The 53,054-nt window shown below is 33.1% G+C and overlaps 2 protein-coding genes across 5 annotated transcripts; one reads left to right on the top strand and one right to left on the bottom strand.

Annotated features, from left to right (window-relative positions):
• Positions 1–7,813: 7,813 nt before the first annotated feature.
• On the bottom strand, positions 7,814–8,578 carry LOC123655052 (myophilin-like). The gene has a single exon (XM_045590896.1). It carries the CDS (start codon positions 8,425–8,427, stop codon positions 7,864–7,866), a length of 564 nt encoding a protein of 187 aa, XP_045446852.1. The 5' UTR covers positions 8,428–8,578; the 3' UTR covers positions 7,814–7,863.
• A 13,094-nt stretch (positions 8,579–21,672) lies between these two features.
• LOC123655408 lies at positions 21,673–52,148 on the top strand. Of its 4 annotated transcripts, XM_045591222.1 has the most exons (30): positions 21,673–21,863; positions 32,657–32,839; positions 33,379–33,519; positions 33,744–33,776; positions 34,948–35,130; positions 35,374–35,517; positions 36,287–36,469; positions 36,554–36,685; positions 37,101–37,415; positions 37,584–37,898; positions 38,354–38,668; positions 39,080–39,268; positions 39,349–39,489; positions 39,560–39,880; positions 40,040–40,222; positions 41,028–41,078; positions 41,291–42,226; positions 42,536–42,769; positions 43,881–44,012; positions 44,089–44,412; positions 46,373–46,561; positions 47,340–47,477; positions 47,730–47,828; positions 48,491–48,805; positions 49,447–49,603; positions 49,698–49,864; positions 49,998–50,324; positions 50,432–50,611; positions 50,711–50,789; positions 51,379–52,148. In XM_045591222.1, exons 1-30 carry the CDS (start codon positions 21,698–21,700, stop codon positions 51,410–51,412), a joined length of 6,306 nt encoding a protein of 2,101 aa, XP_045447178.1. In that variant the 5' UTR covers positions 21,673–21,697; the 3' UTR covers positions 51,413–52,148. The 4 variants fall into 4 exon arrangements, with proteins under 4 accessions (XP_045447178.1, XP_045447179.1, XP_045447180.1 ...); XM_045591223.1 differs by lacking the exons at positions 41,291–42,226; positions 42,536–42,769 and having other exon boundaries at positions 50,711–52,148; XM_045591224.1 differs by lacking the exons at positions 41,028–41,078; positions 41,291–42,226; positions 42,536–42,769 and having other exon boundaries at positions 50,711–52,148.
• Positions 52,149–53,054: the final 906 nt, after the last annotated feature.

The raw sequence follows: 53,054 nt of genomic DNA, 5'->3' as shown, positions 1-53,054 counted from the left end.
TACGGATTCTATGTCACGCAAATACATCTAATGCTGCCACAACTAGCACGTTTAATGTCACATATGGAATTTAATAAATCTGTCATTGATAGTCACGCGATGTGTCACAGAATATGTTCCAGAGTTCCAGACAGCTTAGAAGTATAAAAGTAGGTCTTGTCTGCAAATTATTACTTTGTTAATTATGTTTAATGCAAGTCCATTACAATTATTAGTAAAGCAAGTCGATGCGATTATTTATTCTAGAACAATATTTCAATTTTTAATACGAGAGTAACGCAGGTACTACAAAAAAAAACACTGGTCACTATTTCTTAATAAGGAGGCGATGTAGGGAATTCGACTCCTAACTGCGTTCCTTTAAATAGAGGGTTTTGTAGGTGTTATAATAGATCACGTTCACCTTTTTTTATTTTTACTTTCTCTTAATTTACGAGCTACTCTGACAATTTACTTCTGCATAACCGTCCAATGAGCGCGTAAACACGGCCGTAATTTACACTAATATTCTACGCAGTTCTGTAGTTGTATTCATCAATTAGTAATAATTTTCCATTTAAAGGCGTGTCACGAAAGGTATTATGCAGAACGAGTCTATCAAAGTACCTTGTCAAGTTAAACAAAGTCAAACCACAAAATGGACTAGGTTTATTTTTCACGGGGAACGTGATCTATACTACTATAGAACTCTACATTTGACTGAAGTCCTACAGAATCCTCCATTTGAAGGAATAATAAAAAAAAAAAACAACAACAATAGAGCTTGGCAGTTTGTATGAACACTTCTCGTTTATCCTTCATTTGTTTTGACATCACACATGATACAATTTCAACAAACGTAAATTGTTGAAATTTTCATGGGAACGCCAGACATTAATATTAAATACACAGTTGAAGTAATAGTTTTATATTTACTCAAGTTTCATTATTTTGTTAAAGCCACTATTTCTTAATTATATATAAATATAGACAATCGTCTTATAAATAATTAACGTGTACTCGTTTGCTAATTGTTCTCGAAAGTAAAACAAAAAAAAAAAACAGTTAAACTCCAAAAGTAGCTCTTATAAGTTATTGCCGTTTTTTGTAGTTTAGAATAATCCATTTATGAGTGAAAATACATACATAATGTATTTATATAATACATTAATAATTGTTTTTGGTTGAAGATTTAGTTTTGATACGACTTTCACTGGTAAATAGCTGATGCGATTTAGGCATTTAATTAAGAAATGAAATATGGCTTCAAGCAAATAGGTTCGTAAGAAGGTAATTAAGAAATTTCTAGTTATATTTTTTGTAACGTAACCTAAATATTGTTAAGCGTTAAGACTACGATATCGTTACAGCCTATACAGTCCACTGCTGGACGTAGGCCTCCACAAGTTTACGCCAAAAACAACGTGAACTCATGTGTTTTGCCCATAGTCACCACGCAGGGCAGGCGGGTTGGTGACTGCAGTACTGGCTTTGTCGCACCGAAGACGCTGCTGCCCGTCTTCGGCCTGTGTATTTCAAAGCCAGCAGTTAGATGGTTATCCCGCCACCGGTCGGCTTTTTTAAGTTCCAAGGTGGTAGCTGTGGAACTGTGTTATCCCTTAGTCGCCTCTTACGACACCCACGGGAAGAGAGGGGGTGGCTATATTCTTTAGTACCGTAGCCACACAGTACAAGACTACGATATGATGAAATAAATAATTACTACTCTTTATAGTTTGTATTTATTCATTTGATCTTTCGGAAACAGAACTAATAACCACACAGTGTAGTAATAAAATTAAACAGTTTTTTCAAACGTAACAACCGCCTAACAAGATTTTAGTACAACACACCCACAAGGAGCACATCTAAACGTGTCATGTCAAAGTAAAATGAGGGCTAAGCGAGGGATGTCAGTACTTTAATTTGGAGTGCCGGTATGAAATACTATGGGCCAGACTACACGTGCAACTACAAAAAGAACTATATCTGACACACACATCTCGTCCAGTATGTCAAAGACTTGCATCCGTATACGGTATGTACGGGACTTGAATTTGTGCTTGGAAATTAGGTATTGGTCTGCTTGGTACAATTGTAAATCATCAAATAAACGACTTACACTCAGTAATCTCGCTAGAATAGTAATCCTGTGTCAGCATCAGCAATAAGATTTATTCTAAAGTATACACACAAAGTAAGTTCTAAAGTACAAATCAAATTAAATCATTAATATTTTGTTTAAACGAAATTAAGGCTTACTCGGTTAACAGAGATGATATAATCACAGTTTGAAAGTTAGGCATCTTGATAATTTCTAAGCTTTCTACAGCTATGCAAGTATTTCACTTAACGTTTTTTATTTCATAAGTACTGAAAGCGTATATAGCTTTCGCCTATCTGGCAGCTTTTACTGCTTAATCCCAGATAGATTTTGATAAGTGGCTATTGAGTGTTATTGCGCGAGGGAAAATTTATGATAAACTAACACAAAAAACGTGCACGTCTTTATTGAAAATATAAATTATTCGTTAATTTAGAAATAGAACATGTCACTTATATGTAAATATATATTTTTTAATCTTTATTTAGTTACTAGTTATGTCCGCGGTTTCACTCGCGTTAATTTGAGGAAAAAATTAGCCTACAACCTACCTCGGTAAATGGGGTTTTCTACACAAAAAGTATTTAAACAAACAAACAAACTTTTCAACTTATAATATTAGAAAGTATAGATAGAGGTTCTAGTCATACATTAAATATTTTCCTCTGATAGGGGATAAATGAAGAGATATTTGGTAGAATTTATTACTGTCGCTAGTTTGAATAATCTCTTTTTTATCAGTATAATATAAAGACATCTCTCTAACACTGACACACTGACTAAAGTAACTAATATAACATGTTTTAAAAATATGCACGATTCATTTAGTTATAGGTACTTGCGAAAAGTCCACAATTATTAACATGTATTGTAATATCATTTTTACAATACAATCAACGGAATCATAATTTTCGCGTTGACCTCATTTAAGAATGGTTATTTACCTATGATGGTTACCATTAAATAAAAAAATAAATATAATAATATATAATAAATAATAAATCGTAAAACCTTTTTTTTATTAAACCGTTGAATTCAATATCGAGTTATTTTCGTTGAGTGTTAAAATACCAACGCAAAAATATTTATATCATCAACATGTCATAGGTAAATTAATGACTCACGTATTTTAATTTGAAGCCCAATGACTGTTACTAGCGAACGGTGAGGAACATTAAAATAAAGCGACATTATATACAAAAAACTTTTTCTTTATTATTATTATTAAACTAGCTATGCCCTGCAGTTTAACTTGCATTAATTTGAAAAAAAATAAATAAACTGGAGCCTTCCTCGGTAAATGGGCTGTCCAATACAAAAATATTTTTTTGATTCAAACAAGTCGTTCCTGAGATTAGCGTGTTTAAGCAAACATTTCAGCTTTGTAATATTAGTATAGATTATTATACCTATACATTATTATTACAGCCTATACAGTCCACTGCTGGACATAGGCCTCCACAAGTTTACGCCGAAAATAACGTGAACTCATGTGTTTTGCCCATAGTCACCACGCTGGGCAGGCGGGTTGGTGACCGCAGTACTGTTATATAAGTACATACCATACATGTTATGTGGTTACGGCAGTAAAGAATATAGCCACCCCCTTTCTTCCCGTGGGTGTCGTAAGAGGCGACTAAGGGATAACACAGTTCCGCTACCACCTTGGAACTTAAAAAGCCTACCGGTGGCGGGATAACCATCGAACTGCTGGCTTTGAAATAAACAGGCCGAAGATGGGTAGCAGCGTCTTCGGTGCGACAAAGCCAGTACTCACCAACCCGCCTGCCCAGCGTGGTGACTATGGGCAAAACACATGAGTTCACTCCATTTTTGGCGCAAACCTGTAGAGGCCTATGTCCAGCAGTGGACTGTAATAAGCTGAAGTGATGATAATGATGAGGACCTATATGAATAAACGTAATAGCGTATAACGTATACAGGGAGAAATTCCTATTTAATCTGATGGTTGTATATCAAAGTTGAATACTTCGAAACACGATAGCAGTAGGGCTGACCTAGATAAAATGACGATAATTGGCCATGAAAATCGTTTAGTGGCATAACTACAGCTATCGGTGATAGATAGTGACCCATATAGCATCATCGGTATTTAGTATCGAATTACCATCGTAGCTTAGGCCCAATTATAAAACCTAGCGTTTAGCGTCGATCGTTTTTCAACAAGCGGATGTCATGCCGTTAGAGGGATAATCTCAGGACGATTAACTAACTGTAATTGTAACTTGGATATAAATATAAAATGGTTTTTAAACTTACCCGAGAAAGTATACTATCGTATATATCGTGTCCTGTGCCTAAAGGTTATCTGGAAGAAATCGCTCTTTACCGATAAGATCGCCTTTGTACATCTTGTATTGTATCTTTCTTTATCTGTATCTGTATTTCAGTGTAAATTAAGGATAAATAAAAAAAAAAAATATACTGTATAATCTTAAAGTATAGAACCAGAATATAATTAAATTTGATAGACCTATAACGATGATTAATTTAATAATGACTTTTGAGATGTTAGTGATTAATTGATCCTTCATGAGCAGGATATGGATAGACCAGAAATGTTTTAGTGCACATTTAGTGTAGATAAATAGGTTCTGAGTAAATGATACTTAAATTATTGTTGAAAAGCGTCTAAGAAATAGTTGGAGTCGCCGTACCGTGGCGAAGCCTTGCAAGCTCAATCGATATCGTGTAACGTGGGAATGGTGGTAAAGAAAATTGTATTGCATATTACGTATTTTTTAACACTTTTATTTCTTTATTATTTCTTATTTTCTTGTGTTAAGAAAAGTGTAATCGGGCGTCGAACGGAAGTTGAGAGGGAGATATAAGTTAGTGAATATAGAAAGAGAGTTACGTTTCGTAAGTTTTACTTCAGTCGTGTGGTCTAAAGCACACTTATTTTTTTTTTCTTCATAACTGCTCAATATCGGGGATATTGAGGCAAAATCTGGTTTATAGATATAAAAGAACTTGAGTAAGGTTTTAGACACGAATAATAATTATAACAGTTTTTATCTATCTGTAATATTTGTCTCAGATAACGCGGAACTTTTAAAATTCTTTTTTATGACATATATGTTTACATCTGGAACTGAGTCTACAGGAGGTAATTCCAAAGTAAACGATGGCAAAGCGATCATTGACTTTCTCGTACACAAAAAAGGGGAGCAAAAACCGTTTAGCTCTTTTAATTTGCTTCGATTTTCTTTGTACAAGACTTATCCATCTGATCTATATCATGGTAGCGTTACAAATTTGGTAGTGATGACTATTCGTGTAAATCTTTATACAGTAACTTTTAACAGTTATCAATTCTAGCAGTACGATGTCACAAGTATAAAATTACACAACCGTTGTAATAATTTCTCACCATGATTTGTGGAAATCCGTCGCTTTCTAAAGCTTTAGCGATTTAAGACAAAACTTGCCAAATCATCGAACTCTATTCATGCTTAACACTTGCATTAAAATGCCTTTCACTGATTTATTCAAATATCGGTGACAGGTGGTATATGACATGCTTAAATGTTAACAATCGTTTCAAAATCTAATATATAAAATTCTCGTGTCGCGGTTTTTGTAGTTAAACTCCTCCGAAACGGCTTGACCGATTCTCATAAAATTTTGTGTGCATATTGGGTAGGTCTGAGAATCGAACAACATCTATTTTTCATCCCCCTAAGTTATAGGGAGCGGGGGATTAAGGGGTTAATAACATATATGGCAAAACAACGTTTGCGGGGTCAGCTAGTAATTATTATAAATATTGAGTAAACATTATATGGAAACCGTGACATCGTATGAACTATGAATAAAAAAAATTAGCAGACGCAGCTAGATGGTTGAAATTGTACATCTAGTCGTATCATTGAATATCGTAGTTAAATAAAATGCCAGAACGTCGCTATATCTGGTTTTATATACTAAAGTAAAAAGATAAATATTTTATAAAATGTAAATTGACAATCAAAAAACATAAGTATTATTATATCATCATCATCATCATTTCAGCCTATTACAGTCCACTGCTGGACATAAGCCACACAAGTTCGCGCCAAAAATGAAGTCAATTCATGTGTTCTGCCATAGTCACCACGCTGGGCAGGCGGTTTGGTGACCGCAGGGCTGGCTTTGTCACACCGAAGGGTTATCCCGCCATCGGTCCGCTTTTTAAGTTCCAGGGTGGTATTGGAATTGTGTTATCCCTTAGTCGCCTCTTACGACACCCACGGAGGGGGGTGACTATATTCTTAATGCCGTAACCACGCAGCATATGTATTTATTATATTGAGTTAGGTTATTGTTATATAATTTAATGAGTGAATCATAATCGAGACTTCAATTTCAACTAATTTTAACATAAATGTAACTATAATGCTTTGTAACTCAAAAAACTACAAGGAACGAGGTAGCGGAAAATATACTAAATCAAAGTTATGACGGCTTTTAAGTCGAGTTACTTAAATAACAAAGCGTATGAACTAGTTTACCGTCCAATGGGTTGCCTGTTTTCTATTGCAGATAGCAAATCAAGGGAAAGGTAATCACCGATGTAACAAACTGAGCCCGGTCAAGGCTCATAAATACCGGTCGGGACCGTTTCAATGCGATGGCTTAGGAAGAATTAAGGACAGATACCGACTATAATGCTATTTACAACGAAACTATGTGAAATTTACACATAATTATCTATCATTTTCTATCGCTATGAGTGTCGCAGGTGTTAGAGCAGGGTTGGTGATTTTTAAATAGACGAAACGACCCGGGTTCGGACATCCGTGCTTCCGCTGACTGCCGACGCGTGACCACGCCTTCCGGTCGTAGGTGCTTTTGTTTTACAATCGCTTAAACATACTTTCGTACTAATTTTTGTAATGTTAAAAAATAATTAAATATATATCTACACTTTTGGCAACCGTCAACAATAACTAGCCTAATAAACTAATTATTCGAGTCAAATAAAACTAGAGGATTTAATATTAAAAATGGAAAGTTTCTACGTAAATTTGAATTTATATTTTACAAATTTGCGTATGAATAATTAGTTTCTACTTATAAAAAGATAAAAGTATATGATTACCTATAATCTTGAGATGCTATCGTACAAATTATAAATTCTGACTAATGTATATCCGTCGCATATTTAATGTATGAGTATCTATATAACCTACAATAAAGTATTTCACAACATGTAACCTTCTGTAATAACCGCAGAAACACTAAAATCTATAAAAGATAATTTCCATGTCATTTATATCGTGAGGTAACCTTTACCTTGCCAGGCAACGGATTTGCGACGAGGTTGGATCAATATACCGTATAGTGACGTAAGTTTATACATAGGCAAGTATTTTGTTGGCACTTTCCTCTGGAGCTAATGATAAAACAACAAGCCCAATAACGTAATAATTTGAATTATTTCAATAAATATCTATGTCATATGATTCTCGACTCAAACATAAGAAAATATAATGAAAAACTAAAAGTTTTAAATTTGAACAATAATAATAAACTCGATAGTAATTGTGTATTCTGTCCATAATGGCGATGCATTAATAACAGCTTCTCATAAGGATATAATAAAATTGCACTTAACAATATTGCAGTATACATCGAGTAATCGAACCTTATCTAATCGCCTTGAGCTACACATTCTTTCAAATACACTAAACGCTCAAACCACACCTAAGGACAAATAAAAAAGTATTAAAAATAATAAAAAATATATTTATTAAGTTTAATTAAACAAATACAAATTACATTTGACGCCTATTACCGAATGAGATGCCCGACTGCTGGCCCTTGTTCGTACCGTACTGTAGTGATATCACGTTCTGACCGGCTTTTAGTTGGTCTTCGGTAAATTCTCGTACATTCTTCTCGGCTTCCTTCGGCCCGATGGACGGCAGACCGAAGTTACCGGCCTTCCTCCCCAAAGACTGTAGACAGATCACCACAGAGTAAAGGTTCTGTTTCTCCCAAAGATCGATCGTCTGGAATGTTTCCTGCGCGGGCACGCCCAATTTCTTCACGGCTTCGAGGAAGGCGTTTATATTTTCCATGCACTTGAATGCCATCGTCGATTTGTTTATTTTCTTGACCGAACCCTCCTGAAACTTGTTAACTAGGTTGCAGAGAAGGGTACCATCTTTAAGTACTTCGTATAGATTGTCGACATCTCCCGAGGTATTCTCGGGTTCTCCAGTGATGCTCTTTATCCATTCGAGAGTCTCTTGAGCGATGTCGTTGTTATATTTGCTGTTGATTCTCGCCTGCGCCTCGGCGTTGATACCAGCTTTCCCAGCGCGATATTCAGCCATTTTTTGTGTTGTCAGCTTTGCGGACACGTAGCCACTGAGCTCCTTGTGATAAGGAACTCTCAATATCAGCTATATGACACATTATACGATTGATAACGATTATCGTTACATCAATGTAACCGCTTAAAACTTTATCATTTTCACTATCGACGAAAAAAAACTTTACGATTTGATTGCTCTTTATAAAGGATTTTGATTATTAAACTGTGAATAGTTATCATGTTGTCCTGTATTCATTAATTTTTTTTTATATATGTACTTACTATTTATATCTAGTTTATTTAAATATTTCAAATAAACGAAATCGAATGTACATTTTTATATATAAAAAAATAAATAAAAACTAAGGCCTAAAAATATTTCAACATATATAAAAACTTTAGTTTTATTACCGTTCTTCAAAATAGTTTAATTTTCTGTGAAAAAAAAACAAGTTTTAAATGTTTATTATATGGGGTCAATAGGTACTGTTACCACATAAATTAATTATAAAAACTACTTATTCATTAATTGGGAATAAAGTTTTTAAAAAATAGCATGGATAACTTGTCCAAGTTATGAAAAATTAAGAAAACATGAAGGGTTACAAAATTTCATATTCATAATGCGTAACTTATAATTAATAAATAAAACATTTCTGTAATTAAATACACAAAGAACATTCTGGAATACTTCAATGGTCAATCTTATCTGCTTTATAAAGGACTTGATTTTATCACATTAAAATGATATCATCGGTGACTTGAAGGAAATAACAACAAGAAGTCATTACAATATATTTATATTAAATTTATTCAAAGTGCTATATGAAACTATTTTCATTGATTTTATTTCAATAATTATTTTTAAACAACAATATTATATTTTTACAGTAATATAACTTTTTATTAATGCTTAAAAATAATTTGAAGAATTATCAAATCTTCTTTTTCAAAATTTTTGATTGTAATTTGTAATTGTAATGTAATTTGTAACTATAAATACTATGGAGCAAAAACAAATTATTGATTCTCATATATATGTGTAAGCCATAAGAAAGCAAGTTCAGAAATTCTGTACTCTACCCTATAAGTAAAGAGTTTTATCTAATATGAAAATAACTTTTCACGTTGTAATATCAAATGAGATTAGAAAACCAAACAATCTCTTTTGGTTTATAATGTTAATAAAACTTTTTGGACCGTGCCTCGGAGAGCATGTTAAGCCGTCGGTCCCGGTTGTTATCATGTACACCTGATAGCGATTTTTACTAATAGTAGGGAATGTATCTGCCAACCCGCATTGGAGCAGCGTGGTGGATTAAGCTCTGATCCTTCTCCTAAATGGGGAAAGAGGCCTATGCCCAGTAGTGGGATATTACAGGCTGAAGCTTAAAACTTTTTTGTACATGGTTGTGTTGTAAAAAAAGGTTTTTTATAAAACCTATATCACCTTGTCTCCATAAGTGGGAAGAGATGGTGTTCAAAATGCTACATAATAACACTGTGCGCTGGAAATTGCCACCGATAGTAACAACCTTTAATTGGTGTTTATAATTATAACTAGGCAAACTGCTTCATATGCTTTTTGGGATACTATGGGTAGACTCAAACTAAATATACTACAGCAATAGTATACCAGAATACTAATACTTTTCTAGAATATCAATAAATTAATACGCGAAGCAAAAATTTTGTACATTTTTACAAAATTTGCATGGACGGAGTAGTTTGAAATTTCGAACACTTAAAGTTTACATAGAGGAGTGCAGAATGCTAAAATTTTTTTTTAAATTAAGCACAAAAAATACATTCAATCAATGAAAAAAAAAACGACACACATTGCCATGTATTTGACACACACGCATATACACTGTTTTGTTTCTTATAACAAAAGTATTGTCTTTGACAACAGAACCTTAATAATGTTAAAACTTATAATTTAAATTCGTTATGGTCGAATTTCGACCACTGGGCGCCTACTAGTATATATAAATCTGTAAAATGCTTTGTTTCGTGAGTTGTAGTAAATGAGAAACTATTTATTGTTTTACTTTCCTCAGAACTTAAATAGTAGTAGTAGATTGACAAACCTATAGTAAACAGCAACATACTTTCACAATACTTTCGTTAATAACTAGGAAACAATTTACTTAGGTAGAAATATCAGAAAAATATTTGACGATATATGTTTTTAATGGTTTAAAATAAATGCATCAACAAATTTAAAATATTCAAGTGTGTAAACTTTATTGTTCTTATACATAAATTAAAATTTGTTAAATTACTTGCTGGAGTGGGTTCCTTGTATTCAATAATATTTTATTTGAGTCTGTACTACTGATTTTTTTTTTTTAACAGTCCTAGTACAAACTGCATTCTAAGCAGATTTTTAAATAATTTTTTTTTATTTAAGTTCCAAAGTATCAATACTAAAGTTCATCGGAAACCCAACTTAATAAAAGCATATTTTGAAATTGAAAGTATGTATAAATATCATATGGTGAATATATAGGCTTTTTTTTTATAAATGAAAAGACCTATACAAATATTTTTATCATTGTTCTAGACATAAGCAGCTCTTGCTTAATTCAACCTTACCAAATCCCAGAGTATTGCGTTATTTTATTGTGCTTTATTACCAAATAAAACAATGGAACTGTGGTGGATAATTGGAAACAAAGAACATGCTATCGACCAATGATAAAATTAGGTACAGATATGGATCTCGAAACAATTGATATCCCCTTGCAAGCCTAATGAATGGATAATTATATGGCCATAATATACTTTTGAATGCTTTTCTGTGTAAACGAACAAATGGGATTATGTCTTATTTTTGCAAAAAAAAATTTAGGTACCTCTGATGATTAACATCAATTTTGTTAATTTTAAACCAAGTCTTTTATAATGCTAGCCACTAAAAATAGTTTTAAATGAACCTCTTTCAAAAATTACATTATAGTAAACAAGTTGAAGAATGTACAATATTGTTATAGGTGTAACTGTAAAGTTTCCTATATTAGTTTTGAAAATTACCCACTAAAAGTTTTTTTTTATGTTTTACATTTTGTGCTGTAGTTAGTTCATTTTTCTTTATTAATTCAAATTTAAAAAGTATCTTGGTAAGTCTTTGCGACATAAAAATAAGTTGAACAGATTATTTCAATAATTATCAATTATTTACGTTACATCAATACCCTCAAAATAAAATTCCAAATTATATTAAACGAAAAAAAAAACATATTTTTCTTTTAAAAATCAGTAGACTATTATACGTCAAATATTCGTCGTCATAGTTTCAAATGTGGTAAAATGTCTCGTATCGGAAAAATTCTACAAACTAAACAATTAAAATTAAAACGGTTAGAAAAGAAGACCGGCTTTTTAAAGTAGCATTTTATCCCTTATTCCACCAAGTATTTAAATAATATACTCAAAGAACGGTAATACGATTAAATTACAATTTTTAAACACATTTTAGATAAATAGATAAGCATTGATATCGTGATCAGGTAAGTAGGTATTTGAATATCATGGAACCGAAGTTCACTTAACATACAATAAAATATCTTGGACTTACCTTTTCTATCAAGTAACTTTGCACGAAATAATATCACTTTACACAAAAAGAGCCGTAATTAATAAACAATATCCATTTTATTATTTCACAACACCTCACTTTCACGAGATAAAGTTTTTACGATCTGCCAACGTTGAGCGTATCGTCTGTGCGACGATATATTTGTTGACACAACAGCAACTTAAATTAAACGTTCGGAAACATTTCCCAACCACTGCCATTAGAATAGAGTATGACTCTATCCCCTCCACCTCTCCTCTAAGCATGTGACATTAGTGCTGCGATTTGATTGGTAACTGTTAAGCTAAGAGTTGTGACATGATAAAACTGTAACTATCGATATCGATTAAATTATATAGGAAATAATAATAGTAAAGTATGTTTTTATCGTTGCCGTATTGATTTCGGTTAGGGAACTAGGGAAGTATCATTTTCATCTTTGTTGAAAAATGGTAAAAATTAGCCAATAAAAAAAAAACATATATTTTAGTACATTAAATATTTTTTTAGTTTGACTGACCTAATTCTACCTCTTAAAACTGTCTTATTAAACTTATTGTTCATTTAGCTTTCGTATATAATTCTATAATTCATAAAACATGAATTAAGGGTATCATGAGCATATACAAAATTTTTATGTTTAAATATTATTTTAATAGTATATTATTTTTGTAAATTAGCAAAATTAATGTAAGCACTTAACAATTAGTTAAGCGTCCAAGTTCTACTCAGTAGAAAATGAAGAAAACTATTTTTTCCTTATTAGATAAACTTGTTATCCCCATTAATTAACATTTAAAAATGTTAGGTAAATTAATGTATTTAATAAATATACACGATCGTATGTTTCTAAAATTGACAATATCTTGCATATTTTCATAACAGCTGTTTATGAACAATATTTAAAAGCGGAGTAATTTAAATTATTTTAACTTTTATCCCCGTAGAACGTATGTAATTACAATTAAACTTCCATTTAGCTTATATCATTTAGTCAGTCAGTCAGAACAGGCTATTGCAGTCCACTGCTCGACATAGACCTCCCCAAGTTCGCGCCCGATCCCGGTTTTCTGCAATCCTTTTTTTTCTACGTGGGGAAAATCCATCATGGACCCTCCGGCGCGGGGGCGCCAGAGGGTTATGTCATGGTTTTCCGCAATCCTCATCCAATCTAAACCGGCAATTTTACGTAGATCGTCGGTCCAACGGGCCAGAGAACGTCCCACACTGCGTTTGCCAAGTCTCCACTCCAGGACCTGTCTGCTCCAATGGCCATCGGTCCTGTGACACAGATGACCAGCCTATTGCCACATCAACTTGCTATTTTTTTAATGTCAAATAGGCAGGCATTTGACCACAATCTCACCTGATGTTAAGTGACGATGCGGTGGAAGGTGGAGCATGCCTGCCTAATAACAGCCTATTCACTCTGGCCTTGAAGGCACCCAGATTGTATCGTTCGGGAAACACAGACGCGAGCAACGAGTTCCATTCCTTAGCTGTGCGCATCAGGAAAGTAGTGCCAAAGCGTTTTGTGCGCGTAGGTGGCATATTGATGACATAAAGATGGGACGATCGACCGCGCCTAGTGTCCCGATGGCGGAAGGTTGTTGGGGGAATTAGATCGTGCAATTCCTTCGCACACTCACCGAAATATATTTTGTAGAACACCGACAGACGAGCTACCCTACGCCGATGATCGAGACTCTGCAACTTGGTGTCTGTCAGAGTAGGGTCACCTATGAGTCTCTTAGCTCGTTTTTCCACCGAGTCCAAAGTTGCCAGTTGGTATTTGGCAGATCCATCCCAAAGATGGCAGCAATACTCCATACAAGACCGAACTTGTGCTTGATATAGTTGAAGCAGCTGTTCCGGAGTGAAGTAACGCCTAACCTTAGAGAGAATACCTAGTTTTTTTGCTGCAGTTTTTGCTTTGGACTCGATGGGTTGCCCGAAGTTCAGATTGGAAAATTCTGTGGGCCCTGTATATACCATTCAGTATTATATAAAATTTGTTATATACTACACCGATTAAATCGATCATTTGATATCGTAACATGAACAACACTAAATATACATTGACATTGACAGTTTGACATTACACTAACGTTCGGAAATTAAGAGTAAAGAAGGGTTATTTAACATTTTTTATTATTTGAATTAAATTAATATAAATCATTCAATAATTTATAGTATTATTACAAAAACAATTACTTAAAACAGTAACTTATGAATAATTTTCATATCGAAAAGATTGCCATAGGAATTGACTGAAAATGGATTGTTCTCAAAAATTTGGCGCGGAAAATATTCATAAAAATGGTACGGTGATTAATAATAATTAAACTTTACTGATTTTTTTTCAGAATGCAGAAAAAGTACGAGGTCCAATTCCATCAAGAGAAGTTACTTCTGTAGTCGCGAAACCGAAAGCTTACGAATAGTGAGAAAGTTGCATAATAGACATAACAAATAGCATCTTTACGAATTAGTTTACTTATAGTGACAAAATTGAGTTATAGGTATTGTAAGGAAAAATTAATAAACGTAGCCAAGGTGAAAGAATCCCTTAATACGCATTAAGAAAACACATACGACAAATATTGATCGAAACACGTCTACTGTCCCATAAAAGCTTCTCTACTAAAGGTATATTAGAATTTTATAAATTAATAGTCAAATAGTACAAAACTAAACAAACGGGTTTATAGAGTCCTTTTAATTTGTTTAAAATAATTTTATTTTATTTTTATTTTATAAAAAGTTCAGAACTCGTTCCATCTCTCTTTAAATAGTCCCAAACTTTCTTATGAAATCAATAACCATTGAACAAATCACGGCAATTTTGAGATATCTATGATTATCCGCCATTGTTCTCATTCATATTGAGAGCGTTTAAACATTGATGCATTAGAGACAATGTTGAATTAGTCACTTGGTTCATTATAGCTGGAACATCCATACGTTTTATCTTTCAGCTTTGATCTTGGTAGGGATAAATATTTGTTTTAGCGGGCTAGATCTGCGATCCTTCAAAGATCCTTCAAAGGTCCTATTATATACTACTAGCTTTTACTCACGGCTTCGCTCGCATAGATTTTTTTTACAAAAAGTGTCCTATGTTACTTCTAATACCTCCAAAAATATGTATACAAAGTTTCATGATGGTCGGTTTAGTAGTTTTCGCGTGAAAGCGTAAGAAAACAAACTTACATTCACATTTATAATATTAATAGGGATAGTAGGGATATTATCCCTATAGTAGGTATTGGTATCTGATAATTCAACTTAAGTTCAGTTTTTTTAACAAATTGCATGCACCTAGCTTATGTATTACACATGTGTGTATTTTTGTCATAAATATACTATTATTGCAATGATAAAAGATAGATAGATAGATAGATACTCTTTATTGTACACAACAACGATCAACACAATAACATATTACAAAAAAAAAACGGTGTACAAAGGCGGTCTTATCGCTAGAGTAGCGATCTCTTCCAGACAACCTTTGGGCATATAGGACACAGCGTAGTGAAAGCGGTAGGGAAAAGTTTAATGTGCATTGTTATTTATGCTTAAAATGTATTTATTTCGATTCTTTATATATATATCTATAATTAAGAGCGTCATGAGTATTCGATTTAAGACATAGATGTAGGTAGGTACCTACCTACTATACAGATCAATCGAAATAAATTAAACGTAAAAAAACTTTTTAATGCGCAAAAAAGACTCTTCCTTTAAAACTCTTACTATCAACATATAACGTCTTATGACAGTTTATATTGAACTTGGGGAGGCCTATGTCCAGCAGTGGAGTGCAATAGGCTGAACTAACTAACAAGTTAGATAAAAACTGGTCGCGAGATTTACTACGAGATACGAGATTTACTTTACGAGTACATCGTATCTACTAAGTTTGAAAATTTGAAAGTTTAAAAGCAAGTATTCAATTTACTTATTCATATACACATGTAAATTTATAGGTAGATATAGTAAGAGAGAATTAAAAATAATTAGGTCGCTATTTTTAGAAGTCCTTCATATCGGATTTAAAATAACCACTTTATTTTTCGAGTTATTCTCAGCAAGGCCTTTCATTTGATACCCATATTGTAAGAGAGCATTAAAAATACTTAACCCGCTTTTTTAGACTATTAGATTTATTTAGAAGTCCACTATATTAGGATATAATAGGATTATATCATAAGACTAGCTTCTGCGCGCGACTGCGTCCGCGTGGAACAGAGGCGCGCGCGCAATACTTTATCATTATTTTGCTGCGATGTTATTTTAAAACTGCGATATCTCCTGAGATACTCATTTAAATCGAATTATGTAAAAGGCTATTTTGTTTTAAATTAAATACTTGTGATGAATAACCAAAAATAAATATATTTAGATAAGGATTAATATCATGTTTATAAAAACATCGCAAATAATGCATTATTTTAGAACAAACTTGGTTAGCATAAAAAAGGTTATAGTAAGCCAACCTAAAAAGATAGATATGTATATGCTGTCGCAGACTTTTTTTAGAACTTTTAAAGTGGATCAATTCTGTCATACATGATTTTTGCGAAACTTTAACTGTTTTCACAGCGCACGCAGCGGAAGCTCGCAAAAGGAAAAAAGAACTACCGATTTTGAAACATTCTTCATTGGTGCTCCGCTTCTTTTGGTCTTAGCGTGATGATATATAACCTATAAGCTTCCTAGATTAATGGGCTATCTAACACAAAAAGAATTTTTCAAATCGGACCAGTAGTTTCTGAGATTAGCGCGTTCAAACAAACAAACAAACTCTTCAGCTTTATAATACTGGTATAGATTAAGAGTGAGATCACCTCATTTTTCGAGTTATTCTTTCCAAGCCCTTTCATTTGATACTCATATTATAGGAGTGTATTAAAAATAACTAGTCCAACTAGACCACCATCTTAGATGTTCCGCCATGTTGGATTTAGAATGATGTCACTCAGCCAACCATGCATCGTCATCCAAATTATACGTGTTTACAAAATTTCAGCTCCATCTGTTGAATACATATACTTCAAAATTGAGTTGCAAGATTCCACCCTAACAAACATTGCAAGCTACACCTAAATAAAAGTTTTTGAAATGGCAGGAGTTTACACATTTATCATCTACATACAAAAACTATTAAAGAAAAATACTGGTTTTGTAATATCTAAGTCTAAATTATTGCTTACTTGAGTCTAATCATTTTTCATTCATAATTCCATCTTCATAGAAGAAATCCATGTCTTTTGTTGAGTTTTGCACGATTTTTTTTCAATTCTACTTTTGGTAAAGAAAATTACATACCTTGAAAAATATTTTATAAGATGTTTTGTTGTTCTATTCTTAGTAATAACATGGACCTATTTCTATGAAAATTTTATAGATAGACGCTTGTCCATCCATTAAATTGGATTAGGGTAAGATGGGTGCCTAACCTCACTAACAAGACGAAACGTAAAGTATAAGTTCGTACAAAAACAAAATAGTTAAATGGCATTATTTTTTTTTTATCTTTACTTGTTGTTAATTGAGTGATATTTGTATATGAGCTTTTTTTAAAATTTAAGTTAGTTTTCATTTTAAATGAATTTTTGGTTACATATTATTTACAAACTGAATCTTGAATGAAATATTGTGAGGCCAACTTTTTTGCCATTTCTTACATCATATAGTAATATGTATAAAGTATCCAGCATATCTACCGTATGTTCAAAGGATTCTATATATTCTGCGTTCAAGGTTATTTGGATCTATTACTGGGGCGTATTCAGAATTAAGAAATCAAAGATCATGAAATATAGAAACAACCTTAACTGAGGTAGGGCACAGCAGGAATTTCCTGTTCAAAATATGGAGCAGCCCGACTGGGCCCGACTCGACCTTACAGAAGATCACAGCAAAATAATACTGTTTTCAAGCAGTATTGTGTTCCTGTTGTAAGGTGACCAGAGCTCCTGGGGGATTGGGGATTGGGTCGGCAACGCGCTTGCGATGCTTCTGGTGTTGCAGACGTCTATAAGCTACGGTAATCGCTTACCATCAGGTGAGCCGTACGCTTGTTTGCCAACCTAGTGACATAAAAAAACCGTCTTTAAAATAAGATTATTTACATTTTACTATTCCGTTGGCACAGTTTGTAGTGGCCCAGCTCCCTGCAACTGGGGTTGTGGGAATGGATGGAAATGATACATATATCATCTTAGGAACAGAAGACCGTGTGTATGTTAAAGATATAAAGTTGTCCTTTATAACAAAAATAGAATTAATAAAATCGAATAATGCGTAGTGAATTTTAACGATGTACATATTTTGACTTTCATTTTTGTTTCCAAGGGAAGTGAATTGAGCCCAACAACCAAACCGAAAGACAGGTCGACATATAGACTACTTACTATGACTTTCTATTAACCGATTTGTATGAATTTACAAAATCTGCTTAGTATTTCCTGATGATAGCCTCTACAGACAACCCTGTAAATTTTTCTCTTTGCTATATTACTATCAAGGAACTTGTGACAACATAAAATTATACAGCATAAAATTATACGGCCACCCAACCCAAGTCCTTGTTCACCGATCCAGCGGCGCGGATAATTTTCATTTAGAAAAAACCTGACAATCAGCGCTTAGTGGGCAGGACATCCATCCATTTGGAGGATCAATGAAAGAGTTTTGCGTGTTGCAAACGAAATCAGAATGATCCCGAAACGATTCGTACGCAACGCAACGCAGCAAATTGTGCTTCGAGCTACAATGTGCTTGCAACAACGGGGTGGTCATTTTGGACAATTGATGCATTAGGTCAAAATGATAAGCTTAATGGCAAGGCTATTTGATTTTAATTTCCTAAGAATAATAAATGATTTACGTAGATACATACTTTTGTTTTATTCCTACTCCGGTGTTTAACTATGTTAACTGCTTTTTTTAAACGCTGATTTAAAATGTTGTATCTGAGTAATGATTGTGCAATATTTACTTTTAGACAGCTAAAACCATGTATAATAACTTAGAATTTAAAAAAAGTAGGGTAATTAGGACGATTTTTTAAGAAATTTTAAAATTAATGTAAAAATGACGAAAAAAATAACAGATTTTCATCAAATTCTTCTTTATTCTAAATTTATAGCATTAATTTTCTAGGATATTTTTACTTTATGAGCATTGCCTATTATTAGCAAGCATTATAAAATTTACTCCACCGTGATAAGATATTTAGTTTAAAAGTTACACCGATTTATTTAAATAGGGCTAGCAGCTGTAATTTTTTTTTAATATTCATTAAATATCAAATATAATTTTTTTATTTATTTTGACATTTTTTCATCGATGAAATAGGGTGTAGTTTCCCCGATTTTGGTAATGTACACTTTATGAAGACTCACCTGTATATATATATTAGTTGTTCGACTCCTAACTACGCTCTCAGTTAGTTAATATTTCAGTTTTTACAACGTTTTTTAGGGCCAAGAATAATAATATTGGACTATTATGTACAAGTACGTTGCCAGATAAGGTCGTATATTATGACGAAAGTAAAATTTAAACACGTGATTCATAATACCTACAGAACCCTCATTCGAAGAAACATAGTTATGAGTCGAACACCATGTATAATAATAATTGAATATAATATAGACAGATAAATTAAACATCGAAATATTTGCAAGCGCATTTCCAAACGACAAATTGAATCAAACTTTACTTATAACCTTTTTTTATGTGTTACTTCCTAACTTTTTACTGAGTACCGATTTATATAATTCTTTTTTTAATCGAAAGCTGGTGCTTGTCATGTGGTCCCCTTTAAATTGATCGAGACCTGAGGAGTATCTTTTCAGTTATCTTTGATAATAATAATTCAATTGATTATTTTTTTAACCGACTTCCAAAAAAGGAGGAGGTTCTCAATTCGACTGTACTTTTTTTTTAATGTATGTTACATCAGAACTTTTGACCGGGTGGACCGATTCCGACAATTTTTTTTTAATCGAAAGGTGGTGTGTGTCAATTGGTCCCATTTAAATTTATTTGAGATCTAACAACTACTTTTCGAGTTATATCTAATAATGCGTTTTTACTTGACGCTTTTTTCGTCGACCTACGTTGTATTATACCGCATAACTTTCTACTGGATGTACCGATTTTGATAATTCTTTTTTTTTGGAAAGGAGATATCCCAAGTTTAGTACCATGATAAGGAAACCAGGATCTGATGATGGGATCCTAGAGAAATCGAGGGAAACTCTTGAAAATCCACAATAACTTTTTACTAGGTGTACCGATTTTGATAATTTTTAATTTTATCGAAAGCGAATGTTTATCATGTGGTCACATTTAAATTTTATCGAGATCTGATAACTATTTTTTGAGTAATCTTTGATAATGCGTAGTTACTTGACTATTTTTTCGTCGATCTACGTTGTATTACTCGTCGATGTAATTGAAGTCGGTTTTTATTTCGTTTGCGAGCAAACACAATTATTGACGACCTAGATTGTATTACTTTTCGATATAAAATCAAGTCGGTGTGGCGTATCCACATATATATTGTTTTGGAATTCTATATATATTTTGCTATGTGTACATTGTTTTATTTCAATATTATTTTTTAATAAAAAGTACTGTGTGACTACGGTACTAAAGAATATAGCCACCCCCTCTCTTCCCGTGGGTGTCGTAAGAGGCGACTAAGGGATAACACGGTTCCGCTACCACCTTGGAACTTAAAAAGCCGACTGGTGGCGGGATAACCACCTAACTGCTGGCTTTGAAATACACAGGCCGAAGACGGGCAGCAGCGTCTTCGGTGCGCTAAAGCCAGCCCTGCGGTCACCAACCCGCCTGCCCAGCGTGGTGACTATGGGCAAAACACATGAGTTCGCGTTATTTTTGGCGTAAACTTGTGGAGGCCTGTGTCCAGCAGTGGACTGTATAGGCTGTAATGATGAATAAAAAGTCGGTGGAGAAATAGTAATCCTTGAATCTTGAAATGAGAAATATCAAAGATCTTATCATTACTTCAACCGTTAAATAGCACATTTGCTAAATCGGTTTTGTTTTATTTGTGAGCAAAGACAAATCATTGCTGTGTTCGGTATTGTCAGGCTTGTGAGAAAGAAAATGAAAAAGAAATCTAATATGGCGATTCGGTATCTGACAACGGTATCCACGAGATAAAAGTAATAATTTTTTTTCTACCATCGAACTCTACAATATTTATGAGAAATTTTATTCGCTAATATAAATCTTAAAGTTGTACCTACTTGATTAATAGAGGAAAAACGCAACCTGAAAGCTTATCCTGCTGTGAGAGTCTATTCGTAATTTATGTGCAGGATAAACTTTATGAGAAACTTGTGAATCCGGCACTAAATAATTATATTCATGTGTGAAATATATATAATAATTATATCAATTATAGAAATGTGTGAAACAAGTTTAAAATATTCCTGTTGTTGATATTTTTTAGATTCGGATAATGCAACCTACCTCAATAATATTACATGAGCTATCGTAGTTTACGTGGTGTAAACAAATTGAACTTGAAATCGGTCGCAGTCGTTGTCTAGCGAACAAGAGCGAGCGGCTCGCTGCGCATGCGCGAGGTGCGTGTGCGCGGAGGGCGGGTGGCGAGGCGGCGAGGGCGGGCGGCCGGCGTCAGTACGCGCGCGCCCTCGCCATGGCTCGGTGGGTGCCGGCCCTCGTGGCCCTGCTGCTGCTCGTCTCAGACTCGTCCGCCGCGCGCAAGACGCCCCCCCCGCGCACCGAACCGCAGATCGAGGAGGTCACCGCCAAGCAGCTGGAGCGAGTGCTGGAGGAGAAGGACTACGTGGCGGTGTTCTGGTGTAAGTGCGCGTGCGCCGCTGGCCGGCCGCCAGCGGGGCCGCCCCGCCGCCCGGCTTCTCGCCTAGAGTTAATGATCTTCGGCCGCTCGCCGTGGAACGCCGCTTGCGCGATATTTTAGCAGCGAGCCACGGCCGCCCTTGGTTATGCAACCGCGGAGACAATAAAACCCGAGCCGACCGCGGCGGTCGTCGGCGCCACCTAAAATGGCGCCGAGACTCGTTCCTCACGGCCCCGTCTCCCAAGGTTGCCGGGCGCCTACGCTCCCGTTCGGCTGAAACTATATCAGTGTGTGCCGCACTATTAGCTGAAATAGATTTCCATTACGTGATATTGGCATTCCGAATGTTTTAGCTTGTCGCCAAGTTAAGGGTCTCTTTGCGCAGACCCGTCGAGTGCTTATAGTTCAGTCCCGAAACAGTCTCTCTGTGTCAACACAGTTAATGTACGTTATCCCCAAAATATAGGTTATTTACAACCATTTATCATTACCGTTCAAAATGTCAAAAATGTCTGATATTAATAGATTATCAGATTTTTTAAATCTGATAATCGAAGCTTTGTAAGCTGAACTGAGCTGAACGACTAACCTAGACTGCAAATCCACGCCAGAAGTCGTATTAAATGTTATGCGCTCGTATATCGCGTCTGGTCGAGGTTAAGTCAACATAAACAAAAATAAACAAACTTGCACTCTCCAGCCAGATCTCTACATTCTTCGAACACCTATTAGTTTTAGGACACTTAATATAATAGGAATAAACCGAAATATGTGTAATGTAAGTAGATTACTTAAAGTGAAAACTGTTCATTGCTCTTGTGATAAAGTATATTTTAATTTAGAAACATGCTTAATTTAATGATCGTATCATAAAATTTTTGAGGCTAATTTAATGACTGTAAAAGATTTATTTTTACTTGTTAAAACATTTTCAATTGCATATTTCAGAGTAAATTTTGGCTTACGGATTTAAATATTATTGTTCTTAATTCAGTAAACTTGTTAGAATGAAATATATTTGACATGAAAATAATTTAATTCTAAATAAATTAATAATTTATAGGGACCGATTAAATTACTTATTTTCTAAGAACCGAAGTTAAACGTATTAAAAATAGTATCAGTTGTCTAGTACCTATATAAGAAAAGATATAATTACGAAAATTCTGTGGTACAAATGTTTCGTTTGGAATTCTTCCAAAATTATAGTATGTGATCAATTTATTTACTGGATTAACTGAATTTGCGACGTTTTATAAAAAATAGGCAATATTTGCCCTCGAAATAGTGGTAATAGTTACAAACTATTTAGTGGATTTAGTATAATGTATATAATATTAATAAATAGGTTAAAAAAATAATCATGTATACAACGTGGGTATATCTCAAAGCAATAAAACCTTTTCGATTCTTGAAAAAAAAAGATAAGTAAAGACACTTAAAAATACATTAAAAAATTGAGTTAATTTTGATTGATGCAGTCAATTGGCTCAGTGGTATCTTCGATGTATAACAGTATACATAACTGCTACGGTTTCAAGCATGGTGTATCTAACAATTATAGTAAAGCAGTGTTTATATGTTACCTATGTTAGATATAAATCGTACATTATTTATTATTAATACGTCAGCGGTCAGTAAATGATTTGTCGCTAAGGAACAGTTTACAGGACACATTCCCAAAGTTTAAAGCTTGACAACATAGATTGTATCGTATGAGTACAAAAATGTTGTATCTACCTCCAATTTTTACTCACATTGCAGTGATTTTCAAGAGTCACTGACTTAAAAAGAAAACTTATAAATATTACTTAAGCCTCATTACATAAAAATATCAAATTTTGACTTATCAATGAATTTAAAATATAACGTATTGCGTATTTTAACGTATTTCTAATGTAAAATGACTCTTTTTATTCGCTATTACCATCCACTTTACCCAGGTTTGAATAATGTTGTCCAACTACAGGATTTGATCTGAATATCTAGCGTATTTGTTATAACTCAGTCATTCGTTGTAAGTTAGTCTGTCTCCATCAGTTGTTTGATAGTCAAGACATTGACCTGTATATGACCTGTTCAGGGCCAGTTCGTTTTTGTTTTGTAAAGGCATCAGTAGAATTTTTAATAATCGTTTTTAGGATTTTCTTAATACAGCATATGCTTCTCTTCACACTTTTTTACATGGACTTATTTTATTTTTAAATTTTTTAAAAGTATTTTTTGCAATATTGAAAACTTACATTTGTTACATCTATTTCTTTTGATATTAATTATTTACAGGATATTTTAAAGTTTTCAGACTAGTATATGTCTTAATTGGATAATAAAGGCATTAGTAACAACATATCTGACACCTCAGTACTCAGTCACTTTGTAATATTCAACAAACAGTAAATAGTAAAATATTAATTGCTGAATTTATTATAAAAATCACCAAAGTATAAAATATCACAAACCATCAACTCGGTAATGGCGGCAAGTATGCTAACATTTCCGCTGAGTCGCAATTCCGATAACTTGAGCGAAAATAAGTCTGCTATCCGGTCAAAATTTTATAACTGTAACTGATCCAACACTAAACGATACTATAATTTTTAAAGTAAAAATTCTTTACTCACGCTTGACTGGGGTGTAAGCTAGTGAATGCATGACGAGAGCGTTTCGAACGGAGGATGAGAGGGTGGGTTAGTTATAAATTAGTAAAGATAGAAAAAGAATTACGTCTCGTAAGATTTACTTTTGATTTAAAGCACCCTTTTTTTTTCTAAGCAATGATAATGGCCAAAAATACGTTTAAGACTAGAGAATTCAAATTGGACAACTTTCAAATAATTCGAAAAAAGGTAGCGCACAAGTTTTCAATTATTTGTTTGCAATTATTGGTTTTGATTTAGCTTAATTAATTTTAATTTTAATTTAGTGTTTGTAGACTTCATTAGTCTTAATCTTTATCGTCTAATACACATACGTCTATATAGATACGGTTACAAATTGATCTAGAGCGATGAATATAACATGAGTAGATACTATATACCATTGTTGATTGCGAAATTTCCAAAGTTAGTAGTTTCAAAGTTATAAAAACAGTTTTTAATGCTTAGTTATATCTCTCATCTATAATATATGTATAAATTATATTTTGTAAAGCTCTAAGTCTTAAACTCTATTGTTTAAGTACCATTTCGACACCAGCAATTTATACTAAGCTAACTCTTAAAAGTGAACTTTACAATAGAGCTTATAAAAGGGAAAAACGTGAAACCTTTTATATTAATTAAGAAACTTATTTGAAATTTGGTATCTTTAATAGTTAATTTATTCATTGCAATTTCACAATTTTTTTATTACATATAAAAACACATTTTATCAAGTTCGCATTAAAAAAACAAACTTATCGAAAAGTCGAATTGGCGTAGTATAAATTGTTGGTGTCGATTTGTGTAATATTCAATCTTACTTTAAACAGTTCATCCTTTCGATTAAGGAATTTGTTTCCGATTGTATATGTGGACACTTTTTAACAATGACTTACTGTTTTTAATAATTAAAGCAAATTAGCTCAAACAATTTAAGAATACTTTTTAATAGGGGCGACGCCTTGTATTAAAGGAATTTATGAGCAATAAAATCGATGATTTGGTTGGTAATAAAGAAACGCGTGTTGCTCTCGAGAAACGGTCAGGCAAACTCTGTTTTTCGTAAACATTTCAGTTTCATTGCTATTTACAAACATATTACCTTGAATTAAAATTTCGTTGACATCTTATTAATGGATTGCAAAATACTCAAAATTAAGGTATTAACTTTTTTGGATTGTGGGATCGTACATGATACTAATTTGAGTTTGTTTTCGTCTTAGATATATTAGAATTGTAGTTTCTACTTCATTACGTACGTTGGTTGTAAAGTTCTGGTTTATATATTTTATAAAGGGCTGGTCTCACCGGTTGAGGAAAAGTTTATCTATTAAATAATTTACGAATAGACTTTAACAGTAGGAGGCAGAATAGGTCATTAGGACCTACGATTCAGCCTGTAACATCCCACTGTTGGGCATAGACCTCTTTCTCGATGTAGGAGAACGATCAGAGCTTAACCCACGACCCGGTACCCACTACGGTTGGCATATTTCTGCTCAAATGATAAACTACAAATTTTTAAATTTATGTTTGTATTCAGAAATATCTCATAAATATAGTGATTGTAAAAAAGAAAAAGAAAGACGTTGAATCTAAGAAGTACAGGTGCTCAAAAAATATAATGATCGATTCAGGCTGTAATATCCCACTACTGGGCATAGGCCTCTTTTTCAGTTTCGGAGATGGGTCGGAACTTAATCCAGCACAATACTACTCTAAGGCTTGGTGAATAGACTCCCTACAATGAGTAATTATAGCTATCAAGTGATTGAGAACATCCGGGAAAGATAGTTCACACACAATATCCGAGTTATGGCTCAAGGACAGAGACAGGCGAGGACCTAAAAGACAAAAGTTCGAGGATTAAAAGTTTACATAGTTGCAAAGCCATTTATACTATCATAAAAAGAGTAATCTTTATATGACTAGATCTGGAAACGGGCGTATAGCTCGCAATACTAGAAGTTACGCACGCTGCCGATCCTACACACCTCATCCCCTCAGAATCTTTGTTCAGCTTATTCACCACTGGAACACAACAATACTTGAGAGAGGTATTATTATATTTTGTTGTAATTTTCTGCAAGATTAAGGCACTTTCCCACACGGTCCGCTCCAGATTTTTAGCAGGAATAAGAGGTAATCTTCACGCTGTAGTCCAAGTATTACGTTAAGAGTACCTATATAATGAGTTACGAATCTATTTCATGCTATTCGTATCATCACTTTTCATGGCGTCGTAAGCATAAAATAAAGAGGAAAATAAAATTTCAGCTTAAAATTTTCCTATGTTTCATTTACGTAGTTTAATTCGGACTAAACAACTCTTTAACGACAGTTAAAGTGATCATTAAAACGTTCATAATAAGGTACATTGTATACGTTTTCTGATGTTTACAAAATTAAAGGAAGATTATCAAAGTAGGTTTACAAAACGTAGAGACGTGTGTTTGTCCTATTTTTATACTTTTTGAATACGTTAGGAAAGCAAAGAGAACAGGAAATCCACCTGATGGTATAACACCTCACTCTGGAACATTTAGTACCTACCTTTATTGAACTGATAGAAACTACGTTTGAAGTGATTAATTTTGCTTCGAAGTATAATAATTTCTTTCAAAATTATATATTGTAATGTTCGGAGAAAACATGTGTAGATTTTTTATATATCTCAATTTTAATTAAATGTTGTCTTGTAGTTATCGATTTTCTTTCTTTCAAAACGCTCAAATCAATGTGTCAATGTTCAATGAATATCCCGTCATTCATTTCCATATTAATAGATATGTAGTTATTTAATTAATATGTCTTTATTTATTTTATAAAATCATTTTTAGTTTCTGTTTATTTGATGGTTATATAAATGTAAATGGATCATTCCGCGTTGTTCTTGGTTTTAAATGTAGAGCACAAAGCAGATAGAAGCATGAGTTGGCACAATTCATGGTAGTAATTCCCTCAATGATTTGAAATATCTTATAAATTCGATTCGAAGTTGTGAATTCGAATAATTAATAATATCAATTATTTTATAACTTCTCATGTTAACACGAAGTATTATGCATAGCAATAATGTGGAGTATTTTTCCTAATAAGAATATATCAAATTAGTTTCTGTCACGATAGTCCAAGATGGAATGGATGGAATGATATTAATTTTTTCATCATCATCAGTTTAGACTATCACAGTCCACTGCTGGACGTTTCTAGGCCTCCCCAAGTTCGCGCCAGACATTATGGCGCGAACTCAATTGTAACAATTTTTTTAAAGAATAAAATCAGTATTATATAAATACGAATATCAATTTTAACAAATATTAAACATGCTGAAAATTAAGACATGCTTACTGGATGTGAGTCTGTTCTGAATTCACGTGTTTTATCCACTAGGTCATCTTGGTTATTATAGACTTGTTACTAAAAACAATTCTGTTGTGTAACGTTATTATTCGTAGACATAAAAAGGTACGGAGAGTACATACATATAATACAGTAAGAGTTTGTTTGATCGGTTATTAATAAAGTTTGTCCTCATAATTAAGCAACTTTTTTCGGATTTTATCGCTGTTAAGTTTTTTAGATGCCCGACGTTTCGAATACTTTGCAGTAACCATGATCACGGGAGGACTGGCAACCATGGTGTGAGCCACCCTATAAATAAAGTGGAATTCAATAATTCAAGCAGAAAAAATGTGTACATAAAAGAAAAACTATTTCTACTGCCTAGTTATGATTAGCTTATAAGTAATCTATTACATAAAAAGTCAACGAGGTCAATAGATTTTATTTCACGAATCTTCAAATTTTAATGCTAATTGATATTGTGATCAGATAGACATTTATTTCAATATCTACAAGAGTGACTGCTGATAAGAGACGTTTGCTATATAGGTACTTGTTGGCGTTGTAGAATTATTTCTTAGTAAAATCAACCGAACACATTATACGAATACTCAAGCTATTTTAATATAAGTTACGAGCCACGAAATCTCATTTTACGCGCGTCTGACGTTGGTTGTTGATGGTACTCTTTATGAATCACATCATTGAAAATGTTTAGGTGAGGTTAACTATATTAACATTTGCGTTAAACCGTCGTTACTAAAAGTTATCGTGACTTTTATTTTCTATAGTAAAATTATATCTCCCGAATGTATCGCGTATGTTACTAGATAAACAGTACGTTGTGCAAAATTTTAAAAGAAATGCAATTTATTTTTTAAAGTTGTAAATATTTGTGGCTTGTCTGCGATCATTTCTGTAGCCAACACTTTCGTATCATAAAACAATCCATTTCGTATCATAAACAGTCTATATGAATCTAATATGAAGTCTGCAGTAAATTCTACAATGAGATTTAGCTTAAAAGGCAAATCATAAGCTTCTTAATTTTTAAGACCATTTCATTGTTATTTATGATCCTCTTTCAAAACATCAAGTCAATGTTTTTATTTAGTTGTAGTGCTTTCATATTTCAATACATATAAAAACATTTCATTCAATGATTTCTCGACTGATTTTATTAGGCATTAGGAATTCGTTTACTTTATGTAATGAAATGCGTAAGTATTATCTACACTACTATGTAAGGTGGATTTCAAGAATAAGTAGATTCGATTAGTAGAAGACCAAAAGAGTCAATTTATTTTATATAAAAAATAAAATTATTGAAACTGTTTTGGTAGTTATTTTTAAATATGTGCTACGTAAGAATTTTATCATCTGCCGTGTATGCTGTGTCATGTGATTACTATAAAATAAATATTTTAATTTAAAAAAAAAACTACTTTGAAACCAATAATCTGACCTTATTTAAACAAATTATGTACTAGAATCAGTTCGACGTCTAGTAAAATTCGTTGACGTCTGTTTAGGAATTATCCGGATAGTTAGGCTTGTAGATTCTTCTGAGATAATCAACAAGTAAATCTAAACGATTTTAGTTTGATAAAGCAATGTCACAGGGCATACAATGTCCACAATGTCTGTTCATATATCTTAAAGGTCGCAGGGAACGCCCTGCACATGAAAAATGTTTTGTGAGAGCCGTAAACATGGCATATGTGATTAATTGATTACGTCGTGCGTTTCTCAACATCCGAAACAGAATTCAAATCCTCTTAACGGCCGTTATTGAAGTAAAACTTCTTTAGAAGCAAAGTAATTTCAAACTCGATGGAACGACAATGCGTCGGGATAAAAAAAAAACAAACACAAATGTATAGGAGAGACAGATAGAAAACGTTACACAGTATTTTATATTTTTGGGGGAAAACCTCTCGTAGGCTACTTTAATTCACACACTTTTTGAACATTTATTGAATTATACATAGACAATGGATACTTAACTTTGGACATGTAGAGAGTACAATTCAAATATGCCAAAAAATAATTATGAAACTGTTGCATGAATCCATATCCGCCAATCCGCAATAGAGCAGCGTGGTAGATTAAGCTACAAATCTCCCCCTACATGGAGAAATTTAGCCTAACAGTGGGACGTTACAGGCTAAATGCGTTAAATTCATTGAGCATTGGTGAAATCATTTGTGCTATTTTGGCACTATTGAAGACAATCGAATGAGAACTAAAACGATAGCTACTTATCTTTGTAATTAATAAACAGTATATTACAACTGTAGTCAGTAATTATACCGTTTATTAAGTCTACATTTGAGTATTTTAAGTTTTGTGAATATGTGACAGAATACTAAAGCAGCCAATTTCAATTCATTATTAAGTTTCAAAAGTTTAACTACTCGCCAAAACTATTTAAAACTGTAATTCTGTCTCCGTTACCAGCCAAAATTTTTGTAGATGTAATTTTTTTAACGATAGTTATTTCGAGAATTTCTTCTCAAAAACATGTTTGTTTTAGAATGTATAAACATTCAATACTGTTTTATAAATTAAGAAAGTCTGATCACGCTTAAACTCAAGAGCTACCATTTATTAGTAGCGAAAATTTATAATAGTAAGTTAAAGCTAGAAAATAGCCGGATTCGATGGTTTTATTAATAACTAAAAACATTATGTTAATGATGGGTAATCTATCACAGAAGTTATTTCGTATTCGATGCAAAATGACAAGAATTTTGATCCCTATTGAAATTAATCTTATACAATTTATTTATTTAATTCGAACAGCTTGTTTCAGCTCTCTCATAAGTCTCGTTCAGGTATTTTTTTTTCAAATGAAAAATATTTTTATTCGAAATACTATGAAATATTACGAAAACAAGAGAAATTGTGTTAATAATATATCATAGAAATTGTGTTAATAATATATCATAATTCCTATTATATGTTTAAATCCTTCTTTAACTATTTTTTATTAGTTCATATCGAGCAGTAATTATGCTTTACATCAACAAATTAATTCAAATATCATTACAGACAATAATACACAACTTCAGCTGAAAGCTTAAATAAACACATAAATAATACGAAATATTATTTTAAACGAATATTAACAACAAATAAAGCTTGATCTAAATAATCAAATAAGCTTGTAAATCGCGTTAAAATTTTGAATAGTCGTTTACAAATTATTCACTGAAAATTAAAAGTTACAACTATTCACAAGTTAGCTTCTTAAATAAAAGTATTACTGGCCATTAAATTGCTGTGTGGTTACGGCATCAAAGAATATAGCCACCCCCTCTTCCCGTGGGTGTCGTAAGAGGCGACTAAGGGATAACACTGTTCCACTACTGCCTTGGAACTTAAAAAGTCAACCGATAGCGGGATTACCATCCAACTGCTGGCTTTGAAATACACAGGCCGAAGACAGGCAGCAGCGTCTTCGGTGCGACAAAGACAAGCCCTGCGGTCACCCACCCGCCTGCCCAGCGTAGTGACTATGGGCAAAACCCATGAGTTCAAGCCATTTTTGGCGTGAACTTGTGGAGGCCTATGTCCAGTAGTAAACTGCGAAAGGCTGCTGTGATGATGACGATGATGGCCATTAAATAATTGGGAAAGGTACGTGTGAAATATGGCCATGGAAATTCGTCCTCTTCCCTCCCTTTATTTATATGTTTATGAGTTTATTTTCTCTCTCTGTCGCTTAAAATATCATTGAAGTCTACTAAACTGTAGATAGAGGTCAGTGTTATTTCAGAAGTTATAAAGGTTCCAAAACATAATAAGTGAATAGATTTGTTTCACTTACAGTTTACAATGTAATTTTTATTTTATTTAATGATAATGCTCATTAATCTTGTTTTTTATTGAAAGTTACCGTTTTTCATTAAATAGGATAAAAGTCGTATGTCAAGAAATAAACAATATAGTATCAAAAATATATTTAAAATAGAAATAATTGATATGAATTCCTCTTTTAATAATTATTTACTTCGTCTTTATTTTTTTTAAATGTATGTAAGAAAATAAAGACGACATCCGACTTCCAAAAAAGGAGGAGGTTCTCAATTCAACTGTATTTTTTTAATTAATTTTTTTCATTTTTTATGTATGTTACTTTAGAACTATTGACTGGGTGGACCGATTTCGACAAAAAAAAAATTAATCGAAAAGTGGCGTGTGTATCATTTGGTCCCATTTAAATGTATTTGAGATCTAACAACTACTTTTCGTGTTATATCTAATAATGCGTTTTTACTTGACTATTTTTTCGTCGACCTACGTTGTATTATACCGCATAACTTTGTACTGGGTGTACCGATTTTGATGATTTTTAATTTAATCGAAAGCTGATGTTTATCACATTTAAATTTCATTGAAATCTGGTAACAACTTTTTGAGTCATCTTTGATGACGCGTATTTACTTGACTATTTTTTCGTTTACCTACGTTGTATTATTTGTCGATGTAATTGAAGTTGTTTTTTTTTTGTTTACAAGCAAACACAATTATACTTAATATAATATTTATTTATTTAAAACCATTTTTAATAATCATTACCATCTATTTTATTTTAATTATAATCTATTTGAATACTTTTGTTCGCAATAATCAAAAACCTTTACCATTTCAATAGTGAAGAGCATAATATAAAAGGATATTACTCAAAATTCATTTTGAAATATACTTTTTCCCATAAAAGAAAGTTTTAAGTGAGATACAGTAAAAATTAATTAAGCACTAAATAACATTAATAAGTCAGAAGTAACGCTAATATTCCCAACAGATGCCAGGAGTTGTGTCACTTGCGACAAAGTTCTAGAAGAACTAGAAAAGATAGATGATGACACTGACACGTTCGGCGTCGACTTCGTTAAGATCAACGACAAGAGACTCGCCAAACAATATGGCATTACGAAATTCCCCGCCCTCACGTATTTCCGTGAGATGGAACCGATTATATACGAAGGTAAACTTATCAATATAACTGATAATAAATGTTAAAATGTACTCAATATTTGTATATATAGTTGAAATTTCACTTAATCGTCTTTGAGAATGGATATAAAAGTTTTCGACTCTGGCGTAAATTACATATAACCGAGATTGAATCTTTATTTTAAGACGAAGCTATATCGAGGAATAGCAACTGAACGAAATAAAAAATACTATTAATAACATGAATCAGTAACCTATAAAATGCTTTATCGAAATGCAGGTAGATGTGGAAACCTGATTTACTTGTATTCATATTGGTAATAAAGTGTTGATATTTTAACTATGTGTACATCTTGTGTACATACATATAAACAAATTGCAAAGATTGACACTGACGCCATAGTGGTTGAAGAAACAAATAGAAATGTCTGCGAGGTTGATCTTTTTGGCAGCTCATCAGATTTAATTAACTTACTTATATTTTAAATACCTAACGCTAACTGCTATCATTATCAAGGGAAAATGTCTATTTTTAGATTCCAGTTAATTTATATTTATATCAATTTTTAGGAGATCTCATGGACGAAGAGAGCGTCTTAGATTTCCTGACGAGCTTAGAAGCAATGGACCTTCCTGACCGGATAGAAGAAGTCAACCAAAAGATCCTGGACAAAATCATCGAAGATACTGAATACGTTGCCGTTCTTTTCTGTAGGTATCAGCATAGCTCAAAGAGGGTTTGTTTAAATGATTTAATAAGCTATTGTGGTTAAAAAAGCCATTTTTCTTAACTAACAAAAGTAAATATTATAAATACTCTCAACATAGATCTATTTAGTAGATAATTCTCTATCGCTTCCATTTATTAGTATTAAGCTAAGCTGTTTTGAAAAGGAGTACATTGTGCTGTGTGTTTGACAGTGTTTTTCACGTAGGTCCTGATCACAAAAATTGCGGCCCGATGAACAGTAAGTAAGGTTTACAGCAGGCGGTATGTTTTACATTTATGTCGTTGTGGCTGTTACTTCTAGCTTTTTAGATTAGAGTAATTCAATGATTTCGACGTGCTTTCCGCTTTCAGTGCGGCTGCAGTGGGCAATTTCAGAGACTTATTGGAAATTAGATTAAGAATTGGCGACTCAACCGGCTGAAGCAAACATTCATTAATGTTTTGGCCAATTAAATTTTTGGCTCTGATACAACATATTACAATAGCATGAATCATTTGACAAACTGTATTGATTGATATTTTGATGTTACCAATTTAATGTGATCATAGATATCATAACGTGTATCTTTCACGTGCTGTGTACAAACATTGATTTTTATGAGTTAAGATCAATAGTTTTGTATAACATCTGGCAAGTCCAGTTGTCTAGTGTAAGGAAGACTAGAATCAAAAACGCGTTTGCATTATCGGAGCGTGCGGCGATCTATTTCGGATGTTCTATTTATGTCTTGCCAGCAAGCTCGGATTGACGGACCGACGTGTCACGAACAAGACATCGGTTACATTATCTGCTCCTAACGACCATAAACTATTAACTTGATACATAAATATATATTAATAGTCATATAGAAAACTATCTGAATTATATAGAGTGCATAGTATATTGACCTTGACCCAAATAAAATTCTAATTAAATTAATTTCTAACTAAATTTTACAAAACAATATTGAATAAGAAGTTATTCGAGTTATAATTTAAACTAACCAAAAAATATATATATCTATTTATGAATAGCAGATTAGTAACTAGATACGTCTGATTTTGGTGATCCCTAGATGGGTTTGATGTTTTATTTATTGGGGCTACCCTTATTACGTATAAACTTAGTTATCCATTCCCTGTAAAGCACAAAGGAAACTGGGAATACTCCTACTTGCTGACCAATTGAACACAAACAGTGATAACCCCCAACAAACTCTAGCACCAACACTACACTAGGCCCACTAGCCCAATCATTGCACGACACCAAACGCTTGCGACACAATACAATTAATTTTCTTTAACACACAATCACCTGAGCAATGCGCTTAACTGCACTGCTTGGATTCCTTTACAAGGCATGATTTTTTAGGCACACAAATTCAAATTACGTAAACAAAACGTTAACGATGAATACTTAAATGTTTCAGACAAACCTGAATGCAAAAAATGTGCAAAAGCTTTACAAGAGCTGGAAAATATTGATGACGAAGCTGACCAACTTGGTATTGGTTTCGTAAAGATCCATGATGAGGAACTTGCTGAAGAGTACAGTCTTGGAGAGTTGCCAAGATTGGTGTACTACAGGCATCAAATACCTGTTATCTATGAAGGTTTGTGAATCATTTTTACTGACGTTGGTTTTATAAAATTAAGCTTTACTTTATAAGATTTGTGGTAAAGCATATTTTTAATACTGTATCTTCATCATCTTTTCTCTTGGTAATATAAATTTTTATGAGCAATAATAATATACATTTTAGTATCAATATGCTTACACAAATTATGGCTTAGGTATTAAAATAAAATAATTGTAATAGTCTCAAGCGACTCACGAATAATTTTAAATTTTATAGGTGAGCTGAGCAAAGAAGAAGATGTCTTGGAATGGCTCATTGCGAACAAGTCGACTGGGGATGAAGAAGACGTGATCGAGGATGTAACAGCTAAAACACTTAACACACTTATTGGGAATGTTGATAATCTTGTTGTTTTGTTTTGTAAGTCTCTTAGTATGGTATTTAAAAATGTTTATTTGATTGCTATCTCGTTGTTTTTCTGACTTAAAAATGTAGATAAACAGTTAGTTTTTGAAGTTATACATCTTTTGGTGTGTAAGGGAAAAATGATGATAGTAAATTTTTACGATGCGCGCTCAAACCATCATAAAAATTAGCCACCCTCAAGTTAGCTAGCAAATGAAATATAGCTTCTTACGTGCGTACATTTTTTTTTATTTATTTATTTAAACTCATTTTACATTAAAAAAATTACAGTAATACACTCCAAAAATCGCAGAGATTTGTCCGGAGTGTTAAGTTTGAATACAGTTAATTTAGGCAATTAAAAATAAGGTGGGTAGTTCTACAAATCAAAATAAGTAGGTATCTTTTAATTAGATGTAAATGCCAAGGCAGGGAAGGCCATGAGAAGGCGATCGAGACGCAATACCGGTTTGTTACAAACAGTTACAGGATGTTCAGATAATATGACTTCAATTCATTTCTTAAATTTTTTGTAGTGGTTCTTTTCTTAAATGCCACATCTAATCCACTCAACAAGCGAGAGTACATAAGTACACACACACACACACTTTTTTATACATAAGATTTATTTACTAGTTAGATAATGCTAATAATTAAAAAATACGTTGGTTACTCTTAATAGACGTTATTGATATTTTGTATATTATTAAATAGAATCACAAATATCTATTTTTTTACTATCTGGAACATCAGTAACTAATACTTTTTAATGCAAATGTTACAGATGATCATGGTGATGAAGAGTCAATGACAGTCTTGGGTGAATTAGAAAAAATTGATGACGATTGCGATCGCCACGGAATTCAGTTTGTAAAAATTGACGACAAAAAGGCTGCAAAAGATTTTGGTATCGATGATATTCCCTCAATTGTCTACTTCGAAAAGCAAATCCCCAATGTTTATGACGGTAATATGATTATTTATTAATTACAATTACAAATTTCGAACGTTGTTTAAGGTTCCAAATAAACATTCCATTCATAAATTATAGGTGATCTCGAGAATGAAGAAGAAATTTTAGTCTGGCTCGTTGATCAGTTGGAAAAAGATGAAATTGAAGATGTTACCGATGAGATGCTGGATAAGCTAATAAAAGATGGAAAAACTGTGGCTGTTTTATTTTGTAAGTATAATTTGAGCATACGATTCAGCCTGTAGTATTCCACTGCTGGGAACAGGTCCTTTTCTCCGTGTAGGAGAAGGATTGGAGCTTAATCCATCACGCAGCTCAACTGTAGGTTGGTGGATATATTATGAGTAACAATCGCTATGAGATATTTATGATAACAACCGGGACCGACTGCTCAACGTGCTCTCCAAGGCACGGTGGGGAGACCCACAAGAACAGATCTAAACCGGAAATAAATATCTGTACAAATATAAATATCCATCGCGAGCGAGACTCGAAACCGCAAACCACTGGTATTTGACGCACCACTGTACCAGAGCCCTTGTTAATATTATAATTTGACTATTGAAATATATAAACATTTATTCGTATTACAATGAAACTAAATTATTGGAATGTCGTCTTTCAGATGATAACAACGATCGTAAGTCTCAGAAAGTGCTAAATGAATTGGAAAATATAGATGATGAATGTGACCAACTGGGCATTGCGTTTGTTAAAATTGATAATGACGAAGAAGCTAAAGAATACGGTATCGAAAAAGTTCCTACTTTACTTTACTTTGAAAAAGGAATTCCAACATATTATGAAGGAAATTTGGAAGAAGAGGAAAAAGTTCTTAGTTGGCTACATCACCAAACTGAAAGTGATGAGATTGAAGATATCACAGATGAAATGCTCGACCTAATTATAGACAAAATGCCTTACGTTGCTGTTTTGTTCTGTAAGTGTTTTTCATATTTTAATTATGTGGCCTTTACATTGTCCAAGGCGTTTGACAAAATGCCAGATTTTTATATTTTCGTCACACACAAAGTTACATGTATTATTTAACGTTATAAATTTAAGAACTGACATAAAAATGATATACAGTTCTTTCTATTAATTCCAGATGATAAGGATCAAAAAAAGAGTCAGAAAGTGTTGGCTGAATTAGAAAATATAGATGATGAATGCGATCAAAATGACATTGCTTTCGTTAAAATCGATGACGACAAGGAAGCAAAAGAATACGGCATTGAGAATGTTCCAACTATGGTGTTCTTCGAAAAGAGAATTCCTCATATTTACGAGGGTGATTTGATGAAAGAAGAAGAGCTCCTGGGTTGGTTATTGCACCAGAAGCGACACTGTGAAATACCCGAAGTTACTGATGAGATGATGGACAAGCTTATAGAATCTTCGAAATTTCTGGCCGTTATATTCTGTAAGTAAATATACATATTGTTTGATGTTAAGGACTGACTTTATTTTGTAAATGAGTTTAATAAATTTCCATAGATTTGTATAATTACTCTTTTTTTTTTAGTAAGGATGCGCATGCTTTGCTGAGTTTATACTGTACCATATCACTTATTATTTATTTTTGAAGTTTACACGTTACGAAATGAAATAAAGTACCATTGGTTGCTACCAATGCTACTTTAATGTATTAATAAGTTTAGCTCTACGAGTTATCGCTTAAAGGGATGTTCTTTCGTTAAGGAACTTTATTTTTGTATTTGTTTTGTTATACTTACAACATTTAAAGTAAAAACAATAATCACATAACACTCAATAAAGCTACACTTTGATAACTTAATAAAAAATAAGTGTTTTTTTTAATTGATTGAAATCGTTCCTATTTTATTGCTATTTATTTGCATTATTTCCTTTTTAAAGATGATAAAGATGACAAGCAAGACATAAGGATTCTTAATGAACTAGAAAATATAGATGATGAATTAGAAAAAGAAGGGATTGTAATCGTTCGAATCGACAATGACGCTGAAGCTAAAGAATATGGCATCGACCATCTACCTACATTAGTTTACTTTGAAGATAATATACCTGCTGTTTACGAAGGCGATCTTTTAAATGAGGATGAAGTCTTAGAGTGGCTTATTGAACAAAAAAACAGCGCCACTATAGAAGAAGTTACTGATGAAATTTTGACAGATCTTATCGAAGAACATGAGTACGTGGTAGTGTACTTCAGTAAGTGTTTCGATATTATTTTTGAATTGTTCAGTTCTATTTTAACCTGCCTTATTTTGATTATCCGTTCCCGTGGTAGTGGTTTCTATCGTACTGATCTTCGGCGTGGTCTAGGCGTTTTTGTTTGATTTGTTTTGTGTATTTTTGGACTCATGGCAAGAAATTGTTCATCCTGATTCAGGCAATGAAATATAGAACAATAAAAATAAACAGTAAAATAAATCTTGTTCAATAATAAAAATTTTGCTAAAATGTATACTAATAGTTATAGTGTAGAGTTTGCAAAATATTTCTTATATTTATCACTAACTGCACCTCGTAATATTTGTGAAATTTTTATTCCTTTAAATAAAATACAGATACATTACTTATTTCAACGCAGTAATTGCACTTATTTTTTTAATATTACAGGTGGAACTTGCGAAGAGGGTGAAGAATGTGACAATATTTTAAATGAACTAGAAAATATAGATGATGAGCTAGATGAAACAGGCATTATCTTTGTAACAACTGAAGATACGTCTTTAGCTAAAAAATATGGAATCAAAAATTTCCCAACTCTTGTCTTCTTTAGAAACAAAGAACCTCTTATTTACAAAGGTAAAATAGTTTAATACGTGTTTTTAAATTTATATGAAATATAGTTGGAAGATCAATATATGATTGAATATTTTTTTCAGGTGATATCGAGGACGAAGATGAAGTTTTAGCGTGGTTAACAGATGAAGATACCTTGGAAATTCCTGGCAAAATTGAAGAAGTAAACTCAAAAATGTTAGAAAAAATATTAGAGGAAAATGATCATATTGTTGTTTTCTTCTGTAAGTTAACTTTTTTACTAAATTCATCATTAATATATCTTTTTTTTAACATAAATATTATCCTTTTAAGATAAAGAAAATGATAAAAAATCACAGAAAATATTAAGCGAATTAGAAAACATTGATGATGAGTGTGAAGAAAAAGACATCGACTTCGTAAAAACATCCGATGAAGGAGTCGATAAGGAATATGATCTTCCTGACTTGCCAGCTCTGGCTTTCTATCGGCATAAATTTAGGACCATCTATGACGGGGACCTTATGCATGAAGAGGCAATTCTAAAATGGGTTTTAGAACTACATGATTCACAACCTGATGTCATTGAAAGTGTTGATAGAAAAACTTTAAAAGACCTTATCGATGACGTCGAACACTTAGCGGTGTTTTTCTGTAAGTATTAAAAAAATAGATTATTTAACATTAACTATAATAGGCAAATATACAGATGTAAATCCTAAAACCACTTTATATTCGGAAAGCTTCATATATTGTCATTTTAAATTTTTTTATGTATTTGTAAATATCTAAAAACGTACTACATGTTTTCAGATAGTGATAAATGTGACACCTGTGAAGAAATTTTGGAAGAGTTGGAAACAATTGATGATGACACCGACAAACACGGAATACAGTTTGTAAAATCCAAAGATGCAAAATTAGCTTCTGACATGGGTATATTTAGTTTCCCCGCTTTGGTTTACTATGAAACTGGTGTGCCGATTATGTACGATGGTAAGTCTTGTATATTTAAATTGAGATTTCTTATTCTATTTGCATTAATTTTTGCTTTTTACTTAACTGTAAATGTGTTACTACTACACAAAGTGATAAGGGTTTTCTTAAAGGTTTGTAGTTTTTTTTTTATGTCACTAGGTCGGCAAACAAGTGTACGGCTCACCTGATGGTAAGCGATTACCGTAGCTTATAGACGCCTGCAACACCAGAAGCATCGCAAGCGCGTTACCGACCCAATCCCCAATCCCCCCAGGAGCTTTGGTCACCTTGCTCACCAACAAGAACACAATACTGCTTGAAAACAGTATTATTTTGCTGTGATCTTCTGTAAGGTCGAGGAACTACCCCAGTCCGGCTGCTCCATATTTTGAGCAGGAAATTCCTGCTGTGCCCTACCTTTCTTAAAAGTTACCCTTAGTTTTTGTCGTCACTCTACTATACTGTAAGATGGCAGATAATATAAATTCCCTTTATTTTATTAGAAATAACAACCGGAACCGACAGATTTACGCGTTTCCACAGCTTTGAAATACCCAGGCTAAAGACAGGCAGCAGCGTCTTTGATGCAACAAAGTTAACTCTGCGGTTACTAACCCGCCTGCCCAGCGTGGTGACTATGGGAAAAATACACGAGTTCGCGCCATAATGTCGGGCGCGAACTTGTGGAGGTCTATATCCAGCAGTGGACTGCGCTAGGCTGAAGTGATGAAGTACTTGTGGAAAGAGGGTAAACAGCCTACAAAAAGAAAATGATGTAAAGATTAATCGGAGTAAATTTTTTAAATCTTTTTCCTGTTTATAGGTGACTTAAAGAACGAAAATAAGGTTCTCCAGTGGCTAGTAGATCAAAAAAGTAAGAATCCACATCCATTTAAAAAGTTTATTATGTAATATCTGTTTAAGGTCTAAGGATTTTTTGATGTATTACGAATAATGAGTTACAAAATTACGTGCATGACACCATTCTTGACATCTCTTTAAATAAAAATGTTTTACTATACCTACGCCTTAAATGCTGGATGTTTGAGCTATGTCATTTTGCATGACAGTTACTAATGCCTGCAGGTGAAGATAGCCACCGACCAAAAAAAAAAGTTAATCCTAAATCAAAGGCCAATGCAGATGTTGATAAAAGAAAGGGGTTTCTACGGAGTGGGAGCACCAAAGAATCATCTAAAGAAAAACAAAAAATAACTGAATGGAAGAAATCAGGAAATATAAAGGTAGCATATTCGAGTGGACTTACTGATAAAAAAAGCCACGAAGGCAATCGTAAGAGTATAGTTGATTATGATAATAGTAACGATGATGACGACGATGACGATGATGATGATGATGACGAGGACGACGACAACGACGACGACGATGATGATGATAATGAGGATGACGATGACAGTGAAGATGTAGATGTGGGAGATGATGACAACGATGATGAAGATGATGACAATGGTGAAGATGATGACGACGATGACAGTAGTAGTCTGAAAAGTTTTATTCAACATAAACTTTCATTTTTTAGAAGTACTCCAAATAGTGAACTATCGAAACTTAAAGTACATTCTTTTAGTAAGAAGATGTCACCAAAATATGTTGACGATGACGATAGTGACAAAAACGACGATGATGACGATGACGACGATGATGACAATGAGGACGACGATGACGATGACGATGACGATGACGATGACGATAACGATGACGATGACGATGACGATGACGATGACGATGACGATGACGATGACGATGACGATGACGATGACGATGACGATGACGATGACGATGACGATGATGATGATTCTCACGATGACAATGATAAAGATGACGAAGACGAAGACGAGGAAGATACTGAAGGCGATATCGATATACGAACACATAATAAGATATATGGTTACAAAATAGCTAAAACACGTAATATATATGATAATGATGATGATGATGATGGCGAATATAAGCATGAAGACGAAGATGGTATATTCAGTAGAATAAAGAAAATATTTACAGGTAAATTAGTAACGTTGAACCCTGAGATGTGACCCTGCACGGAGGCACAGATGTACCCCAAACACATCTGCATGGTCAAGTAGGAACCCGCATGGGTCCTTTACACCAGCTGTTGCCTGCAGTCATTCGCGAACGCTTACCAAATTTAAAACGTTTTCCAATTGTTATTATTACTAACATAATATTTAGAATTAATAGTGCGCTCAAATAAACGCGAGCTAAAATTATAAACATGCACAGTATTAACGTAGTTTACCTAATATATATAGTGTTATTACGGGTATAAAAACAAATTTTTACTGACTGCAGGCGATCGCTGTTTCTACATTGGATTGGGGGCGAAACCGGCCGTCCCAAAAATGACTTACGAACCCTACCAGTGCTGTCCCACTAAAGTTCAGAGTCCAACAAAAGTAGCGAAGGCGACCCCTACCAAGGTACCTGCTAAGAAACTCGGCAAGGACAAATCAACTCCTGAAAAGCCTTCCAAGAGCAAGAATAAGGCCTTAGTGAAACCAGATAAACCGGGCAAAGGAAAAAAAGGTTTATTCGGCTCTGATAATGTTTGGTGGTGGTAAAAAGTAAATTTTAAACAAGTGACTATTATGTCACAAAACTTGGTTGTTAGTGGCGCTTGCTCGAGCAGAATCAAGGAGACACGAATGTTAAATGATATAAAATTACGGAGAATGGTTTCACCTTCAAAAGCCACTTAAATAACATCATATTATTATTAACATAACTAGCTTCTAATAACCTCGTGTCCCTTGATCCCTGCAAGCACTTACCAGGGTTGTATTTATGTACTTATTGCACATGGACTGAACATTACAATAACTAATTGATATAAAATCTGTTAGAAACATCAAAATGCGAATGCAGCCCGCTCTTCTTTTTTATATGTATATGTGTATCAAGATGTTTAGCTTTTTGTATTATCTTTAATTGAGAACTTGTGGAGACTAAATATTGGAATGTCAAGTGATGTTGTCAACAGATGTAAAAAATTTTTTTTGAATGTTAATCAATTCCAATATTTAGAAATTATTCAAAGAAAAACAACAACACAGGGCATTTTAATTATAACTTATTTTGTTATGCCACCTTGAAAGACTTATTGTTGTAAGGATTTCATGTTCATATAGTTTTCTAGTCTTCATGGAATCTCATTATTTTGTAAAATAATTAGTAAATTTATATCTAGTGTATACAGTACTTGTTTCTACTGATTTCTTGAATATTAATTAAATATTAAAAACCAAACGCAATGCCAGTATTGCAAATGCGATATCCAATAAGACGAATAGATAATTTCGGTATTAAATCTGGCGTTGCACATCCATGATAATAGGTTATATTATATGGCCAAGATATCGCATGAATGTTTTGTTCTTATTTATTTGTTATGTTTAATTGTCGAATTTACGTTAATATAATTTTCGTTAATAAATACATTTTTTTCTATTATCGTATTTATTATTACTCTATTAAAATTGGAATGATGTCAGCATGGTGTTGCCGTAGTTGTTCGCGCATGCCATTTATTGGATGTTCTCTGGTGAGTTTCAAACACAAAAAATGGATGTGGTTTCTTTCATTATTTAAATTAATACAACAGGTTCTTCAATATAAAGTAACACTTAAAATATTTTAGGGAATTTATTGGATGAAACTGAAGTTCTTGATTGGATGGTCAAACAAAAAGAAGATGAGAGTATAGAAGGAATAGACAGAGATAAATTATTTAAATATATCGAAACAAAAGAATTTTTGGCTGTTGTATTTTGTGAGTATAAATATTATTTCGTTAGTATTTGATAGCTTATATAAGCTATATTGTTTATCTTAAAATTGTATTACAGATAAAGACGATGATCCTTTAAGTCCTAGAATCCTAAGGCACGTGGAACTTATCGACGATGAAGCTGCTGAATATGGCATAAAAATTGTCAAGTGTAGCGATCGCTTGATGGCAAAGAAATATGGTTTTAGAAATCCACCTGGTATTACATATTTTAGGAAGACTAAATATATTAATTATGATGGTGATATAGATGATGAGGAAGAAATACTTGACTGGCTGACAAATCCAGAAAATATGGAACTAACGGATCACATAGAAAAAGTCAACAAAAAAATGTTTCAAAAAATAAGACAGACCTCAGATTACGTTGCTGTATTCTTTTGTGAGTGCATTTATTATAAAAAAATCAATAATTTTATTTTATAATTAAATTCAGTAATAATAATTACTTATATGCAGAGCTGGGCACCGTTAATCAAATGGTTAGCTTCGTTAATCGCTATTCCGCTAATACAAAAATTAGTTTCGTTAAACGTTAAAACGCTACATTTTAGAAGATTTAACGCAAGTTAAAGTTAATGCTGTGTGGCTACGGCACTAAAGAATTTAGCCACCCCCTCTCTTCCCGTGGGTGTCGTAAGAGGCGACTAAGGGATAACAAGGTTCCACAACCACCTTGGAACTTAAGAAGCCGACCGATGGCGGGATAACCATCCAACTGCTGGCTTTGAAATACACAGGCCGAAGACGGGCAGCAGCGTCTTCGGTGCGACAAAGCCAGTACTGCGGTCACCAACCCGCCTGCCCAGCGTGGTGACTATGGGCAAAACACATGAGTTCACGTTATTTTTGGCGTAAACTTGTGGAGGCCTATGTCCAGCAGTGGACTATATAGGCTGTAATGATGAAAGTTAATCGTTAATCGTTAACATATGACTAAAAAAGCATTATATTAATTGCTGATTATTTAATACCGATAAAGAATGAAGTATAAAAGCAAATTTTTTAATTTGCTTAATGGAAGTTCTCCCTAGTATGTTAAATATTATTGTAAGCTCTAGTTAAAGAAATAAACTTTATTTTATTTTTTATTCATTAATTATTTTTATAAAACAATAAAATACAGAATGCAAATTTAATTAAATCAATTGATTAATTTAACTAAATTTGCATTCTGTATTTGCAGTTGAACGTTTTTTTTCAACTAAATTTAGCTGTCCGGCACTATGTGCATGTTCCCTTTCATGAACATCAACATATTAAAATTTTTATCAGAAAGAGATGCTCTTTTCGGTGCTAAAATATCTTTTCCCGTTGAAAAAAGACGTTCAACTGCTGCGCTTGAAGGTATTTCCGTGTTATATTTGATAAAAAGATTAATCAAAATCTGGTCTCCAAAGAATGCAGCGTCGTCAAGTGAGTCCTTGGATGGTGTATCTAGCCACATTTTGACTATGCTTTGAGCTTTTGTCTTCAAAGAGTTCTGCCTCGTTGGCCTTTCCTTGCACTGGGTAGTTACCGACTTAATAAAGTCTTCCTCGTTATCACTACTCCCTCCATTATTTCCTCCGCCACTAACACTGTCCTTGGAGTTTTTCTAAAAATTATTCAGAAAAATAAACAATTATTCCATACAAAATTCCGCCTTACAGAGCAGTTTCTTGGCGGATTAATTCAGAAAAAAAAAATTACCTGCACTTCTTGTCGTAAAGCCTCTTCTACTTTACTTTTCATGGATTTTTTTACGGCATTCACCCTACCGCTGTCGTAAGTTTCAAGCCAAATTAACCTAAACTTTGGGTGAAACCCAGCAGCAAGTTGGCAATGCTCGTCATTGTGCAGTGGGGCAAACCTTTTTTCAGTGCCATTGATTAAGGCATTGGCTAAGGCTGTGCAGTGTATAAGCCCCTTGGTCTTGATGTGTTTTAATTTAAGAATTGTTGCTGCTATTGTCGGCAGTAGCGACCCGAGATAGGCTTGGGCTTCTCCTTGGATTCGATCCAGGGCATACAGTGCAGTTTTCCCGCTCGCACGCGCCACACCTAAGCTATATTTGTTTCACTCACACCGCGGCACGCGCTCCGCGCTGCAAGTGCCGGCGCGCTCGACCAAACTTGTCGAATCCTGTTTTTCCCGCCGCGCGCGGTGCGTACTTCCATTGGGTTAACTGTTAACGGGTCCGTTAACCATTTTATAAGTTAGCTTAAAAGTTAATCCGTTACTCGAAGTGTTAACTTCGTTAATTAACTGTTAACGGATTAACGAGTTAATGCCCAGCTCTGCTTATATGGGTATAAAATAGTCCTTAAATTCCATCCATATTCCATTGTCCCATGTTTTAGACAGTAATGACTGCAAACAATGTCCTAAAGTACTGGCCGAAATTGAGCACATAGATGACGATGCTGACGCTGCTGGTATAAACTTTGTGAAAATAGATGACCGGCAGATGGCAAAAGAGTTTGGAGTCTTTGCATTACCAGCCGTATTGTTCTTTAAATTGGGTTCTAAAGATCCAGTTATATATGCAGGTAACATTATCAAATAAGCTATAAATAAATAAATTAATAAAAATTACGTGGTGTCATAGGACACCAGGTAGGAACGAAGTTCCTTCGGATAGTATTAAAGCAACACAATTTGAAAAAAAAAATGTTGAATTTTATATATATTTTCTAGTTCTTGATTTTTTTTTAATTTTGTTGATTGGTTTCTATTAAGTACATAAAAGTATTTAGTATTTTAGAAAATAACAAATACCGTAAAATAAAATAAATCAAACAAAATAATAATAAGAATAATTCAAACTATTAAGTGAAATAAAAAAACATGTGCCTTTATTTATTTACGTCGACAGTATAAAATTACATAAATAATTTTAAAAAAGTTAACTAGTAATATTTTAGTTTTACAAACGTCATATTATGCAATCGTGTGATTGATATTACGTTACTTCCGTTATAAATTTTTCTTACAGTTTTAGTCTCACATTTTTCTCACTTCAGTCGCCCAGCCAAATGTCAAGCCTGCCGTAAGGAACTTCGTTCCAATATTTACAACATACACACACGGTCATCTGTTCCTAAAGTAGCAACTTAACTGCTTGTGTTATAGGCAACAGCCGACTGGTATAGCTATATTTTTTTTTGATAAATAAACATATATATATTACACCCAGTCTCAGGGTGAGAATCGAACCCACAACCCTCGGATCAAAAAGCAGGGTCACTACAAACTGCGCCAACGGGCTACCTATTTTAATTACAAATTTATATACTCGTACATTAATTTAACTATGAATAAACACAGGTGATATGTACGACGGACAACAATTACTGAACTGGCTATTGACCCAGAAAGACCCTGCAGGTGATGTCATAGAAGCACTGGAAGGACAAGAATTGTTGGACTTAATAGAAGATTCTGCATCATTAGCTGTATACTTCTGTACGTTCCTATGTTTTTGAAAAATAATTTTCTAAAACATAATCCAAACATAACATTTAAAAAATGAATATGTAATATATACTAAAGCATTGAAACAATAATAAAAAATATTTCTTATAATTCTAATTTATTGTAACCAATAACAATTTTTAATAAATTTTCTAATTACAAATAATAAATAATCGAATAACAAGGTAATGATTTACGCTAGAATATTTCGAGAATAAAATAACAAATCTTACTTTTTATTAGGGAATAGAACATTGTGCGAATTGTGCAATGCGAAAGCAACGAAAAAGCTGAAAAAGAGTATTAGAGAACACGATGAAGAGGAAGGGCAAGAGATAGACGGTACCCTCTACCCCTTGAAACAAAAGAATTTGTCTGATCTTGAATTTATCGTCCTGTTACGATAGCATTTTCCTATTTTGCATGTAGCATGTTCGTCACACTATAGTTATAAACGCACTCGTCCTTTTGTATCTCATACACTATAGATTTTGTTGTCCATTTAATAGTTTTCCAATATCCACTAGATATACCAGGTTATATATTTTCGATGACATCATGCTTAAATTAAAGCTATGTACGATGGGAACTTTTAGTTTAAAAGTATCACAGAAATTTCTTAGCTATACGTAATTGCAAATTCCTCAGAATGTATCCAAATATTCCTGCATCTTATCTTTTTGTTATTTTGTTTTATTTCAAAGTTAAAGTTGTAATATTTAGATTTGAAAATTATAGACAAATTTTATTTATGCTCCTTGGGTCTAGCGATATTTACGAATTTAGTTAACAACGAACCCATCATTTTTAACTTTAATGCAATACCACGAAATTCGGAATTTTGACATTACCTAAAGATTTATCTTACATAATATTTGAACAGTGAAGGAGATATTAAACCTTACTTCGACGCTTAGTTAATGTGATTTTGAAATTTAAACATTCCTTTATATTTTATACGGATCTATTTACAAATATATTTTTAATTTGAAATTTCATTTTAGATTCCCTTGACTGTGAGCAATGCACCGGAATTTTGGAAGAGCTCGAAAATATCGACGATGACTGTGATAGACATGGAATTAAATTTGTTAAGACTCAAGATTATTCAATTGCAGAATCTTACGGTGTCACAGATTTTCCTGTTTTAGTTTACTTTGAAAACAATGTACCTAATGTATATGAAGACTCTTTAGCTGAAGAAGAAGAAGTTCTCCAGTGGTTAATAACCCAGAAAACGGAAGACCGCATTGAACTTATAACAAGAGTAATGTTAGAAAAAATGGTGGAAGAGACCCAATATCTAGCAGTATATTTTTGTAAGTATATTTTAATGTACCTAGTAATTAATAGGACTGACAATTTATAAACTCCCTTAGAAACTGAATTTTGGATTTTTTTTGAACTAACCGATTAAGCTAAATTAGAATAATTGAGGTATCTGTTGGGACATTGAGCACACACACACAGCGCAGCACCCCATCTAAAGAGTTTTGCATAGCTTTCATCTAGAGGGTTAATGTCCAGCAGTAGACAACTATCGACAATTAAAGGTGAAATTCAACAAAGATGTAAAATGTGTGTCTGCTCTGTGGTTACGGCAGTAAAGAATATAGCCACTCCCTCTCTCCTCTTGGGTATCGTAAGAGACGACTAAGGGATAACACAGTTCCACTACCACCGTAGAACTTCGAAATCCGACCGATGGCGGGATACCATCTAATTGCTGGCTTCCAAATACACAAGTCACAGACGGGCAGCAGCGTCTTCGGTGTGACAAAGCCAGCCCTGCGGTTACAAACCTGCCTGCCCAGCGTGGTGACTATGGGAAAAACACATGAGTTCACGCCATTTTTGGCGCGAACTTGTGGAGGCCTATGTCCAGCAGTGGACTGCAATAGGCTGATGTGTGTTTGTGAGTGTAAAATGTGTTTCAAAAGTGATTGATAATTTGTTTTAGATAAGTTGAACTGCCACATTTGTGATCATATACTTGAAGAATTGGAAAAGATTGATGACGAATGTGATGTTTATGGTATTCATATGGTTAAAATTCAAGACCCACAACTAGCGAAGAGATATTCTATAAAGACTTTCCCGGCAATGGTTTACTTTAGGTAAGACAAAGTGTAGTTCATATTTTGATATTTACATAAATTTAAATAACAGAAATGATTTTGTAATAAAGTTTGATTTATATCTGTTTTACAGAAATGGAAACCCACTTTTATTCGAAGGTGACTTGCAAAATGAAGAATCTATCCTAGAATGGCTAATTGATGATGATAATCGTGAATTAGCTGATGAAATTGAGTCAGTCAACGATCGAATGCTTGACAGACTTCTTTTTGAATCACATTTGCTTGCAGTATTTTTCTGTACGTATTCACATTAAGTAACTCATCTAATTTACAAAGCTACTTAGAAGCTAAAAGAACGTTTGGAGTATATAAGTAATTAAAATATGCCACATAGTGTACACTTTCAAAATGCAGGTTTTTTGTGTTTTAGATGACGAAGAAGATTGTCCAGAATGTCAAGATATTCTTGAATCTCTCGAACAGATTGATGGAGAAGTTGATCAATTCGGAATTGACTTTGTTAAAATATCGAGTCATGAAGCGGCTGCTAAATATAATATTGTTAATATACCTTCCCTTGTTTATTTCCGCAAACGAACACCGATGTTCTATGACGGTGACCTACATCAGGTAGATAGAGTTCTTCAATGGTTGACGTCTCAAGAAGTTTTCGAATTGAAAAATGAAATAGAGGAAGTTAACCGAAAAATGTTAGATAAATTATTAGAAGAAAACGAGTTTCTTGCTGTTTATTTCTGTAAGTTTTTTTTCGTAGTTTAAATATCAAAATAAATAATAATTCAATAATTATGTAAATATTAGTAATACTGAAACATATTAAATTCATTTACCATATTCTTTTAGATGAAAATACAGCAGAAAGTCGTATAGTGTTAGACAAGTTGGAAAATATCGATAGTGAAACTGATAATTTGGACATAACGTTTGTTAAAATGCATGACCCAAGATATGCCCGCAAGTGGGGTGTAACTAGACTACCGGCTATCGTTTACTTTAGGAAACGATTTCCGAGTATATACCGAGGTAATAAAATACAATGCATGTTATAATAATCATAATTTCATTATGATTCATAATGAAAAAGATATGAGAAGAAGTACAAATATTTATCGCATATTTCAGGTGATGTTATGGAAGAGAATGAGGTTTTGGAATGGCTGCGCAAGAATAGATTTAGGCAGCCAGAGCTGAATATATTCATGTATGGTTTGATAGCTCTTTCAATAGCGTTCGTTGTTTACACAGCGTTTTTACTTCAATGCTTTAAGCCCATCACGACACAAGCGACGCTGCATCCCAAGCAAGCGTGATATTTTTATTAACAGGTTTTAATACCTAAAAGTTTTGACCGTTATCTTATGGTCGCGAAGTATCTTTAACATCAAGAAATATAAAAGAATTTATTCCAGTATTCTAATTTAAATATAGCACCGTTGTTTTAAAGATGTAGGAATCGATTAAGTCCGGTGACTTTAAAAAAATATGGATGTGTTTATCTAATTCCCTTACACAAACTGTTCTCAACCAATATTTTAAGAATTCTTAGCTTTTGGTACGTCGAAATAAATATTCAGACTAACAATAATATGGGATCAAACTTTATTTTATGTTGATAGATTTTAGAATGAAATGGTTTGTTACTTAATTTCGACATTTTTATTTATAGAGGGGAATATTTTAAAATAAGAACAATGTAGTTGTTAAATAAATGCCAGTTACCAAAATAAAATATGCGATATATATATTGTAAATTATGATACAATTATCTACATTTTCTGCCTTCTTTACAGGAAAAAAAAAATACGGCATTTTAATTTCATTTAAGACTGTATAATACTTTTCGTTTGGTTACGACTCGTTCGTTGGTGTGTTACAATCCTTATTATTTATGCATGCGGTTTTACTATTTTAATGTTGTAATTATTTATTCATTGAAAGACAGAATTAAAATTTGTTCTTATTACAAATTTAACTACCAGAGGATATAATTATGTTCTATAAGTATCTTTAAATATTTTGTCGTCTGTTTATACATTTATTGTGATTTTCCTTGCGCTAAACTTTCTTATTAACAAATTCCAGGCTTATGCCTTTATTGTTGATGTTTTAAAAGTATATCGTTGTTATTAATATTTTTTTATTTTTATTTTTTTAAAGCTGGTATCTTTTTTTAAACAATTTAGGTTACTGTTTCTAAATTTAAAAATAACCTAACCATTTATTCTTTGCCATTCCCGTTCGAATTTATTCGATATCGAGTTTTTGTTCAGTTACGTGTAGTAATAGATTTGTCACTTATTTTTTACTAAAAGATAAATAGGGGAAATATTTAATCTACGTCATCAACGAGAACGATCGAATAATATTATAAATTATTTTTATGAACACAGGTTATGTATTATAGATACCTATTTTCAGTGACAGCGAGGGCTGTTATTACCGATTGTAACGACAATGTTATGCTCAAAAGAGTAACGCGCGCAGCGGTGTAGGCGTGTGAAATTACTTGTATTAACTTGTACATAAAATGTAAATATTAAAAATAAAAATAGTAAAATTATGGTTTCGTTTAATTGTCCTACTATTATTGATTACAACTTGAATGAATATAATTGTGTTTGCAGGCAGGTAATACAACGTAGGTAGACAAAAAAAATGTCAAGTAAATACGCATTATCAAAGATTATTACAAAAGTTGTTATCAGATCTCGATGAAATCTAAATAAGACCACATGATAAACATCAGCTTTCGATTAGATTAAAAATCATCAAAATCGGTACAGCCAGTAAAAAGTTATGCGGATTTTCGAGAGTTTCCCTCGATTTCTCTGGGATCCCTTCATCAGATCCTGGTTTCCTTATCATGGTACCAAACTAGGGATATCTCCTTTCTAAAGAAAAAGGATTATCGAAATCGGTCCATAAACGTCGGAGTTATCCCCGAACATACATAAAAAAACATATATACGGTCGAATTGAGTAACCTCCTCCTTTTTTTGAAGTCGGTTAAAAACAAGATTCCTTTATTCATAAAAGTTTCGTATTGGCTCTACCCAGTGAACATAATTATGACCTATAAGACTGTGTGACTTCATATTGACATAAAACTACTACTGTATGATATCATTACATGACTCACATATTATATACTGCGTATATAATATTTTCATCAAATTGTGACGTCACACACAAGTCGTTGTTTTACGCGCAGCTTACGTACCAGGTCTATTGTTCTATTAATTTATTCAAGTCTTTCATTTGTGTAAAATTTAGATTGCAAATGTTCAATGAGAAACAAAGTTTCGGTGAACCCACAAATTTATTTATTTATTTATTTTATTCAGTTATTTATTTATTAAGTTTTGCTAACAGTTGTCACCTACATTTATGATACATCAATTTTTTAATTTTATTAAAGATTAGCATCCCGCCCCGGCTTCCGGCCGGCTTTAACAAATTGCAAAAT

This window comes from Melitaea cinxia, chromosome 7, assembly GCF_905220565.1.
Source record: "Melitaea cinxia chromosome 7, ilMelCinx1.1, whole genome shotgun sequence".
Classification (NCBI taxonomy): domain Eukaryota; kingdom Metazoa; phylum Arthropoda; class Insecta; order Lepidoptera; family Nymphalidae; genus Melitaea; species Melitaea cinxia.
Note: the sequence above shows the minus strand (reverse complement) of the source record. Positions and strands in the feature narration are given on the sequence as shown.

Bases quoted from the DNA above. Each gene is read 5' to 3' on its own strand.
- LOC123655408 (XM_045591222.1), top strand. From the start codon at position 21,698: ATGGCTCGGTGGGTGCCGGCCCTCGTGGCCCTGCTGCTGCTCGTCTCA. The intron at 47,478-47,729 runs GTACGTTCCTAT...ACTTTTTATTAG, and splicing joins ATCATTAGCTGTATACTTCT to GGAATAGAACATTGTGCGAA. The intron at 50,790-51,378 runs GTATGGTTTGAT...CCTTCTTTACAG, and splicing joins CCAGAGCTGAATATATTCAT to GAAAAAAAAAATACGGCATT.
- LOC123655052 (XM_045590896.1), bottom strand. From the start codon at position 8,427: ATGGCTGAATATCGCGCTGGGAAAGCTGGTATCAACGCCGAGGCGCAG.